The 72,089-nt window shown below is 42.1% G+C and overlaps 2 protein-coding genes across 2 annotated transcripts; both read right to left on the bottom strand.

The window, feature by feature from the left end:
- Window positions 1-20,188: 20,188 nt before the first annotated feature.
- LOC141020374 (sodium/potassium-transporting ATPase subunit alpha-1) lies at window positions 20,189-49,616 on the bottom strand. The gene is made up of 23 exons (XM_073495425.1): window positions 49,346-49,616; window positions 34,588-34,701; window positions 33,891-33,950; window positions 32,268-32,369; window positions 32,034-32,135; window positions 31,279-31,392; window positions 30,764-30,898; window positions 29,928-30,045; window positions 29,577-29,845; window positions 29,185-29,493; window positions 27,229-27,363; window positions 26,701-26,896; window positions 26,435-26,610; window positions 26,083-26,219; window positions 25,734-25,884; window positions 24,067-24,235; window positions 23,823-23,977; window positions 23,454-23,577; window positions 22,527-22,672; window positions 22,295-22,425; window positions 21,865-21,966; window positions 20,790-20,881; window positions 20,189-20,570 (listed from the first exon to the last, which is right to left on the bottom strand). Exons 1-23 carry the CDS (start codon window positions 49,355-49,357, stop codon window positions 20,542-20,544), a joined length of 3,078 nt encoding a protein of 1,025 aa, XP_073351526.1. The 5' UTR covers window positions 49,358-49,616; the 3' UTR covers window positions 20,189-20,541.
- Window positions 49,617-54,434: 4,818 nt separating this feature from the next.
- Window positions 54,435-71,868, bottom strand: LOC140992055 (sodium/potassium-transporting ATPase subunit alpha-1). The gene is made up of 23 exons (XM_073462282.1): window positions 71,699-71,868; window positions 71,169-71,276; window positions 67,358-67,417; window positions 65,482-65,583; window positions 65,259-65,360; window positions 65,058-65,171; window positions 64,737-64,871; window positions 63,921-64,038; window positions 63,531-63,799; window positions 63,139-63,447; window positions 62,131-62,265; window positions 61,688-61,880; window positions 61,418-61,593; window positions 61,164-61,300; window positions 60,415-60,565; window positions 60,162-60,330; window positions 59,924-60,078; window positions 59,696-59,819; window positions 59,463-59,608; window positions 59,013-59,143; window positions 58,823-58,924; window positions 57,162-57,253; window positions 54,435-54,632 (listed from the first exon to the last, which is right to left on the bottom strand). The coding sequence occupies exons 1-23, from the start codon at window positions 71,708-71,710 to the stop codon at window positions 54,604-54,606; spliced, it is 3,069 nt and encodes a 1,022-aa protein (XP_073318383.1). The 5' UTR covers window positions 71,711-71,868; the 3' UTR covers window positions 54,435-54,603.
- Window positions 71,869-72,089: the final 221 nt, after the last annotated feature.

Here is a 72,089-nt window from a genome sequence, read left to right as displayed (position 1 = left end):
TGCAGTAAACTGGTCGTTGAGTCTTAATCCTAGGCCATCGAATGCAGACACTTTGGATTGTGGAGCCACCAAAATGCCTTGTTTAAAAAACAAACCACCAATGAAAATGTTGCATGTGTAACCCAAAATTTAAGTCAGCAGACAAGCAAACCAATTTACCTTTATCCCTTGGAATATGATGGGCATTTTTCAGTTTTATGACACTATCGCATTGGTATTTGACGAGTTCGGAAACCTAAAGCAGAATGTACCGGAAAGTAACAAAGTTCTACACAATTATAATATATTTATCTATATATGGATTATTATTATTACATTCATGTTTATGCACCATTTTACTGTTGTAGTTAGTCAAGAATGAACTTGTTTACTTGAGTATTTTAAACACTGTTGGGTATTGGTATACATCCTATTTTGTAGGCTCATCATGTGAAGTAGCTATCAAATGAATGGTCTTTAAAGGACAACTTTTCCCTCTGAACTGTCGTGGAGTCAAAGGAAAAAGTAGCATAAAATGTTCAATAAATTTAAGTTCATACATAGGAGCTGTGCTTGACTACACACCAGTGACAATATTAAATCACCACAAAGCAGCTCAAAAGGTGTTTGACCACTTGAGAGTTGTTTAACATATTGACCTTCGCTATATGCCTATAAATGAACATCACACTGTAGCCATGCTACGTCCTGCTGAGCCTGAGGCTCTTCCTGTCCTCTGTAATACAAACTGACACCCACCCACACACACAAGTCCAACTACTTTAAATTCACTCACTCTTATTAATCAAACAACAAAACCATTGGCCGATTTGATTTACATGAAGAGACCTGTTAAATCAATGTGATTGAGAACCACTTCATCCGCAGATTAAGCACAACTGGGACTGTTAGACACATTTTGCATAAGAAGTTTCTCTTTCTTTAGTTTTTACAGCATCAGCAACATTGATCAAACCGCTCCAAAGCCCTTTTTTTGGGTTAATGTAGATTTCATTTGAATATATTAATTAGGCTCATTAGATCAATTTGACAAGCAGTGCGCCTGTCAGCACGTTCATCCTTTCCTTTTTCCTGAAAATCCACAAGAGGAGGGCGGCTTTATCGAACCTTTTAAGTATTCTGTCCACTCTTGAGGCCGTTTGAAGCGGCTTCAAAAGAGGCTTCGATCACTCAGCGCTCGCTCCATTCAAAGTGCCGCGTGTGACCGAGCCTCAGTGGCTATAAACAGTCGTCATTCTCAATCAGTGTTGGTGATAATATAAACAAACCTTTGAAATGAGGGAATATAATTGTCACTTCCGCCCACATTTAGTTGAGCGAGCCAAATGTTGTCGACCATTATACAGCAATGTGGTTATGTAGCCAAATAATGAATGAAGGTAAGACCGATGCTTTGCACAGGCATAAGAACAAACACTCACCACTAAATAAGGTAAAAGATCACAAAAATGGAAGAACACAGCAAGTAAAACAAAAAAATTATGTTATACTGTGATTGTTTATATGTTTAGCATTAGCACACTTGCATCAGATGGCTGCTTTCAGTTTGTATATGTCTACTGTTTCTGTCCCTCTCAAATAAACCATAAATAATAAATGCAGGAGTCTCACTGTAATAACTCTACAAAACAAACACACACAAAAAAAAATAACCAGGATGCCTTGGTGTATACTTTTGCAATATTTTGTTTTCCAAATGCGAGAGCTAATTCAGGCCTCTGGCAGCACGAGAACCTACATTTATAAACCAAATCTTCTCCGTCCACTCGTCCATGTGATGTTTTTTCCTCCAGGCTGGTTATTTTGAGGTTTCTTATACAGAATCCTCTTCTGTGTCCACTGTACCCATCCCAATGCTGGTGAGTCTTTAATGCTCTTTCTAAAACAGAAGGATGGGCTGCTTTAGCAGATGTTCAGATGAAATTGAGCATCCTTAAATGCTCCCACTGGAGTCTGAAGGCTACACTGATCCACCACAAAACTTGACCAGTTGGTCCCTTGGGCCTTTATATTTCCTCAGAGCAGATATTGGTCTGTTTGGTCTTGCAGTTATGTTTTTACACAAGTCACTGTTGTAATGTAGCTGTATGTAGAAGCCAAACAAAGGTAACATTGCAACATAAAGAAATGTACAACTTTGACTCATCTGTTGTTTTGCAGAAATGTATTAAGCTAACATTTATGCTGGTGATTGAGTTGGAATTTCTCATCCATGTTTGGCAAGGTTTCTACGTCGGATCTCTCATGGACAGTAAGCTGGTGCTATATGAGGTCCACTGTGATTCCTTTTGTATAACTGCTCATCATTATATCTATTCAAACTAGTTTTTAATGTTTGCTTTCCCAGGATCGACTCCCCCAGTCTCCTGATTCTGAGCTTACAGTAAACTTAGTTTCAACACAGTACTGTGCCGTTGCAGGAAACCAAGGGAAGCTTTTTGGTGCTGAACCTGGCCTCAATCCTCAGGTAGGAACTGATAGCTGTTGACTGCCAAGTTTGCCTTCTGCTCATGTGATAACTCCAATGAAAGGCAGCGAAAACAGATGGCAGCGCTGGGGAACCTGGGAAGACCTGGCCATGTTGGATAGCACACCCAGGAATATGTGGGAAATACTGTTGTTTAATTTGAGTTTTCTCTGGATCCCAGCCCTTATTGAGTAGTCAAATGTTGTGAGTTTTCTGGATGACTTTGCCACATGGTTCTGTAGGCGGGAAATAAAGATGGCCAATCCTTTTCTCATCGTGCAGTCGGCCACCACCTCTGTTTAATGATTTAGTCCATGTGTTTTTGTTGTTGGAGCCTTTCTTGGTCGAAAGACAAATGGCCCATACTTTCCAAATGTTCAGGGACATTTCTGATTAGTGAAGTACTCGCAGGAATCAGCAACCATTGTTAAAAATCTGCAGCCGTAAACCAGTTTGTGTGTTGTTCATTGTCATTCACCACAGATAGACCAATGTCAAAGTCCAGGGGTGGTTGTTTTATACGCTGTCAACTGTGCAAGCAGCTTATTATGACCCATACTTACATTAATTGTTAGGCAACAACCTCTAGACGTCATAGAAAATATGAGCGGCGCAAAGGAGGAAGTCAAGTGACATAGTATAAGAGCAAAAAAGGCCGCACAAAGACGAGGATTTGGTTGATGGTTGGGACAATCCAGCACAGGACATTCACTGAAGAGTGTCCCGTATGAAACCAAAAGTCAATGGTAAGTTGACAGCGAGTTACCTCAAGTACGTAACGTATCTAACATACGATGGTATGCTCCAAACAGTAAGATGTCGTAGTTTATATGTAGTTTTTTAGAAACAGTCACATTTTGTTTTGGGGTCATTGACATTTGACCTACTCAGTTGGTAAGGTATAAAAATCGGAGAAACGTTTTCCTACTTCCGACTTGACCCAAATGAGCACACTGAAGTCGGAAGAACTACTTCCCGGCCCGGGAAGTGGGACAATCCGAAGAGCAGGTGAATGCGGCATGAGAATGTGTTAAGCTTGAAAAATTAAGTTTCAAAACAGCGTTCTAACTTTACACTGTGGTGGAAACGCAGGTAATTCATGGTTTGCAGAACTCAAAATATTTCTGGTTTTCAGTTGGAAAAGAGAAACACTATTCCCCACACATTCCTGAGAGAAGTAGAGCTGCGAGTTCATTTCTGCAGGCATCAGAGTGAGTGTAATGAAGCTTCACTGTGGATTAATTAATTCACCAAACTCTGATCCTTGATCCCTGAAAATAAAACAAAATAATTCACTGTCTTCACACCATGGTAACAAGCTAGTGTATGTATGACTGATCATTTTCTCGAGCGAGTCCTCTGACAGTCTGCTTCTTCAAATGGTGGCATGACTCTCGGTTTTGGCAGGAGGCACTTGAGCTGCTGTGGCACTGACTGCGGAGAGATTATTTGAGGGCATGTTTCAGGAGGGGGGGATAGAGGAAGACAGCGGGAGAGAGGTGGTGGTGGTGTGCTGTGACATAATGTTATGAGGCAGGGCTCTGTCTGCTGGGACTCTCATGATGCCGCTCAGCTCCTCGTAAACACTCCGCTAACGGCTAGGTGAGGCAGCGCCTATAAATAGCTCCTGCTGTACCCACCACGCCCACCCTCGTGCCGCACACACAAACACGCTCATGCATAAATGTATTCGGTGGCACATGCATGCAAGCGGCACACACAGGTAGACACACACTCTAACCCTAACCCTCCCTTCCCCCCTCTGGATGTCTCTTCATTGTGCCTTCCCTCTGCCTTCAACTCCTCCTGGCAGCCCTGCTCCATCTCCTACTTATCATATGCTCTGTAACAGATGGTGGATATGATAATTACCAAACAGACTAAACAGTAAGCGAATGAAAAATCCTCAGTGAGCCCCTCACTGTCTCCCTCTCTCTCTCTATCTAACGCATGTATGCTTCTGCCACCTCTGACAGCCTGACAACTCTTTCCAGGAGATAAGATGACATCTCAGATGTGATTAATGCCTTTCTGAGGAAGTGGTGAGGTAACGGAGACATGCACGTGCACTAACTCTTTAATAAGGTAACACTTAGAGATGTATTCTTTTCCTAATCACAGAGCAGCAGCGACTCTTTTCACCAAGAACGCCCAAACCCAGAATAATACATCCTCTGCTGCCCTGTTTTACTTCCTCCTTTTCCCCCATCTCATTTAAATACTGCAATGAACGACCTATTTATGTCACGCTTTGTCAATATTATAAATTACATAAGTATCCATGTGCAGCTCCAGTTTTTTGGCATTATCAACACAAACTTGTGTAATTCAGACAAACATTGCCCAAGAGTCTTTGGTACCAGCCACCAAAGATTTTCTTTCATTATTTTTTTGTTTTTCAATTTAAAGAAAATGTCTCTAAAAATAAAACCCCACCATATCTCTCTAGGTGAGAAAAAAATATTCCTGGATCCGTCCCTTTATCCAGATCTGCACCAAAAGTTAATGGGGTCTATTCTGGACCGAGACCCATCATGCATGTAAGTTTCATCGAAATCCATAGAAACAAAAAAAAAGTGTGCGTCTCATTCATCTAAAACTTGTGTTTGATGCTTCCGTATAATGACAATACCTTCATTACTGTGAAGTTGGAGACCTAATTTACCTGTAAAGCTGTGTTTAAGCTACGTGAAACAGGGGTTTCTACCTGCAAGTTATCGTGAACAAACATTTCGATTGGGGTTTTTTTTTGAATAGCGTGGAAAAACATTCCTCTAACTTCGCAGCTTCTTCGAGAGATATCAAGTAGAATTTTCTCACAAGTTACTGGTGACTCCATGCTCTCCATGGAGCTGGCATGTACTGAAGCTACTAATAATGCATGGTTAGCCATGCCTTAAGGGAAATATCTCCACATGCAGACCATATATTCCAGTTGGGGTGGCTGACTCTGCTTGTTAATTTAACATATGAATACTGTAAAATCCATGTTTATTTAAACAGGCGGGGTAAAGTGCTGACAGAGTTAATGACTTTCATTAAAACTGGGTACTAGATGAGAGTTTTAGTACCAACCCTGCATAAAAAAATACTTCTTCAGGGGATTATTCCCTGACACCATTAGTGTGGAGTAAAGAAGCTGCAGCAGCCGACTGAGCTGATGGAGCACAGACCTGTCTGATGCTCTGTGTCATCATCGCAACATAAATAATGGCCCCTGTTAGCCTGGAGGTGTGAATCTGCCCCCAGACACATCATTCACACCTGCCTCCATCCTTTCCCCTCAACATCTTCCTCTCCTCTTCTTAATCTCTCTATCTCCTCCTCCGCCCCTGCCGCTTTCTCCCTTCTTAATTTTCTCTCCTGAACTCAATGACAATTAACGAGGCAATATTTCATAATTAAGTCTAATAAAGCCTCGTCTCTTCTGCTCTCAAATTTTTAATGAAGCTCTCATGGAGTGAAACACACTGTCTGGAGAGAAAGATGGCTTTCTTAATTGCTTCTATGTGGACATATTTGAAGTGACACCGCTGGTTTTGGTCGAGTAGACTTGTCTCCACTACTTTCTAGTGCTGGAGCTTCATGTCAGGAGTGCAGCGAAGGTAACTCATATCTGTATGCCCTCAGGTGAGGCTCTACCTGTCTTTTTTTACCTTCTTTTTCTCTCCAGGAGACCTTTGCCTCCTTGCTTCCTTTTCTCATTCTTCTCCAATTCATCTTCTCTCCATCTCATGCTCCTATTTCCTCAGGCTGTATAGCTATCTTTCATAATTACACCAAGAATAAATTCTCCTTTTTTGTGCGAATCATGTCTTCCCTCCTCCCAAACACACATCTTTCTCAGGGGGAAACTCACTACCATTGGTGAATAAAACATGACAAAGTGCCTTCTAGAGTGCCCTTCCAGCAGAGGAAACATGATGAAGTGCCCTCTAGAGTACCCTTCCAGTGAAGTAAATGTGATGGGTGCCCTTCCACTTGAGAAAACATGATGGGTGCCCTTCCAGTGGAGAAAACATGATGGTTGCCCTTCCAGTGGAGAAAACGTGATGGGTGCCCTTCCAGCGGAGAAAACATGATGGGTGCCCTTCCAGCGGAGAAAACATGATGAAGTGCCCTCTAGAGTGCCCTTCCAGTGGAGAAAACGTGATGGTGCCCTTCCAGTGGAGAAAACATGATGATTACCTTCGAGGATGCCCTTCCACTTCACTATAAATGTATCACAACTTTCTGTGCATACAGCTGGTGCCCCTTTTTTTCCCACCCCTGCCCCTCGAAGCTCCTGAGTCCGCCCCCGCTCAGGAGAAATGGTTTATGTGGGTGTGTGTGGTCCCGTGGGTGCTTGTTTTGCCGGAGGCTGCCTGGCCTATAAATCTATCGCTGTAATTCTTCCTATTCATATACACACATCCATCTTAATGCGCACACATGCACATATTTAATACCCACACCGCAGCACCTGATAAATGGCTGCATGTGAGCTGTTCTGACAGAGAGGAAGCGGGCCAGCCGAGCACACAACCACACAAACAACAAAATATCTATTACTGCTGTTGGTGTGTGCGCTTAAGTGTTCATAGCATAGAAGAACTATTTACACCCACACTAACGGAGAAAAAATCAATTAGCTTTACAAAAATCACTTTGCTGACTGCGGTGCAAATGCAAAATGCACCATCATTACCTTTAACTTTGATACTTTATATTGTGTTCCTGGTGTGAATTTGAATGATTAATGGGGCTCTGAGAGCTTCAGCAAGTTTGTCTGAATGGTGACATGGAGGGAACTCCAGACACATGATTAATTTAAGGGTTATAAAAGAGATGAAAGGCTTTTGGGAGCTGCAATTTTATTAAATAAATAAATAACTAGTATCATTTATAGTGGAAATAAATAACCAGAAAAAACATTAGTAGAGCAACAGATAAAATAACCAGCAACTACTTAGAAAATCTGCTCAGGTGATGTTGGGATTTGTGTTTGGAAAATAGCTGTTTTCAGATTTTTTTTCTCTTTTACATACTGGTGACTTAGTCTCTGCCACTAGGGGTCTCTCAATCAAAACGATAGACATGGGATCATGGGAGTTGTTGTCAGTGCCAATGAAAATCTATCTACTGACAGGCAGACAAGCAATGACGAAGCAATGTTTTAAAGTTATTTTATTGGTTTCATGTTTAGTCACGTTTACAGACTTCCTTCTCGAAAATTATGGTGACCAAGTGAACGCAACGATTCCTCTGTAAACATCGGCGGAGACATTTGGGATAAAGCAAGTACACAACTCAACAAACTGTCATACGAAGGTTGAGTTGTTTTTTAAGACATTTTAATGCAGAAATGTTCACAAAATGCCAAAATTCCGTTTCTTCCAGATAATTCTTCCAGAATTACCTGATTCACTGAGAAAAACAATTGGCAGATAAAACAACAAGTACTATTTACTGTAATAATTACAGTACCCAGCCCCAGAATTAAGACACAGGTTGTTAGCAGGTCGCTCAGATGTCGGCAAGCTGCTTAGAATCTAAAACTGAGGATTTAATGGAGATGAATTAAGATTAAATTAATTTCATGGAGCGGAGGCTTGTTGGTTTTAATTCAAATTCTAACTAAATTATGTTGAAAAAGTTCTGATTTTTAGATTAAAACATGTCTATCAATGACATCTGATGACTATATCGTCGACATACGTTTGACAAATATCTCCAAAACCTATGTCTTGCCAAAAATTAGTTTGCAAATGTGTGCACTGTGTGAAATAGTCAAGTTTTTCCTGCAAAGAAAACACTGATGAAAGCACAGAAACATGGATGGAAACATTTGTGTGTTCTCAGCACAGAGAAAAAGAGGCCAGTCAAAAATAGGTCAGGACTTCGACTTCCTATAACAGCTACATCTTCACCGATCATGTGGACTTTGATGGTGCTGCGAGAGGAAGGAAGATTGGTGTAAGGTTAGACTGTAGCTTCTTGTCCTCTCCATCATCCTCTCAGTGAATTTATGTTTCCTGTTACTTGTGATCTTTGATCTGTTATCTGCTCCGGCCCTCGGGTTGATATCAAGAAATGACGCTCAAATCTGATTTCATCTGGGCTCACCCAGGCTCAAATGGCCATTAAATCTCATTTTCTCATCCCCAGTGGACTCTAACCGAGTTTGGCGGCCTACTACCAGGAACGAGAAGGGTTTTCCAAAACTTTAACCCTTGAGGCCAGACGCACAAACAGAAAACAGAGTGAGAGGTGCCTAAATATCTGCATCATTGGTGACCTGGAAGCCGACACTTGATTTGGCTCTATTTGATTGTTTTTAACCTTATAGCAGTGTCATTATACTAAACTGCCGTTCAACCTGCAATGTAAAAAACCTTCCAAGATTGGTTAATAAACCAGCTTTTCCTACATTTTTTCATCTTTTTTTCCTTGTCTTCAAGAAATCTCTCAAAAAATGAAACGATATCAGTGTTTAAAACAAAAATGTTGACGTATCAGACATTAAAATCATTCTGTGCTCGTGTGAAACTGGAGGACCTGTGGTGGCGATGTGTTGTCAGTTACTGGCACAGTGGATCTTGCCCCCTCGGCCGTATTTAGAAACGTCCTTTAAATCTTATTTCACCCACGCTGGTTGATGATAACTGGGTTTGTTCCTTCCAGGGAACACTTGAAGAGTTCCTGTAAAGACGCAACAATGTTGTACAATCCCTGTTCAACATGTAAACATTGTGCTAACGTGTTCTTTCACGATCTAATTAACTAATTTTGTGCAGGACTCGGTTGGTAATCTGCATCCAAATTCTGCTTACAAGCTGTGAGGTTGTTTCATTGAGGATTGTGGTTTGGGGGGTAAAAGTCCTCCATCATCACAATATAAAAAAATCCCACCCAGTTGAACTTTCTCCCAGATTTGACAGAGTAAACACTGAAAAAATACTAAGATGGAAGTTAAACGGTTGAATTAACAGGGCCGTCTTTGTCCGCCTAGCAGAAAAGTTAGTTTCCTGCTTTGACGTGCAGCCACAGTGGGCTGTTGTTGCTGTTGGGGCCACTCAGCATAGTAATTACTGAGGGGAACCCCGAAGTACAAAGACCAGGACGGAGAATGGGAGAGAGAGTGAAGCCAGGAATACAACGCTGTTTCCTGTGGTTGTTGAACTCAGTCCCCTTCATAGAAATACACTGCGTAGAAGAGATCATAACCTGGATTTAGTAAAGGTATAAAAGGTCCAGCCACTATATTTCTCATATTGATGTGGCCATAAAATTGTTGGCTCGGCTGAATTTTTAATAACTTTCGCATTTAACTTGAGTTCTGCCAAATCTTCTATCTGTCAATGAGAGTGAACCAAGCGTTAGTCATACAGACTGACAGGTAGCTCACTGATTGGACAGTGTTGGCGACAGTCATCCTGCATTATCAGGACCAACGTAGGGAAATCAAATTTTAGTGATTTTTGAGAGAAGTTTGAGGTACTTTGTTATCGTCCTTTGTCCTCATGTCATGTTTTTTCTCTCCACTTCCTGTCTTTGTCTGTTTTCCCACCTCTTTTGCTGTGTACACCTGTGTTCTTTGTTCATTAGCCTCTGTCTATTTAAGTCTGTGTTTTTCCCTTTACTCTTTTTTAGTTTGGCTGCGTCTCCTGCAACATAACGCAAGATACTAATGTGGTATCACTACATCACACACTTTATAGTGGACTTAAAGAGCAGCCAGAGCACAGCATTCAGGCACAGCAACTTTTTATGGGCCTATAAACAGACAGAGCTCTTGATGCCAGAGCTAAGGCCAGGCTGAAACTACAGGAGTTTGAGGCCAGTTGAATCCTAATTCTCTCCATCTGGAAGAGAAATCTAGTCTGAGGACTCAGTTGGTACCATTGTTCGGCCCAGATTATTTGATAATGTGAGGGGTTTACAGATCAGGTCTTAAACACTCTGAACATGAGTTTCTAGGCGTATACTTCAAAGTCATGTGTTAACAGCATGTGCCTTTTTACACATGGATATTTGCTAAAAATAATGTGATAGATCTAAATTTACAGATGAAATAGACAGGAGTGTTTTTTGCTGAGGCATATCAAACATGTGCCAACACACAGTACTTTAAATACACTTCAAACAAATCCAATATTACTATAAGTGCTGCTCATTAGTGGCTAAATATACACAGAAATAGTACAAATGGCATCTAACTCTGACTGTTGGATCTTAATACTGAAATAAAATCCTTTTTTTTTGCACTGAGACATGTTTGAACAGAGCAGGTACAGCCTCGGTGCATTTCTTTGACTTCTATTTCTATGTTCTGCCTGCTCTTCTTCTCTTGGCTTCGTGTCCAGTCCAATAATGATTACATTGTTTTGGTGCCACCAGCTACACTGCTGGCTAAATGCTCGGCTACCACACACACATACACACAAACAAGGTTGTAGCCATGAGCTTGTGACTGTGTGTGAGTCAGTGTGTGTCGGTGTGTAGGGCAGCATTCAAACAGAGGACACAGTGAGGTAGTTTACCCCTGCATGTCTGCTGATGTATTACTGTAGTCTGTCTGTGACTAGTTGAACAGATTTGTGTGTGTGTGTTTGCAACTGTGTGTTTGTGACAGAGTGAGTGTGTGTGTGAGAGAGTGAGGTAGAGAAAGAGTTGGCCAAGGCAGTGGAAAATGTGCGAGCCAGAGACGATGACGTTGGCAGAGTGGAGAAGAACAAACTACTTCCTGAAAATCTATTCAACGCTTTGACTAAACACTCTGTCCAACAGACCTTCTCGGCCTCCCTCCCTCCCTCTCTCTCTCTCTGTCTCTCCTCTCATTGGCTGCAGCTGAGATTATTTTAAACTCGTTCTGCCTCATATGGCAGTCTAGGGTACAACTAATTAGACGAACCAAGACTTCAGTTTTGCATTTAAATGTTCAAATCTCATTTGAGATTCCTCCAACCTTCCTCTTTAGCCCTTTGAATACAAAGTTTTACACCAATTATTCAAAGCTTACTTCATAATATGTTTTGTATGCATGTTGTAATGCGTTTTATTGACTCTTATACATTTGGTTTCATCTTGTCTTATATCTTTTTTACTTGTTTTTACTTCATTTTTATCATTTGGATTTTTTTTTAATATTCATATTTTCAATTTATCCTGTGCAATTGGTTGGTTGGTTGGTGAGTTGGATGGTTGATTGGTGGGTGGGTCAGTCGGTGGGTCGGTTGGTCCGTCGGCTGATTGGTTGGTTGGTTGGTTGGTTAGTTGGTTGGTTGGTCGGTTGGTTTATTGGTTGGTTGGTTTATTGGTTGGTTGGTTGGTTGGTCGGTTGGTTTATTGGTTGGTTGGTTGGTTGGTTGGTTGGTTGGTTTATTGGTTGGTTGGTTGGTTGGTTGGTCGGTTGGTTTATTGGTTGGTTGGTTGGTTGGTTGGTTGGTTGGTTGGTTTATTGGTTGGTTGGTTGGTTGGTTGGTTGGTTGGTTGGTTGGTTTATTGGTTGGTTGGTTGGTTGGTCGGTTGGTTTATTGGTTGGTTGGTTGGTTGGTTGGTTTATTGGTTGGTTGGTTGGTTGGTTGGTTTATTGGTTGGTTGGTTTATTGGTTGGTTGGTTTATTGGTTGGTTGGTTGGTTGGTTGGTCGGTTGGTTTATTGGTTGGTCGGTTGGTTGGTTTATTGGTTGGTTGGTTGGTTGGTTGGTTTATTGGTTGGTTGGTTTATTGGTTGGTTGGTTGGTTGGTTGGTCGGTTGGTTTATTGGTTGGTCGGTTGGTTTATTGGTTGGTTGGTTGGTTGGTCGGTTGGTTTATTGGTTGGTTGGTTTATTGGTTGGTGAGCTGAACAGATTTTCATGACATTTGGATGAAGAATGGATCTCGGCCTCTTTTTGTACGGTCCTGTAAGAATGAACTCTGTGACTTGCCTCTAGTATGTGTCTAAGGGTCAAAGATAATGAAGAGGAGCATTTCTATATAAATTAAGTCTTTAAATAACTCTTGACTGCTGGATAAAAAGGCATAACAGAGTTGTATCATACAGCAGTCATTAAGGTTTTGACATTTGATATCCTAAAAAAGATGAAAACAAAAGGAAGGCCTCGAGGATCTCAGCATGAGAGAAGGTACTTTATGACAAAAAAATAAAAATAAAATATTAAAATCAGCTCCGGGTGGATGAGGCTGCAGTCTGTGGCTTACTTTCCCTCCGAGCTGTCAACAACAACAACAATTATCATGCTCATGCTAAAAGGACACACACTTACACACACACACAAACAGAAAACCACGCAACATGCACGTTCATCATTTGCATGATGCTATAATCGCCCATCCCTCTCCAACCAGATGCTTCCCCCCGACTCAGGACTCGTTCTGTTCGGCCCTGCAGCAGCACCAACACAAGTACACACACACACACACACACACACACACACACACACACACACACACACACACACACACACACTGGGTCAGGTAATTAACAGTCTGTAGATCTAAGCTAGCTTTAATCTAATCAAACCACCCATCCTCAGTGTCCCCCATGGGTTTGCACACAAACAAACGCACACTTTCCCTGTTTTATCTTTTATCTGCTCCACTCTCTCTTCCTCCCTCGCTCCATTCATCTCAATTAAACACAGAGCTGCCATTTCTTTTCAAACACGTCTTCAATCATCACACCTGTCTTTCAGCATGATCTATTTTTAGGTTTTCTATCAGATCATAGTTAAAAGGTTCATGTTGTTGTGTATTTGTAATCAGATTATTATGTTGCTGTTGCGTGTCTATCTGGAAATTATTGTGTTTTGTTTGTTTATGCTGCGGTTGAGATAGATGAAACTGTGAACATTAAAGAAACAGCACCTTTAATGGCCAAAAGAAAGAAAACTCAAACACATTAAACTCAGAGTTACACCCAAAGACAAAACTCAGAGCGCCAACTGAAGGTGTCGACTCCCTGAAGACACACAACCAACTGAGCAGGGGAACCGCAACCCCATTATATAGCCTCCCAGCTGACTGACTGCAGTCTGAGAGTCTGAAAAATGAAAATCGCAGGTGCACCCAATAGCTTCTGATTACCTGTGACCTAGATCTTGAGAAATCCCTGTTCACATCAGGACCTTGGAGAATCTCTGATCTGTCCATAACAACAGCGACTAATTTATGAGGATGAGCAAATATCTGATTATGCTCACTCTCTGTATGTTGGGTGGAGGTTTACAACATGCATAACTGCAGTTTTCCCTTGTTTTTAAAAGGGACACGAGTATGAAGTAATTATAGTCTTCAGTTTGCTCTTAATTTCCTCCATTACAGTTTTTCCGCTTGCAGAAAAGTCAAGTTAATTAGTGCTCAGTGTGATGCAAAGTCAAACTTAAGTCATGATGCCACACAGTGAAACAGTCCAATTAAATTTCTGAGTGTTTTGACAGGGAGCACGAGCGTAACGGGGAATGTGAGGCATGAAATATGAATCCGTCTCGTCTAGTGTCGGCAGTGAAAGCTCAAAGGTAAGTCTGCTGTTTCTGGCAGGTAGATTTATATATCTTCTTTATATATCAGCCTTTTATTCAGTGTTGAACAGCTCATTAGACATACATATGAAAAATACAATGCTGCAACTATTCAACCAAATTGCTGGAACAAATTGCAACTTAAATTTCTTTTTTTTAAAAAACAAAAAAACAAAAAAAATAAATAAAATACACTTGGCTACAGTCAGGAACATTTCTTTTTTTTGGCTTTGCTGGTTCTGTTTCCACTAAAATGTCTGGAAAATGTCCAAATGTCTCGTCTAAAATATCTGGCTTTGTCGGCCCAAGCACATCTGGAAAATGTCCAAGAGTATATAAAAAATACCCAGTTTTGTCGTCACTAACACGTCTAGAAAAAGTCCTGACGTCTTTTTGAAAAAATATCAGTTTTTCTGGACACTGAATCATCTTGAAATTGTCCCAATGTCTCGTCATAAAAATACTTTTTTTTGCCAGTGGCACAACCGAAAAATGTCTCAACATCTCATCAGAATTATCTGGTTTCGTTGCCACTAACTTGTCTGTCATATACATGTAATCTGAACGTGGCATGTTTTGTAGAAATGTTGATATGATACGTATGAAACATACATATTATCCTTTGTTTGCAGAAACGTACAATGCCAACATTTCATTCTGACAGCTGAGCAGCTACAGGAGAAGCACCACCTCACAGTTTCAGCTGAGCACTGTGAAGTGTACTGAAACTCTCACTGTAAACTGGTAAGAAATTAAAATGTGATGACATTAGCGGACACATCATCTCCAGCCTGTCCAATCGCATCGGTGCCCTGCTCTAATTGAGTCTAAACTCACTGTTATTACAGTCCTTTAGCCGACAATTTCATCATTAGAGCGATTTTTCATGCCACTGCTGTTCCTCTTGTTATCATTTCCAGCGGTGACATGGATTATTCATCTGTAAAGGTTCGGCTCTGTGCAGCGCTGAGAGTCGGCAGCTGCAGTTGCCTGAGAAATAACTTCTGCCTGAGGGCTGCCTCTTACCGAGAGAGAGGGAGAGAGCGGCGTGGATGGAGGGAGGAAAGAGGAAAACATTGCTGTGTCTTGGTTTCGCCCTCGGGAGACCGAACTGAACAACAACACAGAAACACATCCACTCCCAAACACACACAATGTCATGCAAAGACTAACACGGGGGACAAGTGGCTTCGTCTTTGCTCTCGGACAAATTTTCTGGCTCATTGGCTCCTTTTAAAAGAGGCGGGCAGCAGCCGTTACAAGAGTCGGCCTGCAGCTAGGACGACAATGAGACCTATAAAGTCATAAAAGTCTATTTATTGTCCGGCTCATATCCATTCGCGCGCCATATAACCTGGAGATTGTGTCCCTGAACGCCCCAGGTTTACTTTACAGGAGCGATCCACACCTCGATAAATGAGACCACATGTGGATTTGGGATAAAGATGCTAAAAGGCAGCAGCAGCGGTCATACGTACGACTTGCAGAAACATGTGGCACAAATGATCGGAATGACATTTAACACAACGCAGAGATGGTGTGCTCGTGTGTGTGTTCAGTGTGTGCGTGTTTCCCTGTGTGACATCATGTCTTTATAAGGAGAGGAGACAGTTTTATCTCAGTCAGAACCCAGAACAGATCCAGCAGCAGAGACGGCTGAACAACTGAGCCCTCCTGTCTGAGAGGATAAACACAGACAGTGAACATCATGCTCAGCCTCGCACAGGCCTGCTGTCACTGGGAAGTTTTCAAACAGATGAGACAGAACGTGTTAATTAATGAGGTGCTGGTAGGCAGCACAGTTTGTTATATTTGGACGGAGTCACGCTAGCTGTTTCACACTGTCTTTATGCTAAGCTAAGCTAACCGGCTGCAGGCTGGAGCTTTATTTTCTGTATTTGGATCATTTGAAAAGCATCAAAAGCAGCTTTTCTTTACAGGAGGAAGTGTCACATTGCTCCATATGACCAGTTTCCACTTTAAAATGTCTAAATGCAGACTAGGAAGGAAGGAAGGAAGGAAGGAAGCAAGGAAGAAAGGAAGGAAGGAAAGAAGAGATAAAAGTATTGACTAGTGATGAGCTGACTGGTATTTATGGTGTTGACTGGTGAGCGGAGCAACATCTGACCTCACATCCACTTCTTTTAGTGGCACCGGTCCTTTACAGAACTCTGCAGTTCAGGGCTGAGCTGTCTGATCCAGGACGGGAGGACGGTCGGTACATTCTGTTCAGCATCATAGTCACATTTTGTTCTGTGATAATATCAGAAGTATGCTCGGACTGTATCAGGACAGGACCGAGTGAACGCACCGCGTCCTGACACACACAGACAGACAGAAACGTTCACGTTTAAACTCGTCGTCTGTGTTTGATTCGACACAGAACTAAACTACCACATGGTTCTGGAGGATGTGATGATATTAACATGGTCCACTGATGCCAAACCTCAGAGCTCAGCCAGCCTCCTTATATGATTAGGTTTATATCATTACTAAAGACATTACAGACAGGAAGGGAGGGCTGACACGCAACACAGGAAAGACGACCGACCCACAGTCCAGACTGCTCGTACAACATGGTGTGACATGGCACGGATGATTTCATTAAGAGGCTAGACAGGAGGGCAGTAAATGACAATATAGATCCAGATGTCTGGCAATCGCCAAACTTATGAATATCCACACCCACATCAGCAGCTGGTGCCTGAGTGCTGAGTCAGAAACACGACCTACAGAGGGTACTAAAGCTGGATTTAAATAAAGTTTTCCCTGCATGTGCAGAAGAAGCCTAATGACTTCCCTGGTTTAGTACCTGGGAAACTGCAGCAGAGAGAGATTAATAATTTATGCTAAAAATTGAGCTGAAGTCTGGAGAGCAGGCCGAGCTTCACAATCCTACGAATTATATTACGCAGCTCACCCGGCCTGGTAGATGCCTCCCACTGCTGGTTATGTGTCCGAAGACTTGAAGGCACTGACTGAAGTGCCTGAAAAGACGTTTTCCCATAGAAGAGCCGCGAGATTACATTATTCTATCATCAAGTTAGCCGGGCGCTAAACCAGAAGTAAGCCAGCTCGGTTGGCGGAAGACTAATGGGCCCCACAACACGGAAGATCCAGGTGTCCGGGAATGAACGTGGCTCTGTCTCCGTGGCCGTGTCCAGATATAGTTAAACGTCCTTGGCTAGTGGCTAGCAGTCACTCAAAGCGGCCATGCCTTTAATTATGTGCAACTTTAAGCCTCACTAGTGTTTAAACCAGTGAGTTATATAAAGATTTACCGCCTGTACGGTTGTCATGAACGAGGAAATTATCTGTAAAAGGTTTATTATTAGTGGCCAGTCGAGGAACTGCAGCTTTTGGCACATTGGCTTCTCATCTTCTTCTTTTTCATGTACAACCCATAAAGAGGCTGGTGTTGTCAAGCTGAGCAAATGATCCACCGCAACTATCAGGATGATTCGGGTGTTTAAACTGTCTGACAACTCGCTGGTTGTTGGGAGGGAAGAGGAGACTAAACTCTTGAAGGCGACACCCTCCACTTCCTCCGTGCCTCCATAAGGTGCCTCCTCGGCAGCTTCTATGACATCTGTCACCACACAGCTCACCCTCTCTGAACAGAGCCCGTCCTCGGAGACACACAGAGGGGAGATGTGAGGGGAGTTAACATCGCACACACACACACACACACACACACACACACACACACACACACACACACACACACACAGGCTGACACACAGTGGAGATCAGAGTTGCAGAGCTGTCACTGGGGTCAGTCGGGAGATGTGTGATATCTTGACAGAGCTGAAGTGTTCGCTGACACAGAAACACATGCAGCACTCGCAGTGTGTCCCTGTGTGTGTGTGTGTGTGTGTGTGTGTCCTGTCGACTTGAAGTGAAGTCGGCCTTTATAACAGCATTTGGTGATACATCAGATTTATTGCATGGCTCCATGCACTTCTCTTGCTTGGTTGTTTTCTGCATTGTTCCCATGCTGTCATTTTGCGGTTGCTTCAACACAGTTAGGGCTCTTTAATTTTTAACCTTTTTGTTTTTAGTTGCTGCTGCTGCTGATGCACTTATGGGTCAAGAACGTCAGCGTTACATAAAACATTTACATATTTACTGCACAACAATCTGATTCCTGAGTGAAGCTCCTGCTCTTTTAGTGTTTTTAAATAGCTGATGACTTCTGCTTTAGTTATATTAAACAGTCTTGGAAATGCTATCTCAATAAGTTGGAGTCGTGCATGTTTAAATTCATGTCTCTGAAGACAAAGAAGACTCACGCAGACCTACATTTGTACAACATCAAATACATCTAAACATTTTTGCCTTTAATGAGCTCCCAGGACGCTCAGCCTCATGCTATACGAGGAGGTTTCACTGGGATGAGACACAGGTGTCGACGTTTGGTTGTTTACCGATCATGAAGCTGCGAGGAGTCAAAAAAAAGTCAATATTTTAAACTCCAGTACTGTACGGGGACATATTAAAGGTACTTTACTTGAGTATTTCATTTTATGGAACTTTATACTTTTACTTCACTACATCTCAGAGGTAGATCTTGTACTTTTTACTCCACTACAGCTTCAGTTACTAGTAACTTTTCAGATTGATGTTGTTGATGTGACATTTTGACATTTTTTAGTGATTTTTAGAAAAAAAAGTCATACTCGAGTAAAAGTCTTAAAGTATCTGATGTTAAATGTACTCAAGTATCAGAAGTACAAGTAAGAATAAATGATCCATATATTTATTTATAATATATAATATATATATAATTAATTGAATTATTTTTGATGTGATTCTTGATGAAATAAATTAAAAATGTTCTACTTTGGCTCTGATGCAGCATGTAATCAGCAAAGTAATTGGTAATTAAAGTAATCACATAAATGTAGTGGAGTAAAAATTACAATGCTTGTCTCTAAACTGTAGCAGAGTGGAAGAAGAAGAATAAATGTAAATGTGTCAGATTTTAGTACATTTTTCTTCCCTCTGCATTTTAAAGGCTGAGTCGCTGCTCTCCTCTTCCTAAAGTCTTAGAAGTCTCCTCTTCTCTGTGTGTCAAGACTCTGCAAGCGTTGCGTGGGAGGACTGAGACCTCATGCAGTAGCTGCTTCAAACTCACAGCTTTAAGCATAATGGATATTGGATTAAGCATCCCAGTGCCTCTTGGTAAACTAACACCCACCATGGCCTTAACAACACGGAGACTTTGCAAAGTTCATGTGAGGTTAGAAATCATCTGTCTGTCCATCCGTCCAAAGTTAGAGGAGAGTCTATGCATATTTAAGCCGTCTACTTTAGGTACGTGACTTCATGACATCACACTACGTCACCATGTCACACATTTGCATAATTTCTGCCTGTATTCACGGTAGAACTGGAAGCTGAAGACATGATAGAGTCGACTGGAGACGCGGTAAGCGGTGCTGGCCCTGCCATTACTGCGTGGAAGTGTAAACACAAATATTTAACGAAAAATGAGCGAGTGCTTACAGTGCACCAAAAGGCAGGGGCGAGTCTAGAGTCTGTTGGGGCTCAGGGCAAAAGATTCTCAGGGGCCCCTCCAACCAAATTTAAAACTTAAACCCAGGTTTTTGTCTGGAAATTGAGCTTTTAGTCTATGTATCTTGATTTCATGAGAGAAAGCATTAAATTAAAATGAGGATGAGGGCCCCTTATCCTCTGTGTTGGTGTATTATTCATTAATTAGGACTAAAATGGATTTTTCCTACATTTAACTCTAAATTCAAAAACATTTTCAGATTCATCCCAACCACAAGTGATTTTTCACTGAGCTAAAATGAGCGTTGCTGCGTATTTAATACGTCAACCTCCGACCCATCTATCCAACCAAGTGAATCATTTCTTAATAATACTGACATGAAACTGCAAAAAGAGAATCTAAAAGAATCCAAATGAAAAGGGATTAAGTGTTTGGCTCATTATTTCTACTCAAAACAAACAAATACTACATGAGATATTTCACAAAAATGACAAGACTGAAATTAAAAAAAGGAAAAGCCAATAATTAGGTGTAAATGTGAAAAATCTTGTACAAAATCTTGCTGTTTGTGCTATAATATTCACAGGATGCAGCCAACAAATGACTCGACTTTAGCAAGACGCAGATCTGATGCTTCTTCTTTGGCCTGAGGAGGAAAATCAAACCACACACACACACAGAATAAATGATCACAGGAAACGTTTGTGGGACCTGACTCGAGCGCATTTTTATTTAACGTTTATAACTGTTAAAAACATGTATAAAATTGGTCCTGTTTCAGAAACAAGGCACGCATAGTCATGTCAATGTTCAGTGTTCATGTCATTATTAGCATTATCATTTATCAACATCATCATCAGCATCATCATCAGCATGTTCCATCTCATTATTTGTCTAATAGTAGTATCAAGCATTCCCTAATATAAAAACACGTTCCAATTTTTTTTTTTCACAGAGGTTAAAATTTTATTCCGAGCAGCAAGACAATATTCATGCAAAGACGGGAGTGGAGGAGAAGATGCGAGCTGACTGGACTGACAGGCTGATGGGTCTTTTAATAGTAGGTCTCCCGTTCCACCCAACCTGGAAACACAGGGAGAGAAAACAAACAAACACAGGATTTAGTGGCAATTTCTTCTGTAGGCTGGATATAACTGAGACAGGAGGAACATGGAGGAAAAGGCCGAAGTGCCGAGCGTAAAAAATGATCCATGGAGAGGAAAAACAAAAGAGAATGGGAAAAAAGAGGCAAAAGTGCAGAGGGAAGAGAGAAGATAATAAAAGCATGGACTCTGGACTCACCTCCTGGGCTGCGTCTGAGGATCAGCTTACGGATTTCATCATAGATAAAGATGAGTAGGGAGTAGGGGAAGGCGCAGAACCACCAGTTGGGCCTGGAAAACACACACAAAAAAAGAGGGATGAGAAACTGATCCAGTGCCCCGGGCGTGGATGATCAACATGTGGTAGGTGGAGTCGGCATGATCCACGGCATCTGTATGTTAGGGAAGACCATCTCTACCGGGGTGATGGAAAAAATAAAGCTCCTGCAAGTCATTATAATAAGAGACTTTCTCAGAATATCTCAAAATAATGAGAATCATTGACATACTAAGTCCCTCTTCTGAGATACAAAGTCATTCGTTCGAGATACGAAGTCATTCGTTCGAGATACGAAGTCATTCGTTCGAGATACGAAGTCATTATTTCGAGATACTAAGTCGTTATTTCGAGATACGAAGTCATTATTTCGAGATACTAAGTCGTTATTTCGAGATGCAAAGTGGTTATTTCAAGATGCAAAGTCGTTATTTCGAGATACAACGTCATTAGTTCGAGATACGACGTCGTTCGTTCGAGATACGACGTCGTTATTTCGAGATACGACGTCGTTATTTCGAGATACGAAGTCGTTATTTCAAGATACGAAGTCGTTATTTCGAGATAAGAAGTCGTTATTTCGAGATACTAAGTCATTTATTCGAGATACTAAGTCGTTCATTCGAGATACTAAGTCATTCATTCGAGATACTAAGTCATTCATTCGAGATACTAAGTCGTTCATTCGAGATACTAAGTCATTCGTTCGAGATAAGTCGTTAGTTCGGGATACGTCATTAGTTCGAGATGCGACGTCGTTAGTTCGAGATACGACGTCGTTATTTCGAGATACAAAGTCGTTATTTCGAGATTCAAAGCTGTTATTTCGAGATTTGAAGCCGTTAAGATGCTAACTCATTATGCTGAGATTATAACTCATTGAGTTGACCATTTTTCTTATTATTATTATGACTAACAGATTTTTTTTTTTTCCTTCACACTGGCAGACAGAGGCTTCCATAACACGTGTCTTACTGGTGGATTGTGCTTTACTCACTTGAGAGGGTACATTCTGAGGGCAACGTCCATGCCTGGGCAGTAAGAGAGGAAGGCAGCCAGGGCGGTCTCCTCAAATAGTCCAAAGATCAGGATCTTGTTCCTGAAACGCACAGGAGAGGAAAAATTAAGACTTTGAGATAACGAAACCACAGAACCAAACAGACCATTTAGAATGACTGAAAATAGCTGGGAATTTAAAATCCTCCTCATTTTTGTGCCAGGATTAAGGGAACCAAAATAAACATTGAGGTTAACGAGAGTTCCTCCAAGAAAAGCACAGCACGGGATGAAATAGGAGGCATGATATGCAAGATGGCAGCTGTCTCAGCAGCAGAGCAGAGAGAGGAGAGTGTATTTTTATGTAAAACATCCACGACTCAGGCTGGGAGAGGACACCGACATGTTGGAACAAATGTTTCTGTACTCACTTCATTCCCTGTTGGAAGACAGAGTTCCTCCTGGTCTTACAGATGATCAGATCGGCCCACTGCACGATGACGATGCTGACAAAGAAGGCCGTGTGGCAGGTGAACTCCACGATCTTCCTCTGCTCGTAAGTCTGACGGGGAACACGGAACAGAAACAGTTAACACCAGGCAATGATTGATGATGGCCAGATTATAACCTTTACTTGCGGTCTGTCCAGTAAATGTTACTGACCCACTGCTGTCCATAGCTGTCCTCCAGATCATTAATGTATTTATTATCCCAGTTCACTCTGATGCCCAGCAGGGTGGAGGGCAGGAAGCCATTTTCAGCCAGGATCACAAAGTAGGTGAAGAAACCTGCCAGCGCCTGGATCATACCTGCAGGGAGGAGATGTGATTAGATGAAGAAAGACATCAATCTGATGTTGTGTAATCTTTTCATTGCCAATTAAAATGAGTTCCTCTTTAGAGCAGTTTCAAAAGAATGAATAAATTCCGTTAATTTCGAATTTGAAATTAAACCAGGAGTCAATAAATGATTAAGCAAACAAATTGGGCTCGTGCTCCACTGGGGGGAATAAAATTCATGAGAAAGTGATGGACTGAGTCGGTAAATTTGATTTGTCAGCCTTTTGGGGAGTTTTGAGGACTAAACCACGTGTGATTAGATGAAAAACCGAGTGAATAAACACACGAGACGAAGTCGTTTTCTGAGGAATCAATGGCTTAATCAAAACGGCAGTGGTTTTTCTTCTTCTTTCTACTTTCAGCACATTACTTATTGACATCGTCAAGAGATAAACCAACCGTGAAGATAAAATTTGATTATTTTAAATGTCTGGGAAGATTTATTTGCTTGTGCTCTGCTCTTATAATTAGGTAGTCCAGGAAGTTCACGGGGGTCGAACCTATTCTTGGCTTCATTACCAAAGACGGAAAAAATCAAAAGCCGGAGGGACGTCTCTATCGTCATTCAAACACACACACTCCAGCTCTCTATCAGTACGAGCCTATTTCTGGCGCATGCCGCTCTTCTAGTTATCTTGGACCACCCAGATACTGAGCTGCCTTTCCAGAAAAAATCCGCCAAGGAGCCACGAAGAGCAAACTCCTGGTTCTGGTTTGATTTTAAACTGTGTAAATTTGCTTTTCTGTTTACCGATCTGTCCGTAGGCTATGCTGATGAGCCTCTCGTTCACCAGTTTGTCTGTTTTGGGGTTTCTGGGCTGTCTCTTCATGATGTCGCTCTCGGCTGCTTCGTAAGCCAGGGAGATGGCAGGGACCTGGGAGAGAAGACACAGGATTAAACCGTCAGCAAGTTGACATATTGACATTAGAAAAATATAGGTTTTTTATGTTTTTTAAGTAACGTTTCTGTCGACATACGTTTTTAAACCACAGTGTTGTCAGAAGGACAGGAATAATGTATGTCTTCATTTTGAATATCGCTAACTAGCAACACATTGTAAAAACGAAGCGTTTTAGCAGTGCAAAGCTAAATGAAAAGCTGCAATTCGTCCATCTTTACCATGTCAGTTCCCAGGTCGATACAGAGGATGGTGACGGTTCCCAGGGGCAGAGGGATGTTGGCGATGATGAAGAGGAGGAAGGGGGTGATCTCAGGGATGTTACTGGTCAGAGTGTAGGCGATGGACTTCTTCAAGTTGTCAAAGATCAGACGGCCTGACGAGGACAAGACAAAAGCGCATAAAGTAATTGTTTTAATCATTTGAAGACTTCAGCTAAACAACTTGTAAAGTACAATGTGTTACCTTCTTCCACTCCTGTAACGATGGAGGCAAAGTTGTCGTCCAGCAGGATCATGTCAGCAGCCTGCTTGGAGACGTCAGATCCGGCGATACCCATGGCGACACCAATGTCGGCCTTCTTCAGGGCAGGAGAGTCGTTCACACCGTCACCTGTCACAGCCACGATGGCTCCCTGAAGAGATGAGGGCGATATTAATGTTTGTGTGCGGAAATTATGCTTTTTAATTTATTTTAGATTAGAGGAGCAAAGAATGTGACACATCCCCTTGGCAGAAGTCAAACCGATTTAAGTCCGACTAAGCCAACAGGTGTCAGCTCCTCTTCAGAGAAAAGTCTCCATCCTCGCTGTTGAGTGACATTTTCCATTTTCTAAAGTTACACTGCGTCACACGGAATAATTTCCTGTTTCCTCCGCTTTTCAAAGGGTTTCAGGGCAATTCTGCTTTATTTGACAGAGCAGACAGAATGTGATGAAAGTGAATAAGAGTCGGACGTGAAACAGAGCTCGTGTTCAGGGCAAAAAAGTGAATTTTGGATGTGCAGATAAAAAGCCTGCGGGGCTTTCCCTGACAGAGAGGAAAATTATTGTTTTAATGAAAGTGATAAGGATTATTAGTTTTCCACCTCACGTTAATATCTGGGCCTCTCACTCCCGCTCACCAAGAGCATCTTTTAAGATTTATTAATATGATGTGAAGGAAGGATAAATATATCAGTATTTATTGCTTTCATGCGCTTAAATGTACACAAGTTAAGTCCAAGGACCATAATTCATTCAACCTGCTGCAGCACATCTAACCTACATAATTTATAAGATGAAATGTCAACAACAACTCATAGTTAATCTCCCTCCAGGAAGCATTGTGTTAATTATTTCTGCAACTTAGACGACCATATTGAATCCATTTAAAGATGTATTTCAGCTATTTTTGTAGAAACATACGTAGCCAGGGTTTTCTTTTTCAAAAGGGGCACTTTGTAGTATTGGAGAATAAATTTAAACTCAGAATTTTAATATTTACAGTATTGTTGAGGTAATAATACAAATTATTTCCATATCTGAATAAACAAGCTGTTCTCAGCGGAGAATAAGGTCCCCAGAACACTGTTTGAAGCTGGAAATGTGGCAGAGTTTGTTTACTTAGTTTGTTGAAGCACTTTCTCTTCTGATTAAACTTTCTCCCTCAAAGCTACACACTGCTCCTTTAATATAAAGGCCCAGAGATGAAGCTGGCACCGTATCAGAAGAATATAATGTTGTTTACATGGCGCTTGATCAGGCGATAATTAACAACAACATTTATGTAAATAAACAAATCCACAGTCCAGCAGAGTTTAAACAGAGTTTGCGCTGCCTGCTGATGCACTTTGTGAATATTCATATGTGCGGTCGAGGTCACAGCTTGACAGATGCTCTGCCTGATTATTCTGCCAACTTAGTCATCAGGCCAAAGCAATGATCATAAATAAGCATTAGGGGATATGGATATCAAATATTCACACATGAATTTACATAATAAGGCGCAGGCACATGCTGTGTGTGCCAAACTGTAAAAAAAAAAAAAAAAAACAGCAAACAAACACTGCAGAGGCTGGAAGATATTCTCCCTGACACACACACACACACACACACACACACACACACACCTCCTGATGTGTTTTGTTTCTACCTGTCTCTGGCAGCCCTCCACAATAATCAGTTTCTGCTGCGGCGAGGTTCTGGCGAAAACAATCTCAGTGTGGTACTTCAGGATGTCGTCGAGCTGCTCGGCGCTCAGGTCTTTCAGGTCTCCGCCGTGGACGACGCAAGCCTTGGCATCTCTGAAAGGAAAGACAGAAAATTACACAAATAATTAGAAATGGTTGAAGAATATAAAGCCTTGGGTTAGAAAACATTCCGTACGTCTGACACGACACATCAGAACAAAACCGGGCCCAGAACACAACCTTAAGGTACTCCACTTTCTTTTTACTAGTATTGTATCAAAGTTTGAGATTCTGGTATCGTGACAAACTCACCTTGGGTTGACTTCGTTGATTGGGATGTTCAGACGTGCAGCGATGTCCTCAACGGTCTCGTTGCCTTCGGAGATGATGCCTACACCCTTAGCGATGGCCTTAGCTGTGATTGGATGATCACCTGTAACCATGATAACCTAGAAGAAGGTGTGAAGAATGTTTGTGCCGGTTAGTTGAAGGGGAACACTTTCTCTTCCACTTACACAACCATTATAAAGATTTATTATTAATTAGGCCATTTGGAGGACATACAACTGCACATATGTGTATTCATATTTTAACATCATCATCCACATGAGTAGGCCGACTGAAACAGCTTTATGTCGGCTAAAGAAGTCATTTCCATCTTTACCTTGATTCCAGCGCTCCTGCATTTGCCGACGGCGTCGGGCACAGCAGCACGAGGAGGGTCAATCATGGACATGAGGCCAATGAAGCACAGGTTCTCAGTGGGGAAGTTCACCTCGTCAGTGTCAAAAGCAAAGCCTTCTGGGAACTGGTCATCAGGCAGGTCGAAATGGCAGAAACCTGGATGGGACACAAGACGATGAAGCAGTTTAGGATGAGAAAAACAGGCCAAATGAGGAGCTTTTCTGAGAGGTCATTTCAAATTCTTACCCAGTACTCTCTCTCCCAGACCTCCCAGTTCCAGGTAGGCGTTCTGGAAAGCGTCTTTCATCTCGTCGTCAAGAGGCTGCTCTTTGCCTTGGATCATGATGGAGGAGCAGCGGTCCAAAATCCTCTCTGGGGCTCCCTTCATCACCAGCAGATGCTTGGACTGACCGTCTTCAGTGCTATTTTTGTGAATGGAAAGCTAAAGAAAAAAATAAAAACAGGTCAGTTAACAGATTCATGTTGTAATGTGCGTTATAATGCTCAAACTTGGATAAAAGAGGGCAGATAAACGAATGACCAAAACTCAAGGAAGCCATAAATTCCATGTTTATGGCTCAGTTGACCTTTTCCAAAACCTTTATTAGGGAATAAAAAAGCACCAAGAACATTTTTACATTGTGGATTTACTATCAGCATGAGGAGAAGAAAATACCCTGACATTTAATATATCAACAAGCCCATGACATTTCCTGACAAACAACTGGTTTCCATATCCCAGTGAAGCTGCGAAAGTAGCTGCTCTTTGCATACCTGGTACTTATTAGTAGAGTTGAACGGGATCTCAGATATTTTGGGAGTTTTCTCTCTCATTTCCTGGACCGATCCGCAGCACAGCTCGATACACTTCAGCAGGGCCGACTCGGAGGCGTCACCAGCCACATCTCTCTGGAGGGGGAAGATGGAGAGGGGAGGAGATGAATCATATAAGTCAGCTGAGTAAAGGTAAAGATATCGTGTTGAAATATTACTTTGGTAAACGTGAAAGTCATCCATACGAATAGTACTCGAGTAAAAGTCTTAAAGTATCTGATATGAGATGTACTTAAGTATTAAAAGTCATTTTCTGGCAATAAATGTACTTGTAAGTAGTAAATTAAATACATTTACATGTTTAACTGTATACTTAGTGTTGACTTGGCATTGGCTTTATCAGCATTGGCGTTATCGCAATTGGCTTTATCAAGATTGGCGTTATCGGCGTTAGCTTTATTGGCGTTGGCATTATTTAATAGTTATCAAATAAATGCAGTAGAGGAAAAAGTACATTTGCCTCCAAATGTAGTGGAATGGAAGTAAAAAGTAGCATAAAATCGAAATACTCTAGTAAAGTAAAAGTATGTCTGTTGGGCTTAAGTAAAGTACCAGAGGTTTGGTCAAAATATTTGTCTTTAGTGGTCTGAGTGCACAAAATCTGTCTGACTCCTCACACTAGACATGTTTTTGTATCCACCTACAATGCATAAACAAAAGCAGCGAGCAGAGATCCGTTTGGGAGCCCAGCCATGAAAGAAAAATGCTAATTTTCTATATTTTTACATCATAATTACCAGCCTTGATAAACACCATCCCCATGTTTACCCTCCTCTCACTCTTGTAACAGTGACTGAGGAAGAAATAATGAGCAGTGAGAGAGAGAATGCCTGGTAATTAGAGCCATGATGCCAGCCAGACATTTACAGGTGATTAACACACACACACAGATGCGGGAGCACACACTCAGACACACACACGTTAACAGGCTATTAACACAGGGTGGAAACCAGAGACTGGGCTCTAAGGAAAGTCTGGGGGAGCCAAGAGACATACATACAACTGTGTGTGTTGGTGTGTGTTTTGGGGGATTGCGGTTAGGAATAATTAAGTGGTTACAGCATGTGTGTGTGTGTCTACACTCCAGGGAGGGTGATATAAGCTGGAAAACAAGCCTGTTGGCCTGAGTGGCAAACAGACATTTTTATATTTCCATTTACAAAGTCTTTTATGTCTGATATTAACATCCAAAATCAATCTGTGGGTACAGTTGAAGGAAGAACCACTTTTGAATCCTATTAGACACCAAAGGGATTAAAAAAAGACATGTTTGAATATTCATCCATTGTTTTAATTTGCTCAGTTCAGACAAGAACCACAACCCAGATAAAATGACTCGTTTCGCTATCAGAATTCAAGTTAGCCGGGTGCTAAACCTGAAGTTAGCCAGTTCGGTTGGTGGAAGTCTGTTGCACCGGCCATTTGGAAACAGATTTGAACAAACACTCATCGTTCATGAAGCACACTTGAACAGGTGTTGGCATTACTGAAATGAAATGAAGCCAATATCAGAGGAAAAGAACACCAGGTTAGAGGAACACTGTTCTGGTTTTTAATGTAATTTTTATAACTGCTTGGAAAAAGGACATGATCAAACTGGAAAATGAGTCAGCAGTAACAGGACTTCTAAATCCTGCCCACATAATGAGCGCACAAACTAAAGGCCTAGAACAGCAGAAAAGGCTCTCTTGTTGTTGAACAAAGGATGAAAGACAATGCAGACTTCTGTTTTTAGTTCTAAGAGCTAATTATTTCCCTAATAACATTCATTCATGTGAAAACCTTTGTTCTGAGGGTTGTTGTCTCAGAGAAGTCTTAATACTTGGTATTATTTATTCAAGTAAACAGCAAGAGAGAAACACAACGGCAGGAGAACAGAGGCTAACAGAAACCTACCTTCAGGATGGGGAGGCCGCTCTGCTCAGCCAGGAAGACAGCACGGTTGCAGAGTCCGGCGACTCTTGCCAGGGCAGCCCAGGTGGCCGAGGTCTTGTCAAAGGAGGTCCCGCTCTGGTTCTCGGTGGTGTCGGCCTCGTGGATCTGGTTGTCGAACCACATGTGGGCCACGGTCATCCTGTTCTGGGTCAGGGTGCCGGTCTTGTCGGAGCAGATGGTGGAGGTGGAGCCCAGGGTCTCCACAGCTTCCAAGTTCTTCACCAGGCAGTTCTTCTTGGCCATACGCTTAGCAGTCAGGGTCAGACACACCTAGAGATGAGATCGCTCAGGTCAGTTAGTCGTCTTTGGGATTATAATTGGACCTTTAATAGACAAGAAACAGCAGGACTCACAGTGACAGTAGCCAGGAGACCTTCTGGCACGTTGGCGACAATGATACCAATGAGGAAGATGACGGCCTCAAGCCAGGTGTATCCGAGGATGAGGGAGAGGATGAAGAAGGAAACGCCAAGGAAGACGGCCACGCCAGTGATGATGTGGATGAAATGCTCGATCTCAATGGAGATGGGGGTGCGTCCAACTTCAAGTCCAGAGGCCAGCGTGGCGATGCGACCCATCACGGTACGATCTCCGGTGCTGATCACAATACCACGGGCAGTTCCTGTAGCAAGAACGATTAGATTATTCTCTTAAAAACAGAAAACACTGTCTGTGAATGGCTTTGATGCCTCCTGTCATCATACCTTCAACACAGTTGGTGGAGAAGAAAGCGATGTTTCTGGTCTCCAGTGGGTTCTCATTGGAGAAGTCAGGAGTACGAGTCTGGGGCTCTGATTCGCCGGTCAGAGAGGAGTTGTCCACCTGAGAAATGAAACATACGACTGTGATTGATAGAAAAAGTGGCAACATCCGCCTTAGCTGCCAAAACAAACTTTCTCCTCCAACGTTAAAAACTCTTTTCTGTATGGTTACTCAGGGGGGCAGATGGCAGATTTGGGTCACATGGCACTCTGGATGCATTATGGCGCAACGGCTAAATGATGCAGAGGCAGGTGACGAGATACAACAATGAATGATGCAGAGGTTGACGGAAAGGCACGGGGCATAACTGGGTGTCGAGTTGAGTTTAGGGCCAAAAATGGGTCATAGACTTGTTTTCTGTCCTTGTAATGAGACTACGAGCTTGAGTCCCTTTCTTACAGTAGTAACATCAAAGAAAAAGTCTCAGAGGGCAGTTTGGTGCTTCAAGCTCTTGTTAACAGTCTGATAATTAAATGTTAGCAATATGAAGATAAACATGCTCGACATTTTGTTTGAAGATTAAAAACAACAGAGACTTAAAACGTGTTAACCGTAGCCCTTTTTAATTTCGAAAACAAGTACAAGCCACTAACTTCAAGAGGTTCAAGGCACTAACGAATAGAAATGTTTTTCAAGTCGCAAGAGCACAGCAGCAGACTGAAATTTAAAAAGTCAAGGCACCCTCCTTTAATGTTTTAATGGAGAAATGTTTTTCAGTTTGTATTCCTTTCATATGTGTCCTAGATGGAAGTAAACAACTTGGATCAAGGGCACTCACCTTGCAGCCGTGGGCGGAGATGATTCTCAGATCAGCGGGGATCCTGTCACCACCTTTAACCTCCACCAAATCACCAACCACCACCTCCTCGGCATTGAGGTGCTTCTTCTCACCGTCACGGACGACCAGGGCTTGCTACGAGACGAGACACGACAGAGACAGACAGAAGAGAAAGTGAGACTGATGGCTTTCTTTTCTCTCTGTTTAAGCTGCATCTACTTCCACATCCTGAAAAAAAGCCCTTTTTTTAAACCTCCAGATTATTCAACAGAGCTAATAAGATTCAGATGTCGAAGAAGACTGTATTGTTTTTGTACTACAAAGTGGGTAAGACCTTGAATTAGCATACTACAATTAAGAGCTGACATGAGGTTTCGTCAAAGAAGTGGTTTCAGTTTCTTGTAACACAGTGTTATGTCATGTTTTTCAGCAGTTTTTTGTGATCTTAGTAGAAAAACAGTAGATGTGGATTAAATGTCAAGGCAGTTACGTGAATAGAAACTATCGAGAGGTACCTGTGGGACCAGGTTCTTGAAGGAGTCCATGATCTTGGAGCTCTTGGCCTCTTGGTAGTAGGAGAAGCAACCAGTGATGATGACGACAGCAGAAAGCACAACACCAAGGTACAACTGTGAACGTTAAAAATACGTCATTTACTTTCCAGAAGGAGAGGAGACATGTACTGTAAAGTTAACTCCTTTATTAAACCTACAAATTGATACATTGATTCAACATGTCAATTTCATCACCAACAAACATGATAAACAAAATGCACCATAAAAAGATTTAAATATCAAACATCTTCTTGCTTTGCCCTTGTAAAATATCACCTTTTCATGAATTTCTTGGATAGCTCGCCATCTTGCCATCACAAACTTATACTGATATATTAAGTGCACATACTGCCAATTATATCACCAAAAACTAAACAAAAAGTATCTTAAAAAAAAGTAAAAAGTCAAATCTCTTCTTGCTTTGCCCTCGTAAAATATCACCTTTTCATGAATTTCTTGGATAGCTCGCCATCTTGCCATCACAAACTTATACCGATATATTAAGTGCACATATTGCCAATTATATCACCAAAAACTAAACAAAAAGTATCTTAAAAAAAAGTAAAAAGTCAAATCTCTTCTTGGTTTGCCCTCGTAAGAGATCAACATTTCATGAATTCCTTGGATAGCCTGCCACCTTGCCATCACATGATTAACCCACATAACATGCCGTCACATCAAGACATCACATGGATATTTTGAGGACCTTTTCTTACATTATCATTCGCGGGCTCATCCTCCATTGCAGCCTGGATACCATAGGCCAGGAAACAGAGGATTGCACCAGTCCACAGAAGCATGGAGAAACCGCCAAACATCTGAAGGAAAACAGCAGCGAGATTTTGAGTAAGCACCTTCTTGATTTGTGAAAACTGTAAAAGCATCAATATCAACGACTGTACGAGCTGCCAAAGCAAATATTGTGCAGTTTACAGTGATGCTGGTGTTACCTGTTTGCAGAATTTGACCCACTCTGGGGTGGTGGGAGGAGGAGTGAGGGCATTGGGACCATCACGGGCCAGAATCTCAGCAGCCTTCGCACTAGTCAAACCCTGACATGAGTAGGAAATGACATATTCAACTACAATTGGTGATAAAACTTCAGATACAAAGCCAGATGTGTCAACTGACTGATAGTTGACATGTTGGACGAGATAAACAACCATGTCTCATCATAAATACAGCAGCATTGGAAGCACAGCCTCATTGTTTTCGATCCAACCACACAAACTCACTGACACATATTTAAGTCCAGTGGGGCGACTGTGGGTGCTACTAGTTGCCTAGCAACGCAGCATCAACAGAAAAACAGGGCCATTTCCTTCATCAGCAGGTAGGAGGAAGAAAACAGAGGGAAGAGGAAGGAGAAGAAAAGGAGACGAGTGAAGGTAAAGGAGGACGCTTAACGAGAGGAGAGAAGATGAAGCAAATAGGATCATATGAAATCAGGGCACAGGGGCTTCTGCAGCTGATAAATTATTCACAACTGCTGCATCACACACATGCAAGCAGTGCTTGGAGACCCCAATTTAAAAGGCACTGATTAACTATTCTCCTTGATCTTTCCTGCATGACCAGGAGTACATTTGCACGAGGAGAGAGGGCTAGATGGAGTGTGACAACATCTATGCCATCAAGGTGCAGATTTTATTAATTTGCTTTCTTGCTGAGATTTAGATGAGATGATTGGTACCATATTCATCTCTGTATGATAAATATGAAATTACAGCCAGCAGTCAGTTAGCATAGCTTAGCATAAAGACTAGCTTAGCGTAAAGACTACAAGGAATCAGCTAGCCTTGTTCTGTCTAAAAGGTAATAAAATCTGCCTGTAAGCACTGTTAAAGATCAACAATATTAGTTACATCTTAAAGGTGCAATATGTAAGAATTAACCACGATGTGGCTACCTTCAAAAAAAGCAACCTAACTGCATCCTCATGCTTTATGTTTTTACGCTAAGCTAAGTTATCTGACTGCTGGTTGTGGACAGATGACGTTGGTTTCTCATCTCACTCTCTAAAGAGTAAACACAAAGAAAGTTCACACTATACATTGGGTCAAAATAAAAACAACCTGAAGATGAGAATGCTATGTGTTGAACACCAGCTGGTTTTTGCATTATTTATGGTGAGTGTCGAGCACATTTGACGCTAATTATTTATTGAGAAGGAAAATCTGAATTCGAAATAGCATTTCCCTTGAAACTAGGAGAGACCTCAAGCAATAAACAAATGGCAATCATCTCCTTCCTCTTTGAGATGAGCCTGTAGTAGCTGATCACACCCTCGCTGACTCTCCATTCATCATGTGAGAGAAGATGTCTTTAAACAAAGTCCTCTGTTTAATTCATCTGGGCCTCATTTATCATTCAGCGACTGACAGACTGAAGAGAAAAATGGAAGTTAATGGCCGCCAGTATCGTTCCTGATATCTGATCTCCATGATAAACGTAGAACGCTCCTTTCAAAAGTACATTCCATGACGAGAACTCTGGCTGTCAGTGTGACTTTTAAAGCTGCAGATGAGACACATTTCAAATGCAACACGTTCAGAAACAAACACTTCACTCACATTGTTGAGGTCTGTTCCATATTTGCGATTGAGCTCATCAAGGGTCAGCTTGTGATCATCCTGCGAAGAGAAAACAAGGTGGCATCAGTCCAGTGTTCATGTCTGTGTGTGCAAAATACTGTATATTTGTATGTGTGTGTTCAATGTGCCAAAATATCCAGTGACAGTAACCGCATTGTGTGCTGACCTTTCATTTTACAATGACAAAATCGGGGAAAGAGTGAAAGGACAAGAAGAGAGAGAAGAGGAGGAGAAGGAAAGGAGGAGGAACAAAAAGGAAAGGAAGGATAAAAGGGAAATAAGTAAGAGGAAGAGCAGAAGGAAGATGAGCAAATTGAGAACAGGGGAGCATGAAATTAAGTGAGGGGGGGAGAAAGGGAGGAAGTGTGGGAGTTTAAAAGATAAAAGAAAGCACAAAAAGGCAGATAGAAGAAGACAATGAGCCTGCTGTGACACCTAAAATTGAATACTGAACACTATATGTAAAAAAAACTGTCATGGGTACTTCTTAAAATGTAATCAATGTGATTTTACATAAGAGAAAAGGTCACAGAAACAGGTAGAAGTAATAAAACCAACACAATAGAGGGAACGAGATAGTTACATATGAAGCAGGAGACAGTGGACAATCAGAGGAAGAAGGTCCTGAGGGCAGCGAACAGAGTGGAAACAACAAAAGTGAAGCTGAGACACTCACCATGTCCACTTCCTTCTTCAGCTCGTCCATATCCTTCTCTTTCTTCTTCCCCTTCCCCTTCTTCTTGCCGCCCTGCTCCGAGGTCGCAGCCAGCTCATACTGCTCACGTCCTTCCTGGAAACACAACGCAAGGAGGGGAAAAAATGAGAAAACCCAACAGCAACTCTAAAAAACAGATCATCTCCAAACTTACCATCATTACAGCGCTGATTTATAGATACAGAAAGGCAACTGGGTGGCAACATAGGCAGTGAAAGAACAACAGGTCGCTTCAATCGAGTCACCTGAAGGGTTACAAATGTGCTTTGTTTGTTGCCATTTCTCATTTTTTCTTTTTTGTGACTTTGTAGAGTACTATTTAGGCAACACACTGGATTTGGTGTATGTCTTACAAAAAGCTATGTATGATTATGAATACTTTGGTGCGAGCTGTTCTCAAAAAGGCCCTGTATCATCCCAGAGCTCAACAACAACTCGGAAAAACAGGGAAAATTTTGGTACACGAGTTGTGGATATGTTGTTCGACTTTGCTGTTTGCCATTAAAAACTGCTGCCAATGATGGAAACCAAAGGCCAAGAACTGGTTGCCATTTCTCAAAATGGTTGCCAATTTCAACGTGACAACAGAGCCCTGTATTATTTTATTATAAAATTCTTGTAAAATTGCAGCTTTCTGTCAACTCAACAATCAAGCATCATTTGCTGTTTATGTGGAGCTGCGTTTGGAGCAGTTTCAATGAGCAGTCTAGGAAAACGAGTCGACACATTAACTTGTGTGATTAAAAAGGTGTTTTTGGGCCATTTCATCTTAAACTTTTAAAACAAAACTCCTATTCTTTGTGTCACCTCATCACAACTTGCGTGATGGCCATTAGAGAAAAGACTGGGGGTAACAAAGGAGACCATGCATAACTAACTCAGCCGAGTACCGCTGAGGTGTGTCCAAAGCAACGTGAGCATATCCGATGACTCAAAATGCCAGAAGACATTTTGTCATACTGCATCTTTTTTAAAGGCTCCATGTAGGTCAACGCACTTAGAAACCAGGAATGAAAAACGAGTAAACACAGCCTAAAAACTGAGAAAAACTGTGGCCTAGATTGGGGAGAAAACTTGCCAAAAGCATGAACAGTCCAAGAAAGAAAGAGTCACCTCTTTACTTGTCACAAATAGTTAGGTTGTGAGATAAAGAGCTCTGTTGGACGAGCAGACGAGTGATACAAGTTTTGGCTTTTGTGGGCACCAGTGCCATCTGTTACCACAGAAAGAGCTCCGTGGGGACCTACTTTCTCTGGATATCCAAACTTTTGAAAGGCTTTCTATAGTGAGAGTAGTTTTTCATCAACTATCCTCGATGTGTTCTAGTCCAACTCCACCACTCTGCTTTACTATCAGTGTATTTTGAGTAGGGCTGCACTATTAAACAAATACTGACCGTGATCACAATTTTGGCTTACCACAATTAAATGAACACGATCGACTGTGATACTGATATTTAAAATGCATCATTCGCTGCTTGAAAACTGAAATCATCACTAACCGCCAAACACCAGGGGGCGATCAAGATGTTTTTGGCCTTGTGCTTGAGCTGTGGCAGCCTGTACAAAAAAGTACCAGGATGTTGTGCCTTCAGTCCAGAGAAGAAGAGTTGTATATAACAGAAAGCAGACGTGCAAAATGAAAATGTCTGGAGCAAAAGGCGAAGAGCGAGTCCCTAAAAACAGATCATCGTCTGCATGAGACTTGCAACTAAATTGTTCTGCCTGAAAAAAGAAGCACAAACTGCAGTACGACAAATGCATCAAGGCCAAGAAGTCAAGCTGCAACGATTAATTGATTCATTGTCATTAATCACCAGCTATTTTGATAATTGATTAATACATTTGAGTAATTTTTTAGGAAAGAAAAGTCAATATTCTCTGATTCCAGCATCTTAAATGTGAATGTTTTCTGGTTTCTTTACTCCTGATCTGAGTATCTTTGGGTTGAGTAAGTCATCTTGGGTTTCGGGAAACACTGATCGACTTTTTTCACCATTTTCTGACATTTCATGGACCAAACTACTAATAGACTAATCAAGAATATAATCGACAGGTTAATCGACAATGAAAATAACAATCATTAGTTGCAGCCTTACCAAGAAAATCGCTCACTGAATCCACATCAGGTGAAGAAGAACCTCATTTCAACTGATTTTGAGTATTGATTCACATAAATCCATGTGCAAGTGAAACACAGGATATCAAAATTATTTCTTAAACATTCAAACCCTGGATGATTACCAACACCAGGTTTTTACTGATCAGCAGAATATTTTGCAACACAGGCTGCAACTAATGATTATTCATTATTCTCACTGTTGATCCATCTGTTGATTAATTTCTAGATTAATCGATTAATTGTTTGGTTGTTTAAGTTTGCCAAAGCTACAGATGACATCCTCAAATGTCTTGTTTTGTCCACAACCCAACGATATTCAGTTTTCTTTCACAGAGGAGTAAAAAATTCAGAAAAATATTCACATTTTAATTTTTTTACTGTCTTTTCTTATAAAATCATTAAAACACATCTGAAAATCTATTTACTCCTATCAATAAAACAACTCAAGCTCAAGAATGACACTGACTGTGTGCATGCATCAACAATGAAACCAAAGGGCGGAGTGAGCGTCATGTGGTTTTCGGTCAGTTGGAAGATAAGCACTTTTTTTGTTGCATGGTGAGACAGATTAGGCGGCGGGGTGAAAAAAACCCAAAATTCACTCGTTTAAACACCCACATTTTGCAATAATGGGCGTCACTGTGTGAGCGAGAAGAAATACACAGAGCTTTACTCATTCACCAACAGCTTTCCTACACATGAACTCGCCAATTAAGCGTCTCAGCCAAACCCCAGATTGGAAAGATAAACCACACTGGAGTCGTTTGCTGGTAATCACACATCGGGACATTTTGTTGATTTTAAACTCTGACTGTGACACAAATTCTCTCGCTGTAGGCAGCAAAGATTAATTAAAGAAAGAGTATTTCTGAGTCTCACAGATACAACCACACATCCTGACAGAAATATCCCTAATTTGTGTGCTTATTCTCTCACTTGACATCCCGTATCACACCATCAGCTCTGACACTTGAGCACAGTGACAGTCAGCCTCTCGTCTGTCTGTCTGTCTCCTCCACAGACATCCCCCCCCTCTTGTTATCAGCGGCCACTGCAGAGCAACAAAGGCCCGAGTGAAGATTGTGTCTGCGAGCCAGAGGGTGGTGAGACGAAGTGACAAAGAGAAGGTGAGATAGGGAAGAAGAAAGAGGGCCGGAGAGACAGACAGACGTGAGGGTAGAAGTGAAATTAAGCCCCCAAGAAGATCCAAATTCAGCAAAAGTGAGAACTGAATATCAAATAAAACAAATAAAACTGATGAAAATCACTTTGCAGTATCTCTTACCCGACACAAAATTTGTCGCAGAGTCAATCTGCTGTTAACAATCCCCATCCTGCCAGATGTCTCGGTGCAGATATAATCAGGTGAGTTGACACCAGAGCCTGTGAGAGCCTGGGTTTATTGACACCCCACCCAGGATTAATTATTCCACGTTATCCAGATGGCAGGCGTCGCAACGCATGATATAAATTTAACAAGGATATAGACATCCTGCTTACAGACTATCCAGTCTACCATAACCGTACTGTACAAAAATGGCTTTTTATCTAAAGATACAAACAAAACACCAATTTAAAGTTGCACCTGCAAACTGGGACGGTGTAATGTGATGAAATAAAGTAGGCATGAGACTATTATCACTTGTGATAATCCTGATGATGTAAATCCACCACAATCAACTTGTCTGTAGCATTTTCCCTAAAATATACAAGGAAATAACTTTGATTTGTCAACCGTTGCATGATTTGATCACCCTCTATTGTACTTTGTCTTTAGAGCTTATTAGTATACTGTATGCTAGGCCTGGGCAATGATAGCGCTAAATATCGACAGCATCGATTAGCATCCAGGGGTGCTATAGATTGTGTACATCATTATGTACAAGCAGCACTAGCAGCATCACTTAACAGGTGATGAATGTGTGTGTGTGCTTACCTCAGAGAGGTAGAGAAAGTTAAGCCTATGTGTGTGTTTCAGGTAGGTAACTGGAGATCGCAACACTAGAAGCCAACATCGATTAGCGGTTAAGGCCTATCTATAATTCAGCACAGTACAAGGCTCAGAGGTGTTAGCATGTGACTGCTAATGAGCCATTTGCCTGCATGCAACACCACAGCGTGCACCAGCCATTTTGGAAACTCTTCAGAAGGCCATATAATGGACACAAAATGACCCGGTGCGACCAAATATGGACATCCTGCACACAGTCCCAGACAGTCATGGAAATATGCTAACTAATATTGTTTTTCTACTGCGATCGCCTTTTCAAGTTTCCCAGAGAGTCACCAGAGCAGAGTGTGTGATCCCAGCACATGTTGTTATTGTTGCTCGAGCCCCCTGGCCGGCTAAGCTGGGAAAACACTGAGTCTGGTTCTGGATTGCAGCGGCCAGATCGCAGCCTCTGGACCCCCGAGGGCCCCCGGGGGCCATCTGGCTTCAGGCAAATAACTCACAAACAGTGGTTCAGAGCCTGAAGATGGAATGTAGAGCTGTTTCCATCAGACATACCGAAGTATTAGAGGGTTGATTTAGCCTCATTTTATTACGTTTCCTGTTTCCTGTGTTTATTTTTATCCATGTAACAATGATAATGCTGTCAATATTTCAATATAATCAAATAACTCTTAGATAAAGGCATTCTTGCTTTTTGTTTGTTTGCTTCTAATAAAGATTTGGTCATAAACTTGGACATTAATACTTGGATACAGTTATTAAAAAGCTGAATGGGTTGAAACAAAAAGTCATTGATCGACCACAGTTTACTGTTGGCACTCAGTAGAGAGCATACCTCTGCCAAAGCCCAACAGACCCCTTTATCAGCCTCAAATTGTACTCACTTGTAGATACCAGACACCTTAAAATGCCTGATTCTTTTTGCAATGTTTAAGAAAGTGAGAAAAAATTCCTGGATCCATCCCTTTATCAGGAACCAAACCAAACATTACTAGGGTCTATTCTGGACTCAGAGTCATCATGCATCCAAGTTTATTGGAAATCTGTTCAGTAGTTGTGGTGTAATCCTGCTGACAATCTTACTGACCGACCAACTAACCAAACAACGGCCTGAACAACTGACCGACCAATGGACGGACCAACCAACCAACCAACCAACACAGGCATACAAAACACAACTTTCTTGGTGGAGGTAATTATCAACTGATCATTTGAATACATTACACAAGTCTTCAATCTAAATATCTGCTGGTTTTCTTTGTCTTTTATGATATTTAACTGAACATATTTTTTGATTTTGGCCTTAGTTGCAGCTGTAGCTATCAATTTGAATTGAAAACACTACAGACCTTTCTGAAGTGCCCATAATCACCCACAAGTGTGTTACAACACACCACAAAGTGCATTTTGTGACAATGATAGATAACAGCAAATGACTCACATACTCGCTCTTTGTTTACCTGAGGAGTTTACACAGTGACCAGTAAGCCTGCACATGTGCAAGATCCCAAACACCCGATATTTCAACTGCACCACCAAAACTAAACAAACAGAAATGGATGAAATGCCAAGATATAAATGTTACATCACTTCAGGGCACGTCGTCTCTGATAACAGACTCAAACAGTTAAAGTAAAACTGCCATTTCCTGTTCTAGAAGCTGCTCCCGTAGTAGACTTGTTTACATCTTGACAAGCAGCAGTCGAGCCAGAGCTGCTGCAGTCCCCCCCCGTGTCTGCTCTTGACATTTCCTTTAAAAGACAGAACAAACGCAACAGTTTTCTAGCCTCTCACTTGCTCTGCTTAGCCAATCACAGCGTTCGCTCTGGCTTCCTTCAAGTGGCAGTGAAATCTTAGTTTTATCTCGTCTGAAATATAAACACAAACAGAGCGTACGTGCTTTTTTTTTTCTGATAAGCTGGTTAAAAATATCTCCGGCCAACATGTGGCATTTGCAAATTGGACTTCACCGGAAGAAAAAACGAGCTGCTTATGACACGTGTCTGAACTTCTTCTGTCTCGATTCTTCATTCTGTTTTCTCTCTTTCATTGAACTTCTCTGTAGTTCTGAGTTTGGTGACTGCACATAGTCATTTCGCGCCTTAACTCGACACACTTGAGTATGCAGGGCCTTGGAGGGGAAGTCCCATTCAAATCACATGGTGTCACTGTTAACTAACCACGACAAGCTCACTTAAGAGCTGCAGGGAGACCTGTCTGGGATTTAGTCAGCTTACTCGTGTTACTCACGTTGTACAGAAATGAGTTCACCCAATGCGAACCACTTACTGAGAGGTTTTAAATCACAGAGGTGATGGTGTGCATTTAACATGCACTTATCCTCAGTCCATCCATCTTCTGGCCATGATGGACCATAAATTGGCTCTGACAGATTACAGGTGTCTACTACAGGCATCAACCTCGGCTGGCACGCCAGAGTCTAACCTGTATTTGCATATTTACTCACCAGCACCTCCATTATCTTCACACGTGCGTATAGTCTACTGTTTAGGGCTAATACTCAGAGAAAAAACTAATAACACCACAGCTCGTTACAATCTGATTTAGTGATGAGGAGATTCTTCTGATTTCAGCCCAGAATCGCAGTATTGTTGCACCTCCTCTCTAACGTATACGTGTGACATTCGCGGTTTAATGGTGGCGTCTATGGTGTGATTACGTTTTTGAATATGTTTTTTTTTGTGAGTTTATATTCTCAGAAAATATTTGTGTTTTCTTCTTGGAGATTTTTTTCCTCAGAGCTAAAATATCCAAGACTGTTCTCGTAAATTTCACAAAATATCCGAATTATTTCTTGCAAATGTATGATATTTATATTATTTCAAGTTTTTTCTCCTAATTTGTAACTTTAACTTCACAGCATTTCTAATTTTGTTCTTGCAAATGTACGACTTTAATCTCAGATAATATCCAAGTCTTTTCTCGTAAATTGACAACTCTGATCTTGGAAATTCAGACTTTTTTTGCCCTATATTTGTTATCATTACTTGTTTGTTTTTTTTTACCTACTATTGCCCAAATACGCTTTTGTAAAATCCTCCTGAAATTTGTGGGGAATTTGAAACAGAAGTTTACAAGAGTTTACAATCTATAGTTTAAACCTACATATGATGAGTGTTGTATAAACCTTTTCCAGTATTTTTCACATTTAAAAAGTGAGTTTAAGGGACTTTAGCATTTCTAAACTCTTGGCTAAAGCCCTGGTTAACAGTATTAGTAAGGAGGAGACCGTTCTGTTCATCTTGGACATGACGTCATAGTCTAACAATTCTCTGGCGGTGATTTGGGAACATTACCACAAAGTTTAAAGCCCAGCTACTTACACTAATCATTATATGAGACACCACAGTGAGGTGTTGCCTGTCCAATTATGTTTCAATACAGATACGATGCTATTTAACATTTTACAGGAAGATTCTGCAGTGTCACCTCTAAATACATCCCATGTTTTTACTTCCACGCTTGACTTTTTTCGATACAGCACCATGTCTCGGATGTTCTCCAACAAGAAAAGTAAACCTGAACACTTTGAGCACAACGAGGTCAAGATGAACATCACCTCCTCGGAAGCAACGGAGCAGGAGGAGTATGTACTGATAGAAAAAGTAAATAATCAAAGTGTAAGGAGGAACAAAGAGAAGGAAGGTGAGAGGAGGGCACAGAAGGATCCTATGGTGCAAAGAGATGACAGAAAGAAGAGGATAGAAGTGGAGAAGTGGAGGCTTTGATGAAAAACAAACAACATGGCAAACTGGTGTGGGATCTCTGTCTCACCACACACACACACACACACACACACACAGTAGCCTACTGGACACAGAACAATGAGTCCTTTGTCCAACTTCCATAAAATCTGCATCAAAAACACAAACAAAAGGCTCAGAACTCTTTTCATGTGACTGTTAAGACCACGGCCATGTGGGCTACTTTATCTGGCAGTGAGGCTGAGCCACATTCATTGTCCTCGCAGCCTTTGTGGGAATTTCAAATTGGACTATAACCAAGGAACAAAACTTTATAAATTCGGCTCAGTGATGGGTGTGATTGTTTCCCTACGTCGTCCTGGAAGTGTCGACTAAATCTGATCACAGTCTTAGTGCAGATTACGGGCTGAAACGCCTCAGTCAGTGACGTCAAGTTTTTATTAGTGAATAAGGAGCAACTGATCCCGATTCAGCTGACGAGTGTGAGGGAAGCTTCTACAGTTATATACCTTTTTTTAGGCTATATAACATTATACTATACAGTCTAGTTCAAGTTGAGAAAAGACAACATTCATGCCATTTAACGATATCCAAAATCCAAGACGATACACCGTCTCATGTCATGATAACAATATACGATCCATATCGATGTCAAATTGGAAAAACTCGTTGTTTGGAACATTTTGACCCAAAACAAATTGGGTCAGGATCTGAAAAGTTGTTTCCCAACTGGAACCAACAGATCGCAGGTTCGTTCTTGACCTGGAGTGTGAACTGAAGTGGGGGTTTCATACTCTACAGGTTGTTGTGCGTTCAGCAAAACCCTCTGTTGGTCGATGATAGGTCCCTGGTGGCTAGATGTAGTCAAGATTACAAGAATCTCGGACAAAATCGGGCTGAAGAACAAGAGCTGATCTGGTGGAATGTGGGCCACAGAAGCCTTTAGAGGCGGATCGAATAGCTGAATGAATGAACCTTCGCCGCATAGCAATAAAACCCCAAAGAAAACAAGAATTTCGGAGGCCTCTCTCTCCGCTTTACCAGCTCTTATTCTCTCGCCTGAGAGAACAACGTCCCTGAAGGCTCAAACCGACATCAGAGGAGAGCGTTCGGTCAAGCGGTCGCATATTTTAAAGCACACAACTCTTTTTACAGGCGGACTTGAATTCCTCTGAACGGTCCTTCGTGGAGCCACGCTCTTTTGCCAGATACACAAGCTGCTCATTCAACTGTGCAGACACACACACACACACACAGTCCTGGGACTTTGCCCCGTTGCCACCGGCGACTATTGCCACACCTCTCGGGATATGTGAATGGACCGAGTCAAGTGTTGAAGCCCCTCCCCCGTCCTCTCTCGTTCTCCCTCCCCCTTTCCCCCCCCCCGTCTCCTCTCCCATTTCCCTCCCCTCCTCCTTTATTCCTTCATTTCCTCCGACTACCTCATTCTCTGTTTAAACAGTGAAAAGAAAGTGTGTTAATTTACACGGGGGCAGCGTTTAACACTCTCTTCACGTCCTGTGCAACTTTCAGCTTTCTCCAAGCAGAACAAAAGTGGATGAATGAATCAATGTGTTTGGTTGTTGGAAACTTTGCGGGCACTATGCGAGTGCCAGGGTGACGCACAGCACCGCTGAAATATTCAAAACGCCTCCATCCTTAGAAAATCTGCTTAAAATGTTTCATTCTTTTATCTTAACTGTCACTGGGAAGTTTTATTTGTTCCTGTAAAGTTAATATAACTGTAAATCATGTGAATGTGGTAAACTGCCTCTTAAATGAGCCCCAAACCATTTAAAAATGTAAAATAATCTCTGCTGACCTAAAATGGGAAGTAGCATTAATAAAAGTTGATAGGAAAGCTCTGTGAGTTTTGGAAACTGTGCTTATTTTCTCCCTCACAGTTTGTTTTGGTAGCCTGAATACAGCTGAAACTAATGCATCGGAGAAAATAGTTAAAACTGCATCGAAAATGACTTACCACTTCAAGCCATCCTTCTGTTTTGGCACCTTTAAGGTATATTTTGTCTCATATATCAAAGACGCTTTGTGTATTTCATACAAGGAAGTGTTTAAAAACAATACGAGAGTATCAAAAGTAACAGCCAAGCTATAAATACAAACAGATCAGATGAATTCATTTTCATTTGTGTTCCTAAGACTTTTATTTTGTGTGCCAAAGACATTTTTTGTGTGTGCCTAAGACTTCTTCTCTTCTTGCCATGGTATTGAGGTATTGAGTCATTCTTTATACTTGATTTGGAAATTCTGGTATCTCGACAACCTTATTTTGATATGTTTTACTGATTTATAATAGTTTTAATAGTAAGCTGTGTTGTTCTGTCTTTCATGCACTATGAGTTCACCAGGTCCACTCCACTCAAATGTCAAAAAACCTTCAGAAATCAGTGGAAAAGTCTTTCAGCCTTCATGAAAATGTGTGTTTCTTGGCTTTTCTTGCTGGAACAATGCTGATTCCTCATATATCAAAGTGAAAAATAAGGTGTAAGCGATGATCTTAAGTCATTTTATGAGACAAAAGGCCTTCTTTCCACAGGCCAATATTTCATTTTGTACTCCTCAAGATAAATTGCTCTCTATGTGGGAAAAAAACAAGATGCTCAAGAGCTGAAAGGCGACCTAGAAGCTGCCTCTGGACGAGAATGAATGAACCGGTAAATCAATGACTCTTTTTTTCTTTTCACTTTCAGGCCTTAACCACACCTCTGTGACATTAACTGGCCGAGACACCATAGCTACAAGTTGCATCATTTCCTCAAGAGGGAGAAAAGCCGAGTGTGTCGCACATATTAATCTGAAATATTAAGGACTTCCTGTGTTTTCATTGTCATAATCACATGAGCAATTTGCCCGGTGATGTCTTTACTCTGCCATGTTTTCCTCATGTAGGAGACTGTGTGGACAGAGGCAGAGGGAACAGTGCACTCTGGAGTTTGTTATTTTTAATGTTGGACTTTTTGCTGAGCAACAGGCTCGCAGTGAAAGTTCAAAAAGAGCTGCCACAGAAAACAAATCGCACGGCTCAAGCTGCTTAGCCAAACAGAGGCGAAGACGGAGGGAGGGATGGCATGTGGAAGGATGGTAGAGAAGAGCAAGAAAGGATAGCAAACGAGCGGAAAACAGCAGAAAGATGGATGAAACAAGGTACAGAGAAGAAGGGTGGAAAAAGAGGGGAGTCAGAGATGGAGTGAGCGTGAAAAAGAGAGGAAGAAACGAGAGAGTACTCTGTGTTCTGTCACAGACAAGAGGTGGCGTGTGACAAAAGCCCCGGTTAATATGCAATGACTGCCGAGCGGAAAGAATGTTAAATCCTCAGAGGGAGAGAGGGAACGAGACGGAGGGACGGAGGGAAGGAAAACAGGTACAAACAGGGAGAACAAGGGGGAAACGGACTGTAAAGAATGGATGTGAAGGTGGGGTCGGGGTGCCCCTTCGGCCGAGATTAAGAGCGGCCCGAGGGCTGACGTCCCAGGTCAGCTCACAGTGGGAAGAGCGGTGTGAAGAGTCGTCCGCTCGGAGGGGTGGTTTGTGGTCGAGCGTTGCCATCTGTGGCTGCTAAAGAGATGGATCCAAACAAACGCACGGATCCCGTTTGGACATGGAACATGGAACCAGTTCTGGTCTGGTTTATGCAACTAATTTTGTTAGGTTAGGCAAGTTTAAATAATAAAGATTCCAGAGTTCAACAAAAAAATGCCACCCTTTGAGGATTCAACGATAACCAAAAAAAGGTTTTGTGGCTAGGAAATCGATAAAGGATCTCTGAAAAGTCTCTTGGATACGCATCTGTTACCAGGAGAAGTGTCTGGAAGTACAGCTCCAGGCTACCGGCTCGTCTTTGACGTGTAGTTGGTTTTCTTTCCGAGTTTCTTTGGACACGCACAAGTAGACCGGAAAAGAGGATCGATTGATTGAACTTGATTTCGATTATCGAAAACTGAAAGCAAATTTCAATCAATTCTCAATTTAGAATCCAGGTGACACCTGTAGTTCAAAGCATTTTGATCCAAACAAATTGGTTCAGAACCAAAAATATTTGGTTCCCAACTTGGACCAAAAAAATGCAGGTTTTCCTCGTCTTGAAGTGCGAACCAAGGTGGGGGGATCGCTAAACGCCCTCCATGATGACATATCCTTAATTACAAAAAAATGTTGGAAGAGCAAACTGTTTCGTTAGATAGCACCAAGGTTCCAAGAATATTGAACTGAACCGGTTCAAGAACCAGACTTATTTGGTGGAAAAGGGTCAGTAAGGTTTGCCTGCACACACCTTTAAATCTCTCCACAGATGGATGCGACACGGTTTATGTGAACTACACTCACACAATGTGCACATGCTGCAAGCCTTTAATAAAAAAAGCAAAATCCTGAGCTTATGACAGATTTTACCTCGAACTAAAGCCTGCTAATCTGCCTGTTATAAAGCCAACGGACCTTTGAAGCGTAACAGCTTTCACTCTTCTCATCTACCTTCAAACACAGCCGGGCGAACTGAACTTTCTCACACTTGTGGTTTTCAATTACATCATTTATGTAGTTGTGACTTGTGTCAGTGCAGATATTTTGTCGGTGAAACTGACACCTAATCGGTTCCCTTACTGGGAAAACTGAAGGCAACAACGAGAAAGACTTTCTCGTCTGTCACCGTTACAAAGTGAGCTTTTTTTAAAATCACTGTCAACTTTATAATTCAGACAGTTAGGGAGGGAAGAAATGAATCAGGTAGTGTTATGAAATATTTAGTTGGATTCCCCCTGTCGGTCTCCTGTGGGTTCGACAGCTGTCTCCCAATTCCTGCTCTGCATCGCTGCCCAGTTTACCAGTCAGCGGAGAGACTGCGGTAAGAAGAGATGAAGCCGCATCTTACGCTACTTATTTATCTTATAAGTCGTACACATAAGGGGAATTATCCACTAAAATATGACAAATTAAAGCTTGAGGAGTGAATCTTTCCCCCGCCTCCTCTCCATCATGTCTGGGAGCCAAGTTTCTCGACAGTGGCAATGCGGCAACTGGTGCCTCTTGGCTCCCCCCTAACATCACCTCCCCCCTCTGAAGCAATCAATCTCTCCTCTCAGCTCACTTGCTTTTTTTTTTTTTTCTGTTTATTGCACTGTTGCTGCCGATGTGATGAGAACACACCGAAGAGCATAAAAAGGGCAGCAAAGGGGTAGTCTCATATTATAAATGAGGCGGGGAGGTGCGTGTCCAAAACACGAGGGGTAGGTGGGGGGTAAGTGGAAAAAAAAACAATCACCGCTGCTGCTGGAGTCGTCTCATACCTGAGCTCCCTCTCTCCATTACAACAAAACAACTTCTCATCCTCCCCTCTTCCTCCTCCTTCCTCGCACCAGGGAGGCTCTGTAGTGGCGATTATCTCGTCCAAGTCTGGCTATTTGTCTATGCCAGGAGAGGAGAGGCAGTGGGGGAGTGGAGGGAGGTTGGATGGGGGCAGGGCATGGCTTTCATCACATATCGGGAGGAGAGAAAAAAAAAAAAAAAAGAAGAAGAAGAAACCCCAGCAGCAGCCAAGAAGAGAGGGGCGAGAGAAGATTTTCAGAATCGTAAATGAGCTGCGAGGAGAAAAAAGGAGGAAGGAAGCGAGACTGAATGAGCCATTCTGCTTCACATCTCCCGCCAGATCTTTCTCTCGGTCCATCTTTCTCTCCCTCCATCCAACTCTCCATCCCTCGCAGGCCGAATAGATAATGAGTGTTTCTGTTGCGCAGCATGGCAGGGTGTGGCGACGGCTGATATTTCATACGATGGGGAGGGGGGGGGGGGGGGGGGTTCGATTTCAACCCCAAACAATTCAAGTTTGCGGAGGATGACGGCTGGGTTTGGTGCTAAATCGTTCTTCTTGTCAAAAACCTCACACTCTTGGGACCAAAAAAACATGTTAATGAGAGGAAAGATCACAAAAACACACAAAGATGCTTCATGATCAACTTTGTCACTAATCTGATGGTGCAAATGTCACATTTTTATGAGGTCATTTTAAAAAAAAAAGGTGCAAAAAAAACACCTTTTTTAAAAAAAATGCCAGTTCATTTGCATCATGCCTCAAAAGCAGACACACTTCCAAGTCATCTCCCCTAAAAAGGTGCGTAGATCTGACTTCAGATAAGTTTAATACAATCAGTCATGGAGCTGTGAATCTCCCAGCAGCAGCAGAAGAAGAAGAAGAAGAAGAAGAAGAAAACGTGGGTTGGACTAGAAAACATATCCCTCCCACTGCCAAAGCCATTATACCCAGAAAACACAGCTGCTGACTCCCAAAAAAAAATGCTCCAAAATAGCAAAACAAAACGCTGCGAGCATCAAGTGATGGAGAAACTACTCCACTTATGTCTCCATGTCGTGAAATTCACACGTTTCAAGCGCATACTTGGCACTTAAATGGGACTAAAATAGCCCTCCAGACCGTGAAATCACCCCCAGGCAGCCATTCAACACACTTCTCCCTCAGTTCAAACGCTTTTTTTTTCTTATTTCCACAGCTGCATCGTCGCTAGCTTAGCTAATGCTGTTAGCTAGTAAAAGAAAAAAAAAACTTTGACAGCCGAGAACATCCCGTTATGTAACCGGACACCGCGCCGATTGAAGGCAGAGGAGCATCTTTGCGACCGTGAGACGTGGAAACTTCTCGACTTAGCTGAATTTAAGTGAAACGAGGTGGTTTTGCGTTAAAACACGGAAGTCGTTAAAGTACTTCTGAACTGGAAAAGGAGGCTTAAATCCGGACACATGTGGTGCCTCCTCCGCCGCCCGGAGCCCGTGACAACATCAACATCGATTAAAAAAAAAAAAAGTCAACCACTTGTTTGAATGGCGAAGTTTAAAAACACACTTTTCTCTTCTAACACACATCACAAAACGAGACGAAACGTATACTCACTCCTCTTCCCATGGTTGCGAAGACTTTCTTCCCAGTTCAAGTAAAAATTGAGGAACAAAAATCCACCTTAAAAATTTTATGTACAGTAAAAAAAAACAAAAATATATTAAAACAAATAAAACTCCTGGATGTGCCCGGTGTTATTTTTTTATGGGTTTTTTTTTTTATATATATTTTTTTTTCTTCAGCACGTGTCACTCCTCCAGGACACACATCCGAGCTCGCGAGCCGCCGCGGCAGACCCTCCAATACTTATAGACGGCGTTCCTTCCATTGTGACGTCGACGCCTTTTGCCATGGTAACCCCACGGATGGAGGCGGGGCGTCCTCCATTATTGGGCGTTTTTTTTCTTTTTTCTCTCTCACACACACACACACACACACACACACACACACACACACACATCATTCACCATGGACGGACCATCAGACACATTGATGAGCCAAATTATCAGCAATTATTATAATATTACAGGAAAATGTCGTCATATTATCCACAATATCATTGGAGAATAAACAAAAAAGCACGAATGCAGCAGTTTAAGAGATATAACACGCGTTTTTTTCCCCATAATACACACAACATCACACACAAAACGTCTGAATTTGCTAAATATTATCGTATCTTTTCAAATAGCTGTAAAATGCTAGCCACGCTCTGTCCAAATTCGCCCGCTAGCGACTCTAAAACCAGCTAATTGACATTTTATATCTTGAAATGTAATGTATCAATCCTCTCACCTGACTCAACAAGTAAGCAAATACCCCATATCCCCCCCAAAAAATAAACATGTCCCCTTTCTGCTAAGCTAAGCTAAGCTAACCAGCTGCCATTGTCCTATATTTACCAGACAAAATGTCAAAGCAGTATCAACTTCTCACCTAACTCTCAACAAGGAAGCCAATATGCTAATTTCCCCTGAAAAGAGTACCCACATTTCTAGTCTTTGCGCTAAGCTAAGCTAACCTGCTGCCGCTGTCTTTAATTTGGCAGACAGAATATAAAAGTGGTATTAATCGTCTCACCTATCTGTCACCAAGAAAGCAAATAAACTACTCCCCCCCCAAAAAAAATACTTTAAACCTCAGCTGCACTGCTCTCCAGTGAAAAGAGGACCACCCCCACATTCCCAAATACACACTCACACACACACACATACACTTCTGATTCATCTACACCTCACCCTGCTTAGCAGCTGGGTTTGCAGACACCTCCTTCCCCCTGCTGCTTTGACAAGGTTGTTGCGTGCTGATAGCGGGCAGCCAACTTCTGAACCCTCTGCTTCTAAATCCAGACTTATCTGTGCAAACGCCGCCATCAGTGCTCTGTAGATGCACAGCAGCAGTGCATCGACATGTCAACGATGGGTTTGACACCAGCGACAAACTAAAGCAGCGCATCCGTTTTGTCGTTTTATGACACAAAAATGTCAAAAAGTGCTGCTTGAGATTCCACCGCATGTGTCGGCCCACTTCAGCTCCGGGGCCCCCTGAAAGTATTCCCCCTCTCCCCCTGCATGCAGAGCCCCTCTTCATTGTTTCCTCCAACATATTTCTGTCTTCACTGTCACTGGGCTGCAAATAGTCACAATCTGAATCGCTGCTCCCATGCACAGAGACCCCATTGATTATCACACTGCAGCCATGCTACCAACTTTTAGCAGCACTGTACCCCAACAGCAGCACCATTATGGCCATTTGCGTGTGTTCCAGGAGCTCTTAAACCCTTTATCCCACAACACAAATGAGAGATTTAGCCTTTCATCCCTGGATCTAAGCCTGAAACCAGAAACATTCAGCCACTTGTTCTATGTATGGACAGAAGAGAAGTTCCAGCCCTAAACTGCATCGTGCAAACCTCTAATGTATTTTGTAGTCCACAAAACATTTCTGGAGCTAAACAGCGATGCAGCATTCTCCTAAACAACTGAAGTAGATGGGGACTTGTTTGTAAAAAACAACCGAAAAAAACATAAAGTGGCTCCGTACAGCTCGTCCGAAACTGATTTGAAAACACGTTATTTACACCTTGGATGAGTCAAGTCGAGCTCGCGCACCCACTTCACACGGGGTGTGCGCTAATGCTTTTAGCTTAGCAGCTTCAGTGAAGATTTTGGCTTAAAAAGGGTGTAAAAAAAGTAGAAAAAAAACATAAAATAGCTCCATCCATGCCTCTGTAAGCCAAATTGATTTAAAAAGATGTTATTTACACCTTCTTCACTGTAGCCGCTAAGCTAAAAGCGTTAGCGTGCACCCCATCTGAGGTGTGTGCAGAAGGTCATCCGTGATTAAAGGGTGTAAATGATACCTTTTTAAATCGGTTTGGGATCTCAGGGCTTCTGGACGTGTGGTCGAGCCCATGCACCCACTTCAGACGGGGTGTGCGCTCACACTTTTAGCTTAGCGGCTACAGTGAAGATCGCGGCTTAAAAAGGGTGTAAATAATGTTAAAAAAGTCTTGAAAATAAATAAATAAAATGACTCCTTCCAAGTCTACGGATCTCAGAAAACCCCAATTGATTTGAAAAGACATTATTTACTCCCTTTTTGCGCAAACTCAACCGCGCATCGAGGCTGTAAATAGCATCTTTTCACATCAATTTCGTATCTCAGGGCTTCCTGAGAATCGGATTACCCTGGCCGAGCTCTGTTGGTGCCATTTTATTATTTTTTCCTTAATTTTTTTATCCCCGTCTACTTCTTTGTTGAATGCTGCGACGCTGTTTTGCTGTGCAGCCCCAGAAACACAACGATAACGATAAATCTTTCTCTTTTTGGCGACCTGTTCCTTTCACCAGCTATCAGCAGGCAGTAATAGATTACATTTGCCAACAACCTCTTCAACCATGAAGTAAAACCCTGAGGCAGGCAGGATGAGCCGGCCATCGGAGAGCTATCATATCCTGATAGGGCGACTGCGCCACTCACCGTCTGCCTGCCTGTTTATTCTAATAGACCTTATCAGTTGGCCTGGAGAGCACTCTGCATCAACTGACAAGATAAACCTGCGATAGATCAGACGGCGGCGGGAAGATTTCACTGCGAGGCTTCAGCGACACACACACACACACACACACACTTGACATCCCTTCTTCTGTCTCTTTCCCTAAACCTGATGCGAAAAAAAATCACAGAACACACAACACCCTGAGTAAACAAACCAAACCACAAGTGGACTCCATTCACAGATGGACACACAGCAGCAAGCCCTGGCAACGTGGGGGAGGGTGTGTGTGTGTGCACGTGCTCACACGCGCGCACGTGTAGGTGCATAATACGTGTAGAGTCTATATGTTTTGCTTTGGCGAGCGCGTTCGCGTCCATGCATGTGCGATCCGTGCAGCTCGTGTGTTGCCAGCGATGCTCTATAAATAGCCTAGATTTTATTTAGATGTTGAAGAGAGAGAGAGGGAGGGAGGAGAGAGAGGGCTCTCAAACGAGTTGCCATAGCAACAGGCACGTTCAGGGGGCCCTGCTTGTGAACGAAAGGATGAAGGCATGATAATGTCGGTGTCTGTCTGCTGCCTCTTTCTCTGTCTCTCCTCCGTCGCTCGATTCATCTCGGCTGAATCGCTTCATCGGCATGACAATTCATCAGAAAACGTATTAACAAAGCAGCGACAACAACACACACACTCACTCACTCACACACGCGAGAGTTGATGCTTTCAAAGCATAATAAGATGATTAATTACACGTCTTGAAAATGTTCGCAACGATATTTGTTGCTCCTGCTCTGACTCCTTCCTGCCCCTCATGTCGCCATCCATCAACCTCATTCTTTCATTTTCTTCCTGCTTTCTCTACATCCCTCCATCCTTTTGTCTGCACACCCTCGCCGCCTGTCTAGCACCCTCTGCTGTAAAAGAAACCACCTGAGAAGTCGGAGGGCATCTAACTTAACCGTTTTCACAAATGACAATCCATCATTTTTTGGCGATATCCTGCTTGCAAGTGCTTCCCGAGTGTGTGTGAAGCAGGGCATCTATGACCAGGCTGGTGTGATGGTACTGTGTACACACATGCGCGTATATAAGAGGGGTTGAGGGAGATGGGGGCGTTCATAATGAACGGGGTAAACACAAAGTAGATAGCGCTAGAGTGGCTTCAGTTAATTTTCACTGAGGGCCTCTTTGCGTTAGCGGTCAACTGAGCAGTCCATTGCAAACACCGTGGCAGACTGGCTCTTGAGATAATGGACACACACACACACACACACACACACACACACACACACACACACACACACACACACACACACACACACACAGCTCTGACATGGTTTTGGTAAAGACAAAATCCTGGGAAAATAAACATTCAAAAAGGTGAAATCCAGTGTAGCATCAGATAAAACTGGCGCAATTAGTGTATTAATTGATAAGTTAAAGGTGCAACATGTAAGAATATTAATAAAACATTCAAAAAATTATCTGAAATTAGTAAGCGATTGTGAAGAAATAGCAGTTTTGACGTTATGATGTCAATGTATTGTGTTGCAGGGATATGCAATGCTAATCAGCTAGCAAAGCAAAGCTCCTTGCTAGCAGTGTAAACAACCAACAGGTGCAGGTGCTCTGAGCTCCCATGGCTAGATGAGAGGCTAACCGAGCTAACTAGCTAATGGCTGTTACAGTTAGCAGCATTTAGCGGCTACCCTGGTGCTATGCTGCCCCATTTTTTTCAAGTATGAATCCAACAGGTCCCCAATTCTTTCATTATAATGCTGTTTTGTCACACCACCACACAACCTTAACATTGCACTTTGCCATTTTTGCGATTTCTATGAAGGCTTATAAACATTTTTTTTAAAAACATTACCTTTTCTTTGTGATTGGTAAATAATTCTCTCTCTCTTTATCATAATTGTATTTTAAATTCAAGACCCCCTCTGAACTCTTCTTATCAGACCCCAGAACTTAAGTTTGGGAACTACTGACGTGAATAATCCCACTGCATGGGTCACCGGACCTGACTCACTGCCACATACCTACTGAACCTTGAAACAACATCCTGCATCAAATCCCTGAAATGCCAGCTTTAACCTCTGCATGTTAGAGAAAAGTGAAAAAACTTCCAAGCAGCCTCAGCGTACAATGGTACGGACATGTTTTATTGTGAATGACATTTACATCAAGATTCTTAATTTATCCATGCTTTGTGTTTCTTGGGGTCTGACTTACATGTCAGACAAATATGTAACATGGCAGTAAATAACGATGAAACACTGACTTCGCCCTCCGTGACTGTGGCGTGTGGACTCAGTAGTATGTTTCCTGCTCCACCCAACCTAGAAAACCAAAGGAGACACAATTAGGGACATGGTTTTTGGGATGATCCGCCTCATATTTGGGGTCAAAATTCTCCCTCTTTCACAAACAAATCTGGCTGCGACCTTTAACTTTTTACACTGATGATATCATCCCTCATGATGGCTGACATCGATTCGAATAAATAAGACCGGATTGGGGATCGCGAGCAAGACACGTCTTTAAATTTAGAGCTGCCATGACCTTTTTCGATGCCATTAGGAAACGTGTGGATGTTTTTGTCTCGCAGTCGCTCATCCTTGAGGCCAAACTAGGCCTGCAACTTATAATTATTTACATTGTTGATTTATCTGTTGACTAGATAGTTGATTAATTTAAAGCAACACTACGTAACTTTCTACAGAGGACAGTTGATTGTTGATCAAACCATCCATCCATCCATCCATCCATCCATCCATCCATCCATCCATCCATCAAACTATCCATCCATCCATCCATTCATCCATTTATCCATCCATCCATCCATCCATCCATCCATCCATCCATCCATCCATTTATCCATCCATCCATCCACCCATCCATCCATCCATCCATCAAACTATCCATCCATCAATCAAACTATCCATCCATCCATCCATCCATCCATCCATCCATTCATCCATTTATCCATCCATCCATCCATCCATCAAACTATCCATCCATCAATCAAACTATCCATCCATCCATCCATCCATCCATCCATCCATCCATCCATTTATCCATCCATCCATCCATCCATCCATCCATCCATCCATCAAACTATCCATCCATCAATCAAACTATCCATCCATCCATCCATCAAACTATCCATCCATTTATCCATCCATCCATCCATTTATCCATCCATCCATCCATTTATCCATCCATCCATCCATCCATCCATCCATCAAACCATCCATCCATCCATCCATCCATCCATCCATCCATCCATCAAACCATCCATCCATCCATCCATCCATCCATCCATCCATCCATCTTGGAAAGAGACTCACTGACCAATCAACTATCCTTCTCCAAAATTACTTTAAAAGTCACACAGTGTTGCCAACTAATCCATTAATTGATCAATAATTGCAGCGATGGGCCCTTATATGACTGAGAAGCTATGGACCTGAGCCTGTAGCTCAAAGAACATAAGAAACTGTGGTTTGGGTCGAATAAGTAGATGTACTAGAAGTCGGTGTGACTCTGTGGTGTGGAAGCTTGAATTATGTGGGTAAGCATCTTTCACCAGGCCTCACTGAGCCCAAAGCTACATTTTATTTTTAGTCCCGAAACGCTGTGAATACTTTTGTTTCACAGAAGGCTAAAAACCACTGAGCTGGAATCATGTTTTTTTTACTTTTAAATGAAACTGTGAAAATATATTCAGCCCGGGGTTAAAAATAATCTGGAGGACAGTTAGCTTTGGGCAAAACATCTAGTTTAAAAGATTTTGTTTGACTAACTTTACTCAAACGAATCATACAAAATATAAACGTGTCCTGAGTCATTCACAGTTGTTTGAAGCTGTGTCAGTTTAACTTGTCGTTTCTGTCTGATCGTGGCACATTATTCACCATGAATGGGCAATGGGATGTTCACTGATCTGTGCTGTGGGGCTCAGATGTAGCAGACCCACACACACACACACACACACACACACACACACACAGACACACAAACACAGCTGCACCCGAGCAAGCCCTGCATACAGGTTGTGCTCAGCTCCGTGGGTGGAACGAGGCATTAACAAAGGCAGGGTTGGGGGTTCAAATCCCACTGGGCCATTCCATCTGCCACAGCTCACTGGTCTGTGTGGAGACACAGTTGTGGCAGGGACGACACACAAAAATAGACACAGGGGCGCACACACAGCTCATAGCTTGTAGTACACCATTCAGTAATATACCTGTGCTTTTGCTCTGTGTATTTTGCGTCATACTCTACATCACGAGTGACGGTTTATCAGATTTCCACGTCAGGAGAGGAGGAAGAGTGGTCAACACCTTTGACGTAACTATCAAAATGTATTTTTAAAGCACAGAAGCACAAAGCTGGCCACTTTTTTAGTCTCATTTGTTAGTTAAAAGGATAACTCTAAAAATATACAAAATTTGAATGGAGTTTGGTGGAAACTTAGGCCAATAAGGTATTGTTTTTTTTTTTCCACATTGGCATCTTAGTCAATTTTAGATAATACACTTATATTCTTATGAGCACTGAAGTAAAAGTCCTGTTGTCATGGCAACACTGTTAACCATTGCTTAATGCATTTTTAAGCTAACAAAATGGGTTCTTGGATGGTTCATTTAGCTCACGAATGTGGAGAATTTTGTCAGACTTTCAATTTATCGGAAACACGATTTGATAAATCACAATCACACAGAATTCTGAGATGAATGCTTCTCATTTTTAACAGCGGTGAAATCCGATGGGACAGAACTTTTTTCGCCTTCTGCATTATCCTCAAAATACGGAAAACAGAGGCAGAAATGTGTAAAAAGAAGACTTTGTTGTAAAGATCTTACCGCCCGGGTTGCGTCTGAGGATATATCTTCTGGCTTCATCATACAGGAAGATGAGGAGGGAGTAGGGGAAGGCACAGAACCACCAACACGGCCTAAAGGACACAGACAGACATATTGAGATATTGAGTCACGACTGTAATGCGACAAAAGAGACAAGGGCACTCTACAAGATGTTGAAGAGTTAGTATGTAACACCAGTGAAGACAGTTTTATTGTGTTATGGTTATGTTGAAGGTTCTTTAAGAGTGTGCTTATTCATTTCTTTAACTTGGGGGCTGCTTTTGAGTGCTTTTTGTCGACGTATTCGCGGAGAGTGCTGCAGTCTGGTTTCAAATGTGTATCCAAGGTCAAGTAAGGTTTGTAAGGATGCAGCAAAAACCCAATGTCACTATTAACTTTGATTTAAAATGTTATGGTTTTTACGACTGAACAGGCTCAGCTACACTGCAAAAAAGGGACATTACGGAACATTATTTTTCTATGAACATTTATACAAAGACAAAGGTCAAACACCTTGAATTTACTGCACCATCTTCGAGATCATCATCCCATGCTCAAGTGAAGTATGTAGTGTACTATACTCTAAATGAATAATTACTTCAGTTGCAAGTTACAAGTCAATTTATTTCCTTCCTTTTTTACTAAAACTGCACTTTGACCTGACTTTTTGTGTATTTTTATTTATCATTTTGTGCTGTATTATTTGGTGATTGTGTTAGTTTTGTTTCAAAAGGCAGCGACTGTTAAAAATCCAACGCTAACAATGAAATGTGGGGACAATATACAATAAACGTCATGGTTTTTGCTCATGCTCGTGAGATCTTATGCATCTGTAGTGTTGTGAAATTAAAAAAAAATGCATTAAATGTTGAACATATTAATAAATAGCTTCTCTAACAGGACAGCAACTACCGGTTACAACCTAAATACATGAGAACAAAAAGTGTGAGGACAGACACCAGACACCCAGACAGAGACGAGGAGATGCCATGGTTAGTTACAGAGAAAGGTGAGTGTGTGAGGAAGAGGAGGAGAGGAGACGGAAGCACTGGGAACAGATGAAAAGGTGGCGAGGAAGAAACAAGAAGCGGAAATAGTGGGGAGTCGCAAAACAATAACAAGGAGAACGAGAGAAGACTTCAGCTGCATGTGAAAGTTGAAGCTAATGAGCTTTAACGTGCCCTCACTGCTTTCTATTTTCCCCTGTTGGGTGAAGAATCTCATTATTATAGCGGCTCTTCTGCTTCATTCTGCGTCTGAAGTGGAAATCAGCGGTGACACTCGATAATATCCACCTTTTTTAATGAGATAATAAAGCTAAACAGCAGCGCCGACTTGAGCTGCGTCGTCAGGGGGGTTGCGAAGAAAACAATGTCGAAGCAGCGGCTGCACCGACTGACAAGAAGCGCATTTACCAGCGGATGTTGGTAAATTAACAGAAAAATGGATTTCATGGATTAAGACTTTAATGGGGATACACTTAATGAATATTGTGCTCATAACAAAACAGAGTATTTACATGGAAAATGAGCTCATTCCACATGCATAATGAATATCCTGGGAAGCTTATCGGTTCATCAAAGAGAAGACAAGATAGTAGATGATGTTTCTCTACTTCCTGAGAGGATAATCAGTGTGTGTGAGAGTGTGTGTTGACTCACTTGAGAGGGTACATTCTGAGGGCAACGTCCATGCCCGGGCAATATGACAGGAAGGCAGCCAGAGCTGTCTCCTCAAACAGACCGAAGATGAGGATACGGTTCCTGTGAAGGCAAAGAGTCGCCACAGTTAGAACTAAAATCTGTTATCTTATTAGAGCGAGGTCGTATCAGTCTCTTTGTGTGCACGTACTTCATTCCCTGCTGCAGGATGGAGTTCCTCCTGGTCTTACAGATGATCAGATCGGCCCACTGGACGATCACGATGCTGGCGAAGAAGGACGTGTGGCAGGTGAACTCTACGATCTTTCTGCTGTTGTATGTCTGGTGGACGGAACGTTTAGAAAAAGAAGATGAGTTAAAGTCCAAGTTAGGTTTTACTTGAAAGAAAATCAGTTGCACAAAACACCTCAAGACTTCCCTTACAGTCTGAGTAATTGGTGGCACTGAACACCTTAGTTTAAGATTATCCTTACTTAAGGTTCCTTAAAAGAAAATCAGCTGCACAAAAAAACTTTCTTCTTTTAAGGGATTCTGTGCAACACCCTTAAGTAAGTTTCCCAGCTAAAGAGAAATTAAGACAACCACAAGGATAGCCTGTGTAATAGCCTGGAGCATCATAAAAATCTTGACTTTTACTGACCCACTGCTGTCCGTAGCTGTCTTCCAGGTCATTAACAAATTTGTCGTCCCACAGCACTCTGATCCCCAGCAGGTCCCCGGGGAGGAAGCCATTTTCAGCCAGGATCACAAAGTATGTGAAGAACCCAGCTGTGGCCTGCATCATACCTAACAGAGAAGAAGAGCAGCTTAACATTGGACGGGGATTAAATAACAACAACCATTTCTGTCAGTAGTAGAGTGCAATGTGCTTACCGATCTGTCCGTAGGCTATACTAATGAGCCTCTCGTTCACCAGTTTGTCTGTTTTTGGGTTTCTGGGCTGTCTCTTCATGATGTCGCTCTCAGCTGCTTCATAAGCCAGGGAGATGGCAGGGACCTGAAAGACAACAAGTAAGTAAAACGCCGGTTAAGTAAATAGTACACCCAAATTCACGTTATGTATCTTTTTAAAATCTCTTCTTCAATAAATAAAGAGCTCACCATGTCAGTTCCCAGGTCGATACAGAGGATGGTGACGGTTCCCAGGGGCAGAGGGATGTTGGCGATGATGAAGAGCAGGAAGGGTGAGATCTCAGGGATGTTACTGGTCAGAGTGTAGGCGATGGACTTCTTCAAGTTGTCAAAGATCAGACGGCCTGAGAAATTAATACAGAATTTAGATTGTGAAGAAACTCGAGCGGTTGTAATGATGCTTTTTCCACATTTCTGCAGGTCTTACCTTCTTCCACTCCTGTAACAATGGAGGCAAAGTTGTCGTCCAGCAGGATCATGTCAGCGGCCTGCTTGGAGACGTCAGACCCAGCGATACCCATGGCAACACCGATGTCGGCCTTCTTCAGGGCAGGAGAGTCGTTCACACCGTCACCTGTCACAGCCACGATGGCTCCCTGAAGAGAGAGAAAAGAAGTGTCACAAAATCTAGAAGAAAATCTGAAATCTTTTCAACCCTTAATTGTGTCTTCGATGCCGACCTGTCTCTGGCAACCTTCCACAATGATGAGTTTCTGCTGAGGGGAAGTTCTGGCGAACACGATCTCAGTGTGGTGTTGCAGTATATCGTCGAGCATCTCCGCGGACATTTCTTTCAGCTCGCCACCGTGGACGACGCAGGCCTTGGCATCCCTGGGGAGGAAATCACAGCAGCATGAGGACAACAGTTGTAATCCCACATCCTGTTTCTGAGAGGAAAACTGAGGATACAGGGTATGATACAGGAAGAAAATCATGGGGAATGGAAGAACTGGGAAAACAGGAATTTCCCTCAGAAAAACAGACAGCATCTGCTTTGAATACCCTTAAAGAAAAATTATGGCATCGTCGACAAATAGCAGGATTTAGAAAAAAGTGATCTTCATTTTCAGGACCTAAAACATGACCCAATCATACATTTTTTACTTTTTATCAGTCACAATATACAAGATAGTCTCATGTTATGCCAAGAAAGGTGACATCAGGAATTTTCTGCATGGGGATACTTCTGATGACGCCAGACTAAACCTGCTGATGAAGCCACCAGCTCAGAGACTCACAGATTTATTTGTCTGCAGTGAATTAATGGTAAAAGCCTTTTTGGCTGAGTAGATTGCAGGACCTTGTTAGCCAAAGCTGATTTAATTTTGCTCTATAAGTCCAAGGAAGAACTGTCACAGAAGGAAGACTTCCTGACGCTGTTCGTCTGCCAAACATGTTATATTCTTAAAGCTAAAGTAAGTGTACTAACCTGGGGTTGACCTCTGAGACGGGTACATTCAAGCGGGCGGCAATGTCTTCAACGGTCTCGTTGCCTTCAGAGATGATACCCACACCCTTAGCGATAGCCTTGGCTGTGATGGGATGATCACCAGTGACCATGATAACCTGATAGAGAAGAAGTTAAAGACACAGAACATGATTGTTATCAGTTGCATTGTACAATGTCTAAACAAACGTTAAAATTATGGACTTTCATGATAAGAAAAGAGTCCAGTTACATACCTTGATTCCAGCGCTCCTGCATTTGCCGACGGCGTCGGGCACAGCAGCACGAGGAGGGTCAATCATGGACATGAGGCCGACGAAGCACAGGTTCTCAGTGGGGAAGTTCACCTCCTCAGTGTCGAAAGAAAAGCCTTCTGGGAACTGGTCATCAGGCAGGTTGAAATGGCAGAAACCTGAGTAAGACAAGAAGAAAATGCTTGACATCTTTGTCTCCCCTAACTAGTTAAAGACTAAAGGATGCAGCTATAGAGTGGAGCTATATTGTACCCAGCACTCTCTCTCCAAGTCCACCCAGCTCCACGTAGGCGTTCTGGAAAGCGTCTTTCATCTCGTCGTCCAGAGGCTGCTCTTTGCCTGCGATCATGATGGTGGAGCAGCGGTCCAGAATCCTCTCTGGGGCTCCCTTCATAACCAGCAGGTGCTTGGTCTCTCCGGGAGTTGTGTTCTTGTGGATGGAGAGCTGTGGGACAGAGAGGAGGGTCGGATTTTAGATACTTTTTTTTTATTGTTAGTGATACAAAAAAAAGTTTTAATTAAAACTATGCTCAAAAACTAAATGAAGACAACCACCAGAGGGCGCAATTTTCCCTCGGATACCACTACAAGTACTATCTTTTAATGTTTTTGGGATTGAAATCTGAATCTCTTCATCTACATTTGGAACAAATTTAGAAGCTGCAGTGCTACCGGACACTATGTGGACTCTTTACCTGGTATTTGTTGGTGGAGTTGAAGGGGATCTCAGAAAGCTTATGGTATTTGTCTCTCATGCCGCCGACGGATCCGCAGCACAGCTCGATACACTTCAGCAGGGCAGCTTCTGAGGCGTCACCGGCTACATCTCTCTGTGGATATAAGCAAACCGCGAAGAGTTAGATCGGTGGGTTTGAGGCAAATTTTGGATCACAGTGGGTCTTCTTTTTCAGATACAAAACTAGTTCACATACAAGAAGAAGAAGAAGAAGAAAAACTGCTGGGATTGGGTATGCGGGACATGTCCCGCAAGGTTTCAGAGAGTTCAGATAGGAGGGAAAAAGTCATGTTTTAACACAATAAATCTTATTTGAGCTTTGGAATATTAAATCCTCAATCTTCTAACACTCAGGTGTGCATGAACTACAGGTAATGAACTTCTCTTTAAAAAACATACCATAGTCCATTCCACAAAAACTTTGATCGACAGCCAGTCACAACAAAATAATAGAAAGAAAAGAAGTATTTGGTCTACAGCATCACAATAAAAGCCAGTTCTGCATCGATTCCTCCTGCTCCCAATGTGAACTTTGAGAAGGAAATAAACTTGGAAGTACTCATTAAGAAATAAATCAATGGCTTTGTCTAGACACCTCTCGCTATAGCCGCTACTACATATTTCTAAGGTAGCCTTTAATTATGTGGAGTGCTTTTTATAAAGATTTGTAGTGCAGTTTGGCTGAAGCTGTATTTGGTATTTGGATCCAAAACTGTTTTTGCCAAGCCATAATGCCAAGTCACCTCCCACACTGCGTCTCGGGATTCATCTCAAAAAATGTTTCCAGGAAGAAAATATTCCATGAAGCAATCAGGAGGAGAATTCTGCTCTGTGCTTGTTTACAACCACGACTAAGAGATGGTGTTATTGATATCTTCCTCCACTGGTGAATTATTCAGACTCTTTTGTGGTGATCAGAATGGGTTAGCCAGAGCACAACATGGTGTGTAGACTATAAGCTTTTCACCTTCAGGATGGGGACATTGTTCTGCTCAGCCAGGAAGACGGCGCGGTTACAGAGTCCAGCGATTCTTGCGAGGGAAGCCCAGGTGGCCGAGGTCTTGTCGAAGGAGGTCCCGCTCTGGTTCTCGGTGGTGTCGGCCTCGTGGATCTGGTTGTCGAACCACATGTGGGCTACGGTCATCCTGTTCTGGGTCAGGGTGCCGGTCTTGTCGGAGCAGATGGTGGAGGTGGAGCCCAGGGTCTCCACAGCTTCCAAGTTCTTCACCAGGCAGTTCTTCTTGGCCATACGCTTAGCAGTCAGGGTCAGACACACCTAGAGATGAGATCACTTGGGTCAGTTAGTCGTCTTTGGGATTATAATTGGACCTTTAATAGACAAGAAACAGCAGGACTCACAGTGACAGTAGCCAGGAGACCTTCTGGCACGTTGGCGACAATGATACCAATGAGGAAGATGACGGCCTCCAGCCAGCCATACCCGAGGATGAGGGAGAGGATGAAGAAGGAAACGCCAAGGAAGACGGCCACGCCGGTGATGATGTGGATGAAATGCTCGATCTCAACGGCGATGGGTGTTTTGCCACCTTCCAGACTGGAAGCCAGGGTGGCGATACGACCCATGACGGTGCGATCTCCAGTGTTGATGACGATTCCTCTGGCAGTACCTGGAAGGAGCAAGAGTTTCCATAAATTCCTGTTTACACAGGTTTCATTTCCTTCCAACTTGGACTTAACTTAACTTGACACTATGATTTCTGTCTTGTCTGCTACTTGTTAGTTCTTTACCTTCAACACAGTTGGTAGAGAAGAAAACAATGTTCCTGGTTTCCAGAGGGTTGTCGTTGGAGAAGTCAGGAGTACGAGTCTGGGGCTCGGATTCACCGGTCAGAGAGGAGTTGTCCACCTGAAGGAGGGAAAATATGAAAAGAATGAAATACCAAAAATGTACCAAAAAAAGCTGAAATTTGTCGGATATTGAAGATGACAAATTCTAAATTATGGAGGACAAAACCTGCCAAAATAATAATAATAAAAAAGATTCACTTAATTAATTAATATGCCATCAAATTCACCAAAAATAATATGAAAAATAAATGATGTATTAATTTATAAAATGTGAAATACAATTGACATCTCTGTTTAATTTGCTTATTTTTTAAATAATGTTCTAATTTATCTGCTTTCCCATTATATTTTTGATTTTAGTCATTAATGTATTTTTTTTAAATGTATATATTTATTCATATGTTTATTAATCTATCATTTCCCCCTGTATTTATCTGTATTTTCTTAATACATTTCTGCTTTATTGTGAAAATAAGGGGGCTGTTATTCAAAGCATCACCCTGTTGGTTGATATTGATACTTCTGATACTTCATACTGAATAACATCTAAACTAAGGAACAAACGTTTAAACTGAGATGCTGTAATTTTGAACTTTGATTTCGTAAAAAAGAAACTTTTTCAGAAAATGATTCAGAGGAAGCACACTGATATGGAACAAACCACGCCTGTCAACACGCTGTATTTCCCATCAGATGTTAAGCAACCGTAACCACAACTATTTCTTTTTGTCCTGCCTGACCAATGTTTATACGGACCTTGCAGCCGTGAGCAGAGATGATTCTCAGATCAGCGGGGATCCTGTCTCCACCTTTCACCTCCACCAGATCTCCGGCCACCACCTCTTCAGCGTTGATGCTCTTCTTCTCACCGTCACGGAGGACCAGAGCTTGCTACGAAAACCAAAGGTGAGATGCACATTTTTTTATGTCAAGAGGCATTACACTTCCTGAATTTTAGCACCAAGAAACCAGCTGATGAATGGAAGAAATGTGTGGTAATGCTGATGAAGCAACATTGCTTCTTAGCATTGTGCAACATGTTCTATTGTTAGTGTACAAAAGCCAGAAATAACTCACCTGTGGGACCAGGTTCTTGAAGGAATCCATGATCTTGGAGCTCTTTGCCTCTTGGTAGTAGGAGAAGCAACCGGTGATGATGACGACAGCGGAAAGCACGACACCAAGGTACAGCTACAGGGAGTGAGAGACAACGTTAGTCAGTTCATCTCTGGTGGTATCACTTCTTTAATTATCTTTCACTAGCAAAGAGCTCCGTACGTTATCATTAGCGGGTTCGTCTTCTGAGGCAGCCTGGATACCGTAAGCGAGGAAGCAGAGGATCGCACCGATCCACAGCAGCATGGAGAAACCACCAAACAGCTAGAAAACAAGAAGAAGAAGCAACGTTCAAGTTTCAAGAGTAGACAGATCAAATTTGCATGTCTAAAATTTGAATGTATGCAAAACAGGCTTTTGTTTTGTATGAGTTTTTTTTTTTTACCTGTCTACAGAACTTGACCCATTCAGGCGTCGTAGGAGGAGGTGTAAGGGCGTTTGGGCCATCTCGGGCAAGGATCTCTTTTGCTCTGGAGTTGGAAAGACCCTAGAAAAAGACACAAACAATGCATGTTACTCTACAGAACAAAGAGATAGGGTTGCGCTATGGATAATTGTCCCCCCTGACGCATGGTAAGGTCTGTGTAAACGAAGAAAAACCCATTATAGACAAACATGTGAGTCCACTACTCTACACTGCGGTCTTTGTCCTCGTTTACCAGAAGGAAACACTTTGAAGGACATGCCAGAACGCTGCGTTTCCTGCTGAGCGGTTTTATTTTGTATACAGGTACATTGCTATTACCTCAGCAACTGGTGGATTAAAGTTTAGCAAAGCGTAAACAAAAGAAACCACATCCGCAGGAAGAAAGACCTCAGTTATCTTACAATTACTGTTTCCTGTTTTAACAATCATGTATGAGTAGACTTTTAGCTTGAGGTTAATCAGTGTTGAGTGATAACAGGAGACAGGACAATCTGGTTTGTGTCTTGATTATCAATGAACAATGTGTGCACCAACAAGGTCATGGTCACATTTTCTTATAGTTTAGAAAAATGCAGAAGACTTAAGAGTAAAGTGTGTATGAAGGTCTCTTTAGACGGGAACGAGAAGTGAAAACCAGCGTTTTTTTTCTTGTTGGTAGGGTCAATATGACCGGTGTTCCTGCGTGAATGACGCCTTTGTTTTGGGGCAAACTCAGACAGATCAGATGTCAGCAGATAATCGGCATCAGTCAAGCATTTGGCCAATGTAGGGTTGTATCGGGTTGTGTAATGGGATTCTGTGTGTGTGTCCTCAGCTGGATGAAGACCATGGTCGTAACATGAATAGTACATTCTGTGTAGTCGCTGTGTTTCTGTACAATGTGACATTTGTTCACACTTTAAAGGGTCAGGTGACGCAAATCACAACATTTTCTCTCCTAACTCTGAAGCAGCATTTAGCCATGGAGATGTTTTTTGCTTTATTTGACTGTTTTTTTGGATACATGATTGTAATCCGCAGACTTACCTGTGGACATTTAGTATTGGAACTTATTTCTACTTAAAAAGCTGTTGACAGCTTGTGCTATGGATTATTGAGAGCAGCGGTTCCCAACCTGGGCTTTGGGACGCCCCCAAGGGATCATAAATCAAATATGAGGGTTTAAAACTTGAGTTTAAGATTTATTTCTCAAAGCTTTTCTCTATTTTCTGTCTTACCTTTTCAAGCCGCTACATGTCTTCGAATGAAACAAACTCAGAAGGGAAAAGTCACAAGTGGGCACTGCTTTATCTTAAGAGGCCACAAGCCAAAAAGATGTTGCTTTCTCATGTTTAAATGCCATATTTCAGCGCTTTGAGCATCATATAGCCTGGAAACAGAAATTTAGGAGAGAAAAATGTTTGCTGGCACCTTGTATTTAAGTGTAATGTTCCTCCCGTGCAGTAGGGGGTGTATAGTAAAGGCTGAGGTTAGTCAAAGGATGAAAATAAACATATGCGGGTATAAAGTTTTCTTAAAGTATCTTCTTAGTGGCTAAAGTATAGGACTTGAGCTATTGAACTGACCCTTTAAAGAGTCTGTATCTGCACTACCTGGCGTCACTTTAAGTTGCCAAAATGGTGGATAATCACATGACAAATCAGCTACAAGTCAGTCTCTGAGTAATTGTGTGTGCTTTAGACCTAAGTTGACTCTGTGAGGGCTTCCCTGGCCTCTGGGCTTACCTGCCTCTATGAAATTGTCAGCAGCAGCCAGTATAACAACGCCGGCGAGTAACTACCACTCTGACAGGATCTCAAACACACTCAAAAGAAAGCAACTGCTGCGTGCTCACCCTGGTCAGGTCGGTTCCATATTTTCTGTGAAGTTCATCCAAGGTAAGCTTGTGATCATCCTATGGAGAGAGAGAGAGAGAGAAAGGATTTAGAGACCTTGTGTAAAACAAATCAAAATCCCTGTCGTTTTAAAACCGCTGATATTATCTCCTTTGAGGATTAAAAAAATGTCCCGTCACGTCCTCCAGAGGGACACTGGCATAAAGACGAGAAGGCAAACTCAGCCGTCTGATAAGGATTACGGATGCATGCCGGTCCATACAGTGTGATTTTAAGATTAGTCAAAAGGCAGACATTCGAGTAACACTAGAGTCTGCTGATGATTGAGCACTCGCGGCCAAACACGAGGGCTAAGCCACCATGAGCTCACTCGTGTAAGGACTCATCCAAACAGTCAGTTTGCTGCGAGCAAACAGTCCATCCAGCCAAATAGTCACCCAACTGATACACTGATGTTTGCACCCAGGAGTATTGCTCATGCGCTTGACATTTTCACCCGAGAATGGAGCCCAGTCTTTGGGACTGACAGGGTTTTGGTGCCTTGATGAATTTGGTGGATTGGTTTTGTTTTCATCAAAGACTATAAGGTTTCATCCACTTTATTTTTAAATGAAAGAGCGGGGGAAAAATGCAAATCAAAGTGGATCTTCAAATGAACAACCAGAGGAGCTGGCACATTCATGCACCCACACTGTGTGGTTTTTTTTGAATATCGCCTACAGCGAGTGAATGAACACAGGCTCTTCCAAATGTAATTTGGATGATCTGCAATCATATCGTGACTCCCACCTTTCAGTTTGTTCATACTGCGGAACAACAAACTATTGTAATCTTTGTACAACACGCAAGAGGGTGAAACATCACCGAGTAAGGACGCCCACTCTCCTTTCTGTGGCGGTTCACTGACCACACATATGTGACAAATTCTTGTTGTGTTTGAAATGGTTCTGAATTTTCCATTTTGGTGTGGCGTTAATATTTTACTCCTTAGTGATTACTTCACAGCTCATCATTGACTGATTCTTTATGTCTAAACAAACTCTCTGTGTTTTCACGACTGAATAAACAAACAACACAGTTTCATACTGTTATACTTTGTTTATATTTGGCGGACCCTGCCACCTTTCTAGCTTTTTTTCTCCTGTGAGAACAGCTTGTTTATTCAGTTGTGAAAAGGACTTTGTTTTATTACCTCATTAATATTGTAAATATTAAGTTTAAGTTTGAATTTCTTCTAGAAACAACATAGTGCCCCTTTAAAGGAAACAATATCCGACACTTTAAACTCAACTGTTTGGAGTATTTAACGGTGTTGTGTGCTATCAGACATTTACATAATAGTAATTTGACCGCTGAGAATGTTGCGTCCAAAGCTGTTTATGGGTGACGGGAATCCCTTTACATTCACGGCGTTGGGAGAAAATGGGTGTAATTGCACTCTTCTGCCTGGCCTGCCATCATTTTGCATTATAATAAGCAGGCAGAGTGCTCCGTGCCAAATGTGCCATGGATAATGTTTTATCACATGCCCCAAACTACTGTTGCCTATTTTAAACTGTTAGTCAGCAGATCCTTTGAAGGCTGAAGAGAGGCTTTCTTCACACGCTTTGACACTCATAAACACACATGCTCGGACTCGTTTAAGAAATCAACTTGAGCATGATTCTATATTTAGCATTTTTCTGTTGGACTTTGTCACATTTGATCAAATCGCCGCCTGCTTTCTCGGGTTGCTATGGGATTGGTCTCCATTGTCTTCGGCTGGACTTTGGCGCCTCGGTTAATACAGTAATATGATGGCGCAAGTATGATGGTGCAATAATCATTAACATGTCAGCTCCATGGAGACACACCCACACACACACTACTGTTCTACTACTGTCCAATATGCCATTATTCTTTAACTAGAGTTTAAATCTGAAACCCGGGGGCAATCAATGAGAGTTGCAACGATTACTGACGATCAGGGAAATGTTTCAATTATTGGTTTAAGTTGTTTTTCAAGCAAAAATGTCAAACATTTGCCGAAGATTTGCTGCTTTTCTTTGCTATTTGCGACTGTGAATGAAGAGTCTTTGGTTGATGGTCGGCTGGTTTCTTTGTCCATTCCATAGATCGAACAATAAATCGATTAACCATGAAAAAACCCAGTGGTTTAATACGTGACAGTAAATCCCTGTTACACTGTTCGTGCTTCAAAATAAAAGCCTTCCTGAAGAGAAAATGCACTTTAAGCAGCTGGAAGACACATCAAAGACGGCGCCTGCTGTTAATTGCGGTAAATGATTACGCTAAGTCGGGGAGGTTATGGCCGACTGGTGATACGGCATTGAGATGTCCTTCAGCGGCGGCAGGACTTTGGGATCTAGTTAAGACGTTCAGAGGACAACGATCATTAATATGTCACCTAGATGGGGATTTTATTACCTAATAACCTGCAGTCCTCTGTGACCTGCCGGGTGACATTGGGAGGAAAAGGACGGGGAAAAGCACTAATTGAAGAATTATAAAATGGGCAAAAAGCTGTGACATTCGTATTCTTTTGTAGTTTTGAAAAGTTACTTTCCTGTACCTGTAGATTGACGGCATGCAGCATCAATCTACAGGTGTACTTCATGACCTTGTGAAAGTCAAGCCCGGTTTACAGCTATTGTAAAATGACAGGAAACTTAACTTATTCTGATATTATCTAATCTTTAGCAGGAACATTTTAACCTTACTTCCTACTCAGTACTTTAAGATGAACATGAGAGCTGACTCTGCCTTCTGACCTTGTGAAGGACACTGTCTTACGGAAGCTAAAAGGCGCCTTGTCTCTCAACAAAAAACATTTTAATGAAAGTTCATGGACAAACACCGAAGTCAGAACAGGTTTGGGAAAAGTTCTTAGGGTAAGGATTCCTGCCTATTAAATACCCGTTTAGATTTCAACATGCAGTCTGCGGCATGAAATCATTCACGAGCCCTTTTCATCTACTTGGGATGAACTTCATGCACGAGTGCTTCGCTGACCTTGGGAAATGACCTCAGCCAGCTAACAGATCGAGAAAAAGCTGACACCAGTGGAAATAGGGCGACTGTTCAACACAGGAAATTTCAAACCCACCTAAAACCCACATGCGTGCAAATTTACAACTGCACATTTCTATGCATTCAGAGTAGCAAGAGCGGTGGTGAAAGTTGTGAGATTGTGGCTAAAGATAAAAAACAAACCGTCTCTGCTGATCTGATAGTTTGAAAGGAAGTTAGAAACAGAATAATATATGTTTACCAGCTGTAAGAAAAGGACTAGTTGATAAACAATAATGACAACAGAGCCTTTCACCCAACACTTGAGCACTGAAAACCGATCCAGATAAGCATGACTTAGAAGTTAATTAGAGATGTGAACTCCTTAATAACATGTGACAGTGCATACAAGAAGTGTAAGTAGCAATCTTTATGAAATACGGGGCAGACAGCTACATCTCATGTGACTCGCCGCTGAGGTCAAAGCAGAGGTTTGTCTCAGCCGTGACTGTATCATCGCTGTGACCAATGGTAGTGACTTACAGTGACCGAGAGTGTTAACATGGCCTGAATAAGACTGTCATTAAGTATGAGGCAAACAATATGTATGGGAGGACATGGTTGTAAAGTTCAAGGAGGTCATTCTGTTTCACGCCTGTTCCTTTCAGAGTTAATTAAGTTCAAAAACACTTTAAGATGAGATTTACAAAGTCACTTTTGAGAGTGTTTTCCTCCCGAAACTGCCCTAATCAAGTACTTAAGATAATTACAGAGTGGTTTGGCTTTTGTTTGTGTACTCACCAGGTCGACTTCTTTCTTCAGCTCATCCATATCCTTCTCCCCTTTTTTACCCTTCTTCTTTTTTTCGCCATCTGAAGTGGCCGCCAGCTTGTACTCCTCTTTCCCTCGCTGCGTTGAAGAAAATTAGACAAAATCAGACTAGGCACAAGTGGGAAGATTGCCCTGAAGTTTCCTCTTTTGTTGCACAAGCAAGAGCAGAAAGCAGTGTCAACTTTGCTGTTCAAACATGCTGTAAAACTTGTGTTAATCATTGTTAGAAGGACTGTGGATTACTCTCATAAAAAATCTCTGATTTGAAAACTTTGACGAGATCTCAAACTCTAAAAAAAAAAAGACAATAGAAGAAGATCTCTAAAACTAAAGGTACAAAGTACTTCAGGCAATCCACATCTGTCAAACTTAACCAATAACTTGTGACTGAAACTTGACTGAACTCAAAACTGAAAAACATAACCGGCTTAATCTTAACCTAAATCTAAAGACTCTTAGAAACCAGGCCAAAACATGTGACAAAGTCTCTCAATACTTACTCCTAGCCCCATGGTTGCAGTGCAAGTCTGAGAACAGTCAATCCAATTGTCTTTTTAAATTGCTGCTTTCCTACTCCGCCTCTCTCTCTCTCTCTCACACACACTCTCTCTCTCTCTCTCACACTGCCCGACCGTGTCCTGTGTCTTTCACACTCCCCAGAGCTGAGAAGATAGGTTGCTTGACATTAGCATACCTTTATACCCACCTGCCCCTAGAGGAGGGGCTTGGGGTGGGGGGAGGGGAGATTGAGAGGGGGGTGAAACTGGACAGGTGAGTAGTAGCGCTGGGGAGGAGACTGGGGTAACTGGCACTGCTGGAGGGTGGAGTGTGGGAGGAGGGGGAGGGGTAAATCTTGCTCAACTTCCCTGTTTTGTTCTCATCGCTTCCCGT

This window comes from Pagrus major, chromosome 24 (genome assembly GCF_040436345.1).
Source record: "Pagrus major chromosome 24, Pma_NU_1.0".
NCBI lineage: Eukaryota > Metazoa > Chordata > Actinopteri > Spariformes > Sparidae > Pagrus > Pagrus major.
This window is presented reverse-complemented; position numbering and strand designations above follow the sequence as displayed.

Excerpts from the sequence above, each read along its gene's own strand:
- LOC141020374 (XM_073495425.1), bottom strand. Across the intron at positions 26,220-26,434 it reads GCAGGAGCGCTGGAATCAAG|GTTATCATGGTTACAGGTGA; the intron begins GTAAAGATGGAA and ends ACCTTCTTCTAG. Across the intron at positions 21,967-22,294 it reads GTCTTCCAACAGGGAATGAA|GAACAAGATCCTGATCTTTG; the intron begins GTGAGTACAGAA and ends TGTGCGTTTCAG.
- LOC140992055 (XM_073462282.1), bottom strand. Across the intron at positions 65,361-65,481 it reads GGGTCAAGTTCTGTAGACAG|CTGTTTGGTGGTTTCTCCAT; the intron begins GTAAAAAAAAAA and ends CTTGTTTTCTAG. Across the intron at positions 60,079-60,161 it reads TGTTACAGGAGTGGAAGAAG|GCCGTCTGATCTTTGACAAC; the intron begins GTAAGACCTGCA and ends TTAATTTCTCAG.